Source organism: Coffea arabica, chromosome 5e (genome assembly GCF_036785885.1).
Source record: "Coffea arabica cultivar ET-39 chromosome 5e, Coffea Arabica ET-39 HiFi, whole genome shotgun sequence".
NCBI lineage: Eukaryota > Viridiplantae > Streptophyta > Magnoliopsida > Gentianales > Rubiaceae > Coffea > Coffea arabica.
In genome coordinates, this window is record NC_092318.1 from 35705878 (window position 1) to 35777966 (window position 72089).

The window sequence follows — 72089 nt, forward strand, 5'->3', positions numbered from 1 at the left end:
TGTCTTATTACTTATAGGGTAATTAATTCTGAAATTTTTGAGAGTTGAGTTGTTTTAAGAACTTCGAGAAGGAAAATTGAGAGTGAGTGTGTTTTCTTGAGTGATACACGAGTGCTTTGCAAGGTAGACTAGGATACATTTATTTTGCAGGTTTGACAATATGTCTCAAGAGGGGAACATGGCAGAGCCGTCTGAGACCGACGTGTCACTCAAATTGGTGCTCCAAACTCTCCAAAAACAAGCGGGGAGGCTTGAATTTGTGGTGACACAACTATCCGACAGGGTGGCTGTGAGGACTCGTAAAAACTATTATTTTATGCCTAATTTATGGCTTAATAAATTATTTAATTGGATTTTTTCCACGAGGAATATTTTCTAGCCTTATTAGACCTAAATACATGGAAATATAACTTCGTTACATTTTTAAAGTGACTCGTTCTGAAAATTAATTTCCTGGAGTACGTTTAGTAAAAATAGTGAATAGTACTTGGAGATTTTATCCGCGTAGTAGCACATTAAGCTTGGAATATTGGAGACTTGTACTATGGTCCTAAAATAGGTAATCTTATGAGTAAATACTCAAGTAATAGTTAGTAGCGCAATCGTTATAAGAATTTATTGGAAGTTTCGCGTTATAGCGTTAAAATTGACGGTACGCGTTTTCACACGCGCGACGTTATTTGAGGGACTTTAGACCCTTATTTCGGGACAATTAAGAGTGAATAATATTTACATGAATATATATGCATTGGAGGTTTAGTGCACTAGCGAACCAAACGCGCGAGAAAAATCGAGTCCAAACGCATCCTAATTGCACTATTTCAAGTTGACTTTGAGATAGGTTTTGCACCACACAATGAATCTTACTTAGGAAGCCACAATTGAACCAACACCTTCTCTCTCCTCACTTCATTTGGCCGTGCAACAAGAAAGGAGAAGAGCTCTCCATTGTTCTTCATTTTTCATCTTCAATCCATGCACCAAAATTCATCCAAATCACACCAAACTTGGAGACCACTTAGCAAACCACTTGGAGACTATATCTAGCTAAGGAAGAGGGGAGCTTTCACAGTTTCTTGGAGCTTCAAGAGGGCCGAAAATTCTGACCTTGCAAACCAAAGGAGTAGGTAATGATCAACCCATGGATTCTTATCTTTTGGAGATTATATGGCAAGATTAAGCTCATGCATGCACTTAGTTACTTGATTATGGTGTAAAAATGTGATTGTGGGCTCTTGGAATTCCCACACTTGGGTTGTTGTTGCTGATGTGATAATTAATGGTGATTATATTGTTGGTTTAGTGATTATAATGATGCATTAGTGGTGGGTAATTAGTAGAAACTTCATTGGGTGTAAGAAGCAAAAACTTCCGATTCTACCCCTGTTTTATTCGGCCATTTTAAGGCCAGTTTTTAATGAACTAATGGCTTGAACTGGATGCTTATATGATGTATTAGAGGTGTGGAAAATTTCATTGAAAAATAACGAGGTTTGAATGGGCAAATGAATATTTTTTTAGAAACCAGCAAATCTGGAAACTGATTCGCGTATGACTCCGACCAGCAGTAGTATTTTGGCTATAACTCTGTCCTCGGGTGTCGAAATCAAGTGCCGTCGGTGGCGTTTGAAACTAGACATTCCTAGCTTTAATTTGAGATAAAATGCACGTTCTGATTCTTTGTGAGTGATCCGAACCAAACGTTTTAAGTTAGCTGTCCTGTCTCTCGGATTTGCTGGAATGGCTTGTTGAGGCAGCAACTTGAGGCTCAATTTTGAGCTGGTTGCTTGCCAAATTTCAGAACATTTCCTTCTGTGAACTTTTAGTTCCATGAATGTATTTTCTAACGCCATAAACCATGCCTCATTCTGAGTTAAATTGATTGAGTTGTGACTAAAACAAGAGGACTGCCCTGTTTTGGAAAAACGTAGTATTTGGACTGATTTGGGGCAAAACTTGGGAATGATTTTATTAATTGAAGTTCTTGATGCTCATCACTTACCAAAGGTATAATGGATGTGTCTTAGACCTTTGTTTCACAAATGAACCATGTTCGGATAGTTTTCTTGGTTAAACGATTTGAAATTGTGAAATGAAAGTCACAAGGCAGATTGCCTTAGAATTTTTCCTGAACTTTGGTTGACTAATTTACTACCTTCCCGAGGGTATTTTTCCCTGAAATTTGATAGAGGAATACCTTGCATATAGGAGTAAAATACTACCAATTTTGGCACCAATTCAAGTTCGTTTCGATACCGAATTAAATTGCTAGTGTTGGAGGTTCAAAACTGGAAATTCTTCTTCAGTCTTGAATCTTCCTCAACTTTGAGCTACCGTATCTCGGTACTCGAAACTCCGATTCTTGATCCGCTTGTTTTGTTATAAACCTCACTTGTAACACTAATTGAGCGGTAAATTTCAGAGGCCAGTTTGCAACATGTGAATCGTGCCGAATTTCCAAAGTTGGCCGAAATCCAACTTAATTCTGCCTTGTACGCCGAACCTGTACCTTCAAGCTCATTTTTGAATACCTTCCACTTAGATTCATGGAAAAGTGTCTTTTAAGAACTTTTAGTACTTTCTAAGAGGTTTCCAACGGTACCAAGTTTTATAATTTTGGACCTACTGAGTGCAAGATCTGATTTTTCTAAATTTGACGCGTAAAGCTGAAATTTGCTGATTTCTTAGAAAATGAAAATTTGAAAACTTGTTACTCCTTCTTGATGATAATTGATCGCTTTAAACTTGATTTCATGAAGGAAATCAGTTTTTCTTGTGTTAATAAAACCTCACTTTTGAACCTTTATTTTGAGTGGCTAAGGTTCTTGGTTTGAGGTATTGACTAGTCCAAATAAGCGTAACTCCTTTCTTGATTAATACGTGATTGTGAGTGAAAAATACTTGTTAATTGCTTCAGGTGCTCAAGCGAGTCTTGAAAAGAATCCCGGAGGGGACAACTAAAGATTTTCTCGCTCAATTACTTTTGAATTGGTGAGTGTCAAGTGCATGACTTGTCGTGTTTACTTGATTTACCTGCTTATATACGTGAATATCACTTGATGAGACGAGTGTGTACTTTATCGCACTCGCTCTCCTTTACTTGAACTTTACTTGTATTAACTTGGTTTCAAAGTCGATTGAGTGAATCTCGTCGACTAAAATATACCCGTTTTCGTGTGCGTGTCGTGTTGCCATGCATGTCGTGTATGTCGTGCGTGTCTTGTTGTCGGGTGGAGTGAACCTCCTCGACTTATGGGGACGCCCAATTCTCTTAACCAATCTTACAACTCGAGCCGGCATGGGCTTGGTCGAGAAGTTTGATAAACCAAGAGAGTAACAAAAAAACAACTTGATCTTTTGAGATCTTGTTCGGCATACTCGTGAAGTATCGCCCTTTACGTGCGTGTTCAAAAATCAAAACTTGATCTCTTGAGATCTCGTATGGCATACTCGACGAGTATCGCCTTTTTCGTGCGTGTTTGGTTTCGGATCCGAGAGGGTGGAATGTTGGTCGGAGGAAGTAATAAGTGAAGTTTCTACGGATAAAATACCCACCAGGATAACGGAGTGTCATCACGAGGGGGTATCGGATCGAGCCGTGGCGAAGCAAGAGGAAAATAGCTCCTGAGAGCTCCTATATCCTTGAATTGTTTCTGTTTATTTTTCTCGCTCGAATTGTAAATTACTTGAATATTGGGATTGTTATTTGGACAACGTGCTTGCATGTGTGTTTTCTTGGCCTCACGAGCGTTTCGCTCACCCCGTAGATTTGTTTTCCTTAACAGGAATGGATGGAGTAAAACTCGTTGGAACCCTTTGGATGTACTTTTGTATTAGGGTTTCAATTGTAATTGACTAGACATTTTGGCTATTGTATATATTTGGGAATTGATGTATCTTTTGGATCCTGACGTAAGAATTGGATAACGGATGTATTTTGAACACGTGGTACAAGACTTGGATATTCGTTTATGGAAGCGATTTTTCCTTATTAGACTGGTATAAATTGTTATATATTGTTAAGTTTGAATTGATTTGTCTCGAGTCCTGGCGAGAGCTAGGCAGGCGTTCCGCGGATACCCTTGGGTTCGCCCTTGGGAGAAGTGGGGGCGTCACAGTGGCTGCCATTGAGATGCGAGGTACTGGAGATATTCCCAATAGGGCTTCAAGTGCTCAGAGTGTTGAGCATGATGCGGATGATGAGGGGTATCATTCTAACACCTCATTTCGATCAAAGAAAAGCCACAGGGAAGTGAGGGAAGGTCGAGACCGACCTAGGAGAACCGATGACAATCTTGGTTCCATCAAGACTAAGATGCCTACCTTTCATGGGAAAAATGATCCTGAAGCTTATTTAGATTGGGTTAGGAGAGTTGAGCAAGTGTTTGAAGTCCACAATTACTCTGAAGAGAAAAAGGTGAAACTTGCAGCTATTGAATTTGAAGATTATGCATCCATTTGGTGGGAGCAAGTATGTGCCACAAGGAGGAGAAATAGGGAACAACCAATTGACACTTGGTCTGAAATGAAGCAAGTGATGAGGAAACGATTTGTACCCTTCCATTACACCACGGACTTGTACAATCGGCTCCAATGACTCACCCAAGGGTCCAGTTCGGTTGATGAGTACCACAAACAAATGGAGGTAGCAATGATAAGGGCCAATATACAAGAGGATTCAGAAGCAACCATGGCAAGATTTCTTAATGGATTAAATCCTGAAATTCGGAAGAAGGTTGAGCTTCAAGACCACTTTGAGCTACAACAAATGGTGTCTTATGCAGAGAAGGTGGAAAGGCAAGCCTTACCTATAAAGACACCTAGTGGCCGAACCACTACATCCTCTTCCACACCTTGGAGAAGAGATCAATTGCCAACATCCAATGCTTGGCCAAGGCAAGGCAATAAAGAAAGGGAAAACAGGCGAATGGAGCAACCGTTCCATCCGAGTGCAACTCCCTCTAAACCAACCCCGCGACCAACTCTTCCAAGGCCAAATACGTCTACCAACCAGCCAAAGGCATGCTTCAAATGCAAGGGAATTGGCCACCTCATGGCTCAATGCCCTAACCGAAGCATCATGTACATGAATGAAGAGGGAATGTGGCAAAGCGAAGGAGAGGAGGAATATGCGGACATGCCACCACTTGAAGAAGAGGGGAAGGATGCTGACCTGGTTGAAATAGAAGAGGACCCCGTGGCTCGAACTATGGTGACTATGAGAGTGCTAATACATGGAGGCCTAATGCCTAACTAAGAATTATGTAAATTGCTCAATCATAGGTAAGTGATAAGGATACGGGCGCACAACAACTCCAACCTTGGGTCAAGGACCCTTTGATCAACATTGGTGGTCCGATGACAAGATCAAAAACCAAGAAAGTGAAGGAAGCTTTACGAGCCTTGATCATTCACCATACAAGCAAGGAACAAGCTAGGTTTGAAGATTCGATGGACCATGAAGTTACTTTGTTCACTTGTACGTTTGAAGCGAAGGAATGATCTCATTCTTGTTAGCTTAGTTGGTAGTTGTTTTAAGACTGTCTCGTTTAGTAGTTGTTAGGCGTTTAGTATTTTATTACTTATTGGGCCTTATAGGAAAGCCTTAAAGAGCTGGCTCTTTAAGCTCTTTGTGCGGACCGAATTTCTTCCAGGTTTATGTGGGCCGGATTTTTGCCCTAGTTATTAGCCTATAAAAGGCACCTCTTGTAAGAGTAAAAGGGACAGATTATTACAACCAGAAATCGTGAGGAATTTTTCTTCAAGTTCTTAACCGAACTTACTCTTGAATTCTTGAGTTCATAGCTTAGGATTCAAATCAGACTTTATCGATTAGCTTGTTCCCTAATCGTGGTGTCGCTTCATCCATCCTTATTTGCTTAAGGTTGCTGATTACCTTTGTGTGTCAGAGGTCTTGAGTTCATGAGAACAATCGAGTTCAATTTCTGTTGGGAGGAAAGATCCAACTCTGATAAATACAAGGTTGGGAGGTTCTAGGAGGGTCTTCCCCTAGGGTTGCCTATATCAGTAAGTTAGATATTTCTTTGTCCATGCATGTTAAAACTAGGTGAGATGCGGTGGCATGTGGAGGATTATGCTATTGCATCATTCTGCTTTTGCATCCAAGTGGAAATATTCTTAATGAAACAAATGATTGCGAAAGGTCAAACATAGCCAACTAGCATCTGCTTGGTTCTTTCTTGAAGAATGCCTTTCATAGTTTCAGTTAAAGAAGTCAATCATATGAGATTGGCAGCTCTTAGTTCTGTTCTTTCTTATTCCAAATTCTTTTACTGTCTCATTCAATTGAATCCCTCTGCAATCTCCTAATGGACCAAAAGAACGAAAATCACTACAAGAATTTTGGTCATCAGTGACAATTACCTTTCGCCACAAAAAAGCAAAAAGTTGTCACTGATGAACTTTATTGACAACATTTCGGTTGTCGCAGGGTCGTCACTGAATCTCCATCGGTAAAAGTATATAGTGACGACCTTAAAGTCGTCAGTGAATAGAAACTTTTTTATGACAAGATATGTCGTCAGTAAAAGCTATAATTTTAGTGACGACATATTTTCTTGTCAATGATGCATGAAGCAACGGTAGTGAGTGTATATACTAATTAGTGACAACTTTGTTGTCAATAAACCCCTTATCAACTGTGGCAACAACCCCTTATCAATGGACAGTTTTGATTGAGTGACAACAACAATTGTCAATAAAGACAGCCTGCCTGGAGAAATACTACTCATTTACAACACCTTGCAATGTGTAGTTTGATGATTTCCTACTACAATAATATCTAAAAAATGAAAACATCGGCAATGTTTAATAAATAACAAACGTAGGCACTCGTTACAATAGGAAATGCCAGAATAACATATTAAATATTCAAATGTCATAAATAAGTGCAACATCACACTACAAATAGTTTGATAAGTTTCAGTAGAGAAAATTTTGACATATAAGTCAAGGCTGCACTAACAAACATATTACAAGTCCCAAAACATTTTATGTGCTACCGAAACATTTTCTAAACATAAGACAGCACTATAACCACAGTTTTTGAGTCGACATGTAAGCTGTACTGCTAATCTTCTTCCAAACCTCCAAAATGTACGAGATATTTGCTTCACCCTTCACCTGATATGTAGGTTAATAATCACAAATAGATGAGCACACTCATTAACAGGAATAAAAAAGTTCCATAAATTTACATAAGCAACATAGCTCCTTTAATAAGCCTAAAACTTTCATAATGGAACACCGGAAAAAATGTCATCAACTATGAACTATTACATATTGGAAACAGTAGTGGACTAAACTCCTATAAATAAATACATACAGAAGTATATAAATATGACAGATTATCCACACATGAATATGTAGTTACCATAAAAGTGATGAATTATGTTCTTTACTTTTTCTTTTACAAAGAGTTGTTATCAGATCACTTATAACATATATAAATTGACGTTTTACAAATTTTTGGAGCAAAAAATTTTTTTTCTTTAATTATCAGTAGGGGCATATCTATTAATTTCAAGGTTAAACAATTGTTTATTGAATTTCTATATGCAAAATTGAAGGTTTCCTTTGGTCAACAGGGACAGGTGCCCCCACAGGCCGTAATCTAGATCTGCCCCTGGATGCTGGACTGTTTAACAGAAGCTCAGGTGATGCATAAGTATGAAATAAGGTTCTAAAGACGCTCACAGTACATCAACATGCAATAGGTTATGAGGAACTTAGCTTCAGCAGCAAAAAACTTATGTACCAATGTAGTGTATCAGTACATTTCAACCGAAGACAGAAGAACTTGACAAAGAAACAGCAAAGCAAAGGGCAAAGGAAAGAACACTGAAATTATAGGATTTGCACTTACTAGCACTTTTGCACTTCCAAAATCACAAATCTTCACTTGGTGACTAAGAGGATCAACCTGAAAAGACAAACAATGACTGTCAAGGAAAGGAAAAAAGAAAAAGAAACAAGCATACTGAAGTCGAACATGAAGACAATATATACCAAAACGTTTTGGGGCTTCAAGTCTCTATGGCATACTCCAGCAACATTATGCAAATACGCTAGACCTCTGAAAATCTGAAAAACAACTACAAATTTAGCTTCACTCAAGCACTATAGAACACTGCAAATATACTAGCACGGAAGCAACCCACATACTTGGTAGGTGTACAGTTTAACATAAATCAGTGGCATCGTCTGGTTGATGTTACTATAATGCTTTAGAACCCGATACATTGCCTCAGGGACATAATCCATTACTAAATTGAGAAAAAGCTCATCTTTACTAGTAGTTGCAAAAAAAGCAATGCTTTAGAGACACCACATTTGGGTGATCCATTGTGCGCATTAACTGCAATTCACGATTCTTGTATCGCCTGTCCTGTAAAACCTTCTTTATAGCCACAATTTCTCCAGTTTCCAGACATTTTGCCTACATGAGCATGCATAACCCTAGAAATTAAAGCAAAAAGATTAGCAAATGAAAGATTAGTATAATTTGGTAATCCACATACCTAGAAAACAATTCCAAAAGATCCAGTCCCCACAACCCTCTCTACCATGTAACTAACAGTCTGCAAAATGAATCAAGCAGAGGAAACAAGTTTTCAATAATCTCTTGAGCAAAATTGATCAGATCATGTCAAAGTCTTATGTAGTTATCCAACAAGTAATATGATTATTCAACAATTCCAAAAAATGCAAAGCAGAGTCAGCAAAGCTAATATTGGATGTAAAGAAAATGCAACCTTAGTGCTACTGAATGAAAATAGGCAACATCAACAAATGCAATTCAACCAGTTAATAAGCAAACAAGAACCACAATTCTACTTGCTTGGTTCAAAATGATATACTAAAAAATGTTTTTTTTTTAAGAAAAAAACAGCAGAAAGATGAGGCTCAGATTTCTTTTATGAATAGTACAGAGACATTGACCGCGCCATGGCTGCAAAATCTACAGCTGTTCATACATGAGACGAGACCAACTGCTGAGTTTGCCAGCCAAGTTACGGGTCGATTCGTCTCCAATGTCCGATTTGATTTGCTCAGAAATAATGCCTAACAAATATCATCACCGCCTCTTTTCCATAAACGCTGAATCCCTCCACCACCACTTTCATCTCATATTACACCGTCGCCAAAAAGAAAGAAAAGAAGAAAAAGAAAACTCGCAACGAGGGCTTCTTCCCTGTTATTGTTAAACACACACACACACATGTTGATATGCATACGTGTGTTTGTGTACATATATATATACACACATATATTTCCCTGGCTCTGTTCGAAAGGCTGTTGGTTTTTTAGTAACCAATGGCGAAATCATAGGCAAAGCAGAGATGGGCAACCACCCTTGAAGAAATCCTGTACTCCTCTGCTGCTGCCTCATTCGTTCTTCTTTCTGAGTTGTATAATCATCAGAGAAAAGGCTAAACCCGCCGTGACTGCAAAAACCGCCATTGGGGATTTTGCCGAGCCAAGATACGAGCTAAATTAATAAGGGTAAAACCCACAAGTAAGCAGAATCCAAAATGAGGAGATGACTCCATCCATAAATCAAATGAAACCCAAAAAAATTGGACTGAAATTTTTGGCAAAAAAAACAATTAGGGCAAAACATTTGGGGGAAAATTAGGGAGGAAAAAAAGAATCGGCATACCTTTTTTTGTCAAGAGTTGCTGCTAAATGTAGTCTTCTATTTGCTCATTGCCGAGCCAAGATCAATTAGGAGATGGCGAGGAGATGTTTCGGCAGAGATGAGGAGTAGTGTTATTTGGTTCTAAGTGTTGGCTATTGGCTGGTAGTGATGTTTCGGTAGAGTGAATGAATAAACATGACCACCAATGGTTGGTTTCACTAAGTGTTCAATATCAATTCCGCGCCTCTCCTCAGACTATTGACTTTGAATAAAATTTCAATTCCTTAGATTTCCTCCTTACTTGTTCAGTACCAAAATTTCAAACAAAGTTTTTTAGTTTCCAACATTTTAGTACATATAATATTTTACTAATATATTATTATTGGCTACTTTTAAATATTTTTGTGAAAATATTCATAATGGGTGAGAAAATTATGTTGCAATACTACAAGTGGTAAATGCACCTTGGTCCTGCTTCAAATAGTTAATTTTTTTATGACATCAAATAGTTGATCCGATATTAATATTGATATCATTTTCTCAAAATTGTGAACTAAATTACAACTTATTTATCTTTCTTTCCATTATTTTTGCCCAATACTCCAGAATTTTGTTTTGTTATTTTATAATAAGGAGAGATAATTTGTTTCAAATGGTTAATTTCACTTTAAATTATTGCACTAATATTAATTTACATGACAAAATTTGAGTTCCTAACAGTTAAAAAATTCATTAGAGAGCAAATATAGAATAACAATTGTTGTAGTATATAAATATTTTAAATTAGATCGTGACAAGAGAAAGTTGTCACTAACTAGTTCCATTATTATCAGTGACAACAACAACCAAGTTGTCAAAGAAAGGGGAATTATTACTGACAACATTTAGATAGTCGTCGCTGATGTAGTTTAGCGCGATGTGGCGGGAGTTCAACTGTGTCTGTGACGACAATCCAAGGTCATCACTGATGCCTTTGCTCCTTTCAGTCAATTGTGACAACTTTTCGTGTTGTGGCTAATGGGCCCCATTTTGTGACGACTAATTTTCGTCACTAGGAAATGTTGTCACTAATAACCAAATTTCTTGTAGTGAATGCTACTACCAATTTTTAGACAACAAAGAGAGAAACACTGCAACAACCAACGAGCTCATCACTGCAACATGCAACAAAGCCAACTAACGAGTCTTCAAGCCAGCAATAAGATAAAAAAAAAACCCACTGATTCAGCTTTGCTACAATCTTCAAGCCAGACAACAAAGCCAACTAATGAGTAAAAAAAATTGCAGGACAAACAGAATGATCAGCTTATCTAATTTGAGGACAAACCAAAAAAAAGATATATACCTTATCTAATTGGACGACAAACCAGATCTTTTGTGAAGACTGGAGTGAAGACTTCCCTCCCTTCCGTCCTGCCTCTCCACAATGAAGCTGCCCGCACAACCGATGAAAATCTCCAGCAACACCTTCGAATTGGCTGGGAAGTTGGGGGATCTGGAGGCAGCCCGGAGCTGTGGAGCAAATGCGGCGCATGAGAAAATGTGGAATAAAGCCTACTGGGTTTGTTTAACAGTCCCGGGGCTCAATCTAGGCTGCCAGCCAGGATGAAAGCTATGGAAATGGAATGTCTTTTCTTTTGATTTTGTGAACGGGCAAATTACCCTCTTCCCTAGCCGTCAATGTCCGAGGACTCGAGCTCCTGAGAAGGCTTTAAGACGAAATGAGAACTCATAGATCGGAAGCTTTCCCAAAGGCTCTTTCCCTTGCTCGGCAGTCCACGATGAAAGCAACTTCTCAATCGGTAGGCTAGTCAAAGTTCGGCTGTAGATTTTTTCTTGAGTCTTTTCTCATCAGAAAGGGAGGGACGAAGAGAACTGGATTTGCCATTTTCTTGTGAAGACTAGGTTTACTCGTTAATTTCGGTCAAAATTCAGTCAATTTTGTGAAAAATTTAAAAACCGCGGTTCACGGTTCAATCCGAGTTTAACGGTTTCAACGGTTTTTTACGGGTTTGACCGGTTCTAGGTCCAAGTCAACACAAGCTATGAACCGGACCGGGCACATGGCCGGTTCGCGGTTCGACTGGTCGAACCGGCCGGTCGTCCGGTCCGGGTTTGAAAACATTGGTTTAACGACGTTTTTTCAGGAAGTTTTCAAAACAAAAGTTGCTCCCCTACAACTAGAGATAATGCGAAAAAAATCAATTTCCTCAAAAGAAGGTCGGAATTGGTCGAAATCAAGTGATGAACCGGGTTGTTCGGTCAACCCTGGCTTAGTTTTTTTATTTGCAGAAAAATTTTCTTTTCTTATTTTTTGCTCTTCTCTCTTTCTCTGATGCTTAGCCAACTTTCCTCACTTTTCCTCCCTTTCCAAAAGCTGCATTTTTTTCTATATATATAGGACGAAACCCTAAAATCTAAGGTGAATGGTTGGGATCAAAAAGAAAATGGGTTTATGTGGCTTTCTTGGATCTTTTTGATTCATTTTGCCTGCTGTTTCTTAATAGATTTTGTGTGATGAGGTGTCCTAGTACTTTCTAAACTTGGGGGAAAAGAAATAAACAAGAAAAAAGGAATCTAACTAGCTCAAAAAAAAAAAAAATCCTGCCGGCCTTTTTTCTTGTTCGTTGCTAATGGAAGAAGAAGAAACGTGAGGCTACAGATTTTTTTTTTTTTAACAAAATGCATGGGCTAATGGGCCTCTTTTCCTTTCTTTCTTTTATTTTGGGTTTTGCCTTGGGCTTTTGGGAATTTTGGCTTGGATTTTAAGGGTAATTTTTTATTGGATTTTGAGGAATATGATTAGGTTTGGAACAAAAGAAAATATCTACTTTCTTTTTTATATTCCTTTTCTCCTTTTTCTAACAAAATAACACAAAAATAAAAATGATTAATTAAGCAATAAAAATAAACATGATTTGATTTTTTTCTTGGAAAAATTTTGGTGTCTACAGGTTCCTTGCATCAATTGCTTTGCATTTAAGCACTCTACAAGTCCCAAGTAAGTTTCTTGATTTTAATTGGCTTATTTCAATTTTACCATGGTTGAAATTTGCTACATTGTTTGACCAAATTTTTGGTGAATCTTTGTGGTTGTTTTGATGTTTCATTGAGCTCATTTAACTTCCTTAAGCAGGCTCATTTGCTTGTGTTGGATGGAATTGTTGTTATGAGATGAATTAAGAAAAGTCATTTTCTTATATTCTATAGCATGTTTACAAAGTGTAAGTGGCATTTTTCTTTAATATATTGAAGCTTGTGGTGATTGTGAACTTATAAAAAAATATATAGGATGTGAATGCAAGCATTAAGCAAGTTGGAGATGGTATTTTTTTTAAAATACATTTCTCTTGATTTTCAGTAATTACTTGGCAACTTTAAATTTGTACTTAAATAGTTTACAGTCTTTAATTAAGGTTGTCATGAAATTGGTGGCTAAAGGTGTTACGAGTTCTCTAGGCGGGTGTGGGTGTTGTTAGGTGTTGTTATAAGATAATTCCCTACACATCTAGGGTCCTTGTATGCTCTTACTCTAGTAATTAACACTACAACAAAAATGTCCTTTAGCGGCATTTAAAGGTGTCAGTATAGATAATCTAAGCTGACATTTTACCTTTCCTCACACCTGGGACGAGTGTTGTCCCTTCCAATGTGGGGATAGCCTCGTAGCATTAAAATGTGTCAGGAAAACTATGTTGTTATAGCATCTCATTTACCAACAAAAATATTTTTCTTGATAATTGAAAGTGTCAAGATAGCTATTCTACCACATTAGAATATTGCTTTAGAAGCTACGCTATGCTAACACTTTTAATTGCTAGGAATACATAAGTAAAGAGAAATTAATCACACCATATAATAACACCAAGATCCAATGTAGAACAACAAATAATCCTTCACTTCATTCATGCCACAATTATGTCAGATATACAAGTCTTTGAACTTTCCATTGAAACTCTAAGTTCTTTCAGAAGAAAAGAAACTATACTAATCTACTAACTTCGCTATAGATGCCATTCCGTACCTATAAAAAAATCAAACAACTAAAAGGAGGACCACCATTGCCTGAATTCAATGACATAACAATTCAAAAAAAAAAGGAAAAAAAAGTTGATATTTAACTCCATGGGTCATCCCATCCCTTGGGGCCCTCTCTTTTGACAAAGTTTAACATTGCCTGGACAGCTTCCTGAACTCTGTTGGATAGGGCATGGTTTCCCCATTCAATTTCAACCTTTCTACACCACTCATTGCTCTGCACAGATCAGGAGCTTCAAGTGAACAGATATTTTTTTCTTCCCAAAGATGGTTTTGCATTGACACCTTATCAATCAACTCTTCACCAAGGCATAACCTAGCATCGGATATGACAGAAGAATCACAGTAAGGGCTTCCAGAGAATACCCACCTTCTAATCTTCTTGATGAATTCCACAATCGGGCCATGTGCATTGTATCGGCATGGAAACCAGCAAGTTTAAGTCCATAATTCTCTATAACATGGTTATCAAAGCTATAGTTGTGCCACACCTACAGAAAAACAAGCCAGTGCAGTTTCCCATATAATCATTCGAAGAACTGATGAGCAACAAAGAGCCCCACACAGAATTACATACAAAAAATCTTTACCTTTTTAATTGACGGGTCTTCAAAAAAAGGAGCAAATTCAGCCAAAAGATTCCTCCCGTCCTCATCAAGAAGATCTACCCAGATACAAGACTTGCCATTTCCAAAATTCGCTTCCGGTCCACAACAAATACTGCAGCATACAATTTCTCCATGATCAACTGGTGTTTCCTGCTTAACATCAATCTTTGATACCTAGACATTAGCAGAAACCAGTAAAATGAGCTCCCAAAAAAAAATTGAATGCTACTGGAGAGAACATGAATATTAAGCAAATAAGATAATTAAAGTACAGAATTCAACTGGTTGTATGCAAATGTAAAATAGTCAAAAAGCAAGTCAAATGAAAAACATACTTCCGTGTCACATACATGGACCATATGCCTGTATTGATTTGTGAGCATACCAACTACTTCCTTTGCAGCAGAGACAGTATCAACCACAAGAACCTTGTCATAAATGCAACCAAGCCTCTCACGAAGATTTGACTGGATAATAGCTTCTGGTTCCACAGATCCTTTTCCTGTGAGGGTTCCATTTATTTTGTCAACACCAACAGACTTTTCAGCAGCAGCCTCTCTTTTTGTTACATTATGAGCACTGCCTTTATCAATTGTGGGATACTTTTCTTTCTGTTCTTCGAATAATTTTGGCAGGGAAATTTTAGGTTGGGAAGACTTTGGAGGTAACTGCATTGTCCTCAAAGACATTTTCCAGTGTATATCTGCTTGTTGGCTATTTGATGTATAAGACTGTCTGCTACTTGAAAAGTTGTCCTTTATCTTACGATCTGGTGCAATTGTATTCACACTTACGATATTCAGTAGGCTAAGGTTTCCTGAAGAACAAGCTGAATCATGAACATTTTTGAACAAGAGAGGTGAATTACTAGTAGATGGACAAGATAAGTCATTATCAGTGCTTTGTTGTCTAAATTTGTGATCACTTCCATCTGTCAAACTAGGCAAACTAGAAGTCCGTTCAGCACGATAAGCTTCCTTTCTTCTCTTATAGTATTGAGTCACGTCACCCCAGGATTTGTAAGTAGGCCTCTGATAGTCATGCACAAACACATGACTCCTACTTGATATCTTCACAACGGAATGATCAGAAGCAGGGCCATTTGAGACATTTGAGAAGGATACGTAGCCAGAATGGGTTTTGCAATATTCTGGCCTGAGAGTCACGGTGTCATGAAAGCCCAAAGCCAACAAAATACTCAAATAAAATAAATGAAAATACATTACTTTGTCACACAAATTGAACTCATGACAAGTACAAACATTTGCATTATCAACTATTTATCCTATGTTTAATGAATTTGTACAAATCTCAATAGCATTACAGCTCTCTCTGACATATGGTGCCATGGAACAGATATTCTTACAGCAGAACAGAAAAGCAGTTTTCAAGTGAACAAAAGTGCAGAACAGAAAAGTGAACAGATATCCTTACATGTTCATTTCTGACTATGTAAACCCAAATCACCAAATGACAAAAAATAATTACCCAAAAAGAGCTCAAAATCAGACAAAAGTAAACAAAAGAAAATTTTCAAAAAATTAGAGAAAAATAGAAAAATAATAGAGAATAATACCTTAAGATACTTAAGCTTCAAATTTCCATAGACGACTCCAAACGTGAAGGCTGAAGCACGAGCCACCTGCCACCAGTTATACGAAAACGAAAAAAAATCCGAATTAGATCAGACATCAATGAAATTGTGAGAAATTAAAGCTGGCGGAGGTGGATGGTTAACCAAGGCGAGAGTGCTGGTGCCAGAGTAGGGTCCAGGAGGAGGCGACATTTGCTGCTGATCACTGAAATCGAAGAAAGAATAACTGCAGATGCTGCGAATACTGCCCTAAATCTAAGGTCTCTCTCAGACTCAGAGCCCTAATTTTCATCGGACACCAGTTTGGAAATTAGAAATGATGGGGAGATGGGCGAGGGCTTCCCTTAGCTCCTACATTATTCAGTAAGGAAAAAGGCCCAAAAAGGTAACTCTTTTTGCAGGAAACCACCAACCAAATTTACATATAGAAAAATTGCAGAGTATAACCTGTTCATCGATGACATCGATATCTGCGAGCATGCGGCTGGATTTCTTACCGGAATTGCCTAATTCGTTTGCTAAGAAATAATTTCTGGAGAATCCGAACTCGTCCTTTTCGATGTCATGTTGTTCCATTTTCTGGTTTTGACGAACCTAAACCTGATGATGAGAGGGAAGGAGTAGGGGCAACGGGACGGCGGAGGTAGGGAGCAGAGGAGAGGAGAGTGGCCGAGAGAGGCGGAGGGCAAAAATTTAGGCAACCGAGAGAAATCAATTTAGGGCAAAAATTTATCATGCAATTACATCCCTTCAATGGGAAAGCAAGGGTAGTTTGATTGCGGAGAGATTCAACAGAAAAAACTCTGCGGGAAAGCAAAATTTTGGCCAAGAGTTTTGAGAGATAGTTTGCCGAGAGAGAGAGTTTCTGCGAGAGATAGAGAAGAAGCAAAATTTCACTGGGAGGCAAAATGAAATTTTGAGATTTCACTAAGTGTTTTGGCAAAGGGATCTTCCACCAAAATCAAACGACATCGTTTTGTGTTTTAATTTTTTTTGGGTGTATCTCACATTTCCACAAGTGTCATAATAGGGAGTCTAAAGGTACATTATTATTTTTATGTCAAATAAAATAAAAAAAATTAGAGTATATATTATTGAGTTGATAACTAGTGTCATGATAGAAGTGTTGGCACAAACCAGCAAGTGTCCTTATAGACATGTCAGAAAAGACCATTTTTGTTGTAGTGTAATCCATTTGCAACATTTGAGAGTTCACAGTGATTTATTAACAATTGATTACTAGGTACAATGGTCTGTTCTAAAAGTGCTGCTGGAAAATCAAATCCCCCTAAGCGAAAAAATATCGCTTCCTCTTCTACTTCTTGGGGTGCTTGGATTAAAAAGACAGCAAAACGGCAACTTTCTATTGTTGAACCAACTTCATCAGAGGGAGAAGAGGAACAACAATAAAAGGAGGAGGTGCAAGAGACGGGACCACCATATGATACGGCTAGATTCACTTCCGCTGAGAATGAAACATGGTACAATCACTGGTTTAAGGCTAAAGTGTTGGTAGAGAAGAATATCACACCCGATATTGAGAATCACTATCATAGTAAGTCTCAATTCGCAAAACTTGGAAGGGATAGGTTCTTCAATTTACCCAATTACTACTATAGAGAATTTGTTTAAGAATTTTATGCGAATGTAGTAAACAAAACCAAGTATCATGCTCATGCACCTGATCATGAGACGATTGAATGTTGGGTTCGAAGAAAGACTATAGTCCTTATGAGAACTGATCCTTTCAATTGGTTGAACATGCTTAATAAGGGGCCTGACTTTCAATTTAAGAAGGCATTTCAACCTTTGCATGGAGATGAATGGGATGTTTCTGAGGCACTTGCTTGATTGCACATTGAATATTCCACTACTCAAACTTCTCAACACTCCTCATTCTCACTTCATCCTTTCAAGAAGACCATCAACCTTTTGTCTATCGATGTAATTCCAACATTTTTCTGAAGTCAATTGGGTTCAATGAGGCCAAAGTTGGTGACATTTATTTTTTGGATAAGATGGTTCACAGGTCAGGAAATGTCCCTGGTCTGTTATTGGGGAGTATTATTATTAATCATATGTGGATAATTGCCCAAAGTCATGACCCTTAGCATGCATTACCGTATGCCTGTTACCTCACATTGGTATTTGAGAAGAAAGGAGTTGCTCTTGCCCATCTTCCTTAGTCCTTGATGGATTCCAATGACATTTTTGGGAAGCCTACTTGTCGAAAGTTGAAGATTAATACCAATTTTGATAGAAATTTAGTCCAAGGTGAGGGTCAAGTGGCACACAACATCAAGCTCAAGAGGGGGTTTCTCGACAGCCCTAGCTGATTCTCGCTCTAGCTGGCTGAAGATGTAGGACAAACTTCTATGCATTGAAGCTAAAGTTGACCAAAGTATTCAGAGAATCAACAAAATGCTAAATGTCTCCCGAATATTGTAAGACAACTTGCCATCCGAGCTTCTCTGTCACCACAGCCTCAGCAAGGAGATGAAGAAACTTGAGAGACACGAGCATGCTGGCCATGCTTGCCCTTCTTCTTTTGATATTGCATTTACTTTGCAAACTTGATGTAGTTTTAGTGTGTTTTTCCATTTTTCTTCTTTTTGTTTCTTTGGATTGACCTAATGCTAATCACTCTAGTTAAACTTTGTCGTTTCATTTATTTTCTTTTGTGTTTAAAGCTAGGGAGAACATCATAACTTGTCTTGATCTTCACTTGCTTACAAAGGGGAGTATTGCTTTCACCTTTATCTTTTTCCTATCCTTCATATTAAGAACAATGTGAATTTCAAGTGTGGGGGAGGGGGATAGGTTTAGGAGAATATGTTTAAATTGTTTTTTATAACTATGTGATGATGATTGTTGACTGAATTTGTGTTGAATATATTGGATCATGATTTGGAAATACTGCCATGTTGAAATTTTTTTTGAAATTTGGGTTTGCTGGTAGGGAGTTTCATCCAGTTTTAAGGGGAAACTCTATCAAATTTTTTTCAAAATATTTTTAAAATTTCACTATGGCCCAAAATGTTTGAGAGATGTCTACAAAAGTTACCTTCAAGTCGTTAACTCCCCTACTTATTGGATTTTGGAATGTGCTTTTGAATAATTCATTTCCCATGTAACTTGGAATTAGTTAATATGTAGTTAGGATTTTTGCATTTTAAAAAGTATATTGGGTAAAGTAGGGAGAATTATACTTATATTTACTTGTTTAATGAGATTCCCCCTTTTACTTAAATCTACAACTAAGTAATTGATAGAGTGAATTAAGTGATACTCTTCCTACTCTATATATATTGTTTTAAGAGGGATTGTATATTTTCAAAAACAAAAAAAAAGAGAGAAGGAAAAAAAAAAGAGAAAAAGAAAACAAGAAGAGAGTAAAATAAGAGTTTTACTCCAACGATTCTTGTACTGAGTAACCAGGAGATTTCATCGAAAAATGTCGACTTTTGCGTAAAAAAGTACTTGAATTAGGAGTAGTTGAGTGACTTGAGTATGCGAGTATTGAGCAATCGGGGATTTTCATCTAAAAGTGTCAATCTTCGCTTAAAAAGACACTCTCATAACTTAAATATTTGTTGATAGTTTGTGTGAATAATTCCCTCTTTAAACTTAAGTTTTGAGGAAAAGATGGTTGTGAGAGAGTGTTAACTATCTTTTGACTATATGAGTTGCTTATTTGTGGAGTTAGGCTAGGGTGAGAGATTGAAGTGAACATGGCTAAATTCAAGTATAATTGTCTTTCCTTTACTAGATATTATGAGTATTTAATAAAATTTGAATGACTCTATAACGGGTGATTACTGAGTTATGAGATTTGAATTTGAAAAAGCATATTATTTGACTAGGCATTTGGATCATTGGCTGTGTTGCTGCTGATATTGCTTGAGGATAAGCAATGATTCAAATGTGAGGGAGTTGATAATGGCAAAAATTGTGATATTTTTGAATGTATTTCATATTATTTTTGAAAAACTAGTTTACAACTATTCAAATTTTTTATATAAAAATCTAAGTGCTTTGCGCTCTTTCTCACCCAAATGAACCTATTAAATTAACACATACATAAAAAAAGTATCAATATAGTACCAAAAATGGTAAAACAATAAAATAACCAAAATATTTAAATAGATTATAAATAATTAATTAATTTTTTATTTAAACCATTTAAATCCATCAATTTAGATCCATTATTAAATGGTTCTAAAGGAACTGATTAAATTTCATCACCATTCATTAAGTCGAAATCATTTGTGAACCATTTATAAAGTTCACCGAAGATCACTAAATTTTTCAAAAGTTTCATTTTGCCCATTAAACATTTTTTCGTTCCAAACAACCCATTAAACTCCTGAAAGTGTTTTGAAGGGTTATTTTGAACATTTCGCATATAGCCCATTAGCCCCAATTGGGTTGTGTGTTTAGTGAGCTATAATGTACTTCGCCCTTCATATTACCATCACCAATAAAAACTCCCGACTTCTGAAATCCTCCTTTGCCACTCCTTTGCTATCCTCGAACCACCTTCTTCTCCATTTCTTGTCAAAATGGAACAAAAATTGAACATTACGTTCAAAAATTCTTACTTAGTAAAGCCATCTGCTCCAACATTCCAAGGTCATATGCCATTGAGCCTATTTGATCAAACTGGGTTTTTAATCCATATTCCCACTGTTCATTTCTACAAACCTCCTCCACCACAATTCACACAAGACGGCTCCCTCATTAATAAACTAAAGAGCTCGTTGGCCATGGCTCTAGTGCACTTCTACCCTTTAGCAGGACGGATAGTGCTAATGGAAGTTGGACGAATGGAGTTAAATTGCAATTCCGCCGGAGCTCAACTACTTGAAGCAGTTTGTCAGGAAACTCTTGATCAAATAGGAGATTTTTCACCAAGCCCAATGTTTCATAATCTTGTCCCTTCACTGAACTACAATGATATGGAAAATCTCCCATTGTTGGCCATACAAGTGACAAAATTCAAAGATGAGAACATTGCTCTCGGCATAGCCATCTCACATATAATTGCTGATGGACAGAGTGCATTCCACTTCATTATAGAATGGGCTCGCTTAGCGAGTGGCAACAGCATTTTCACTAAGCCCTTCCTAGACAGGAGAGTTCTACGAGATGATACAAGGGTTCCAAGAAGTGGTGGAGAAAGAATAGATGTGAATTCGCACGCTGCAAATCCTCATTTACCATTACCAATAGTGATCGGGGAAACAAGTGCAAAAATCCAACAAGAGAAGAAAACTTCGATAGATTTGCTAAAACTATCGACAAAAGAAATCGAGTTTTTGAAGAGTCTTGCCAGTGATGGCATGGTTCCCGTCATGAAACGGCCCTACAGCACATTTGAGGTGATTTCGGCACACCTGTGGCGATGTGCATGCAGGGCCAGACTACTCATCCATGAACAGCCTACAGTGTTGTCATTTCCAATTAATTTTCACAAACTTATTCAACCACCATTGCCTGTTGGATATTTTGGTAATGCAATGCTTTATATCCGATCTGTGGATTCGTCAGGCAACTTGTTAACAGGTACATTGGCTAATACAGCAGCCAAGATAAGGAAGACCATCCTAGCAGTAACAAGTGAATTTCTATATTCCGAGGTTGAATTTCTGCAGATGCAAACAGATTTATCCAAATTTCAAGAAAGACATGACCATATGGAATATCTTGGCAATCCTAACCTCACCATTTCAAGCTGGCTGACGTTCCCATTCAATGACCTAGATTTTGGCTGGGGGAAATCATTAGGCATGGTTGAAGTATCTCACAATGGGGATGGGGATTTTGTTCTTTGTGGTGACCGTCACAGTGAAGTAGTGGTTAGTGTGTGTTTCCAAGAGGAATACATCAAGAGTTTCAAATATTACTTTTATGAGATATTTGGAGATATGAATAAGGAGGATTGAGGTACAGACAAAGACGATCCTACTATCACTTTCCATGAGTTTCAAGTATGAGTTTGCCTATTTTCTGTATAATTTGAATTATAATTACTCCTATGAGAACTTGTATTTCAACTTGTGCATTAGCAGAGCTTGCTTTCTATTTCGATGGTCATTTTTTATGTTTTCATTAAATAATAATGATGGGTATCTTTATTTTGGTTTAAAGAAATTCGTTTAGATGCATATCTAAGAATGTTTGTTGATTAAAAAGATAAAGAAAAGCACATATGAAATAACTAAAGTAATCGAGTAAAATAAATTGATCTATTTGGTTGAACATTATTGTCTAATTCTGTTGGAGATTATTATATCTAACACAAGATTTGTTTTTCGATTCTCCACGTCTCAGATCTATTATCGTGTCTAGGTTCATTCAAATCACTTGTTGGAAAAGAACTGATGATGGAAGTTGATGTACAGTTTGGATTGAGTGGTCTCTATCAATGTTCCTTACGATTTATGTATGTTGTGGTAAGTATAATTGCTGTATTCGTCATGGAATATACTCTCTGCCAGCCGAGAGGATAGAAATGATTTCTTCTGAAAAGAAAAATCGGTTAAAGTAAATATAACAAGTGTAGCAAGACATTGTTGTTGGGCCAGCCCATTTGTGGGCCAGCCCATTTGTGCAAGTGAATAAAGCTTGAGGGTTTCTCAACCATAAATACGCAACGGATCTTCTGTCCTACATCCTGTGTCACTCTCTGTTCCATTTTTTATTACATTATTATTTCTCCTTCATAAATATCATGTTTTAATTCTTTTTTGTTTTCTTAAAATTCAATAACTATTAATTAAATAAAAAATAAATACAACAGCTTAAAAAAAGTAATATATAATAGAAAATTAAAAAATACAGCAGAAAATTCATAAAAAATCTCATTTTTTATGCATTTTGATTTTTTGAATTTTGTTAAATTTTGTGTATTACTCAATTAATAGTTATTAGATCTTAAAGAAACAAAAAAGAATTAAAACATGATGCTTATGAAGGAGAAATAGCAATATAATAAAAATGGCACAAAGAGTGACACAGGGTGTGAGACATAAGATTCGTTGCACCATAAATATAAGAAGCTGCCGCACAAGCTAATAAGAGAAAGAGAGAAAAGGACAGCCGCCACTTTGAGAGAGACGAAGAGAGAGAAAGAGTGAGAGCTAGAGAGAGAAAATTCTTTGCAACTTTGACGCCTCAGTTGGAAGGTGATTTGAAGTCCGATTGAGACAAAATTTTACACACGCGATCCTCTCGTCAAACTCTACTCATCTACCGGTTCAGATTTCAGATTTTCTTTTCGTTTGGTAATACCTTTTCAAACCCACTTCTTTAACAGTTGTAATTTTTTGGGGTGATTTTGTAGCTTGGTTGGTGGTGGTGATATTATTCTCATCTGAATATTTTGGATAGACTTGTGTATTTCCATTATTGTGATAGTAGAGATTTTGACTGGACTAGATCCCATGGTTTTTCTCAATTTGAATTTTTCATGTAAAAATCTTGGTGTCATGTGTCCTTTATTTTCACTACAAGAATTTTGGTCATCAGTGATAACTACTTTTCGTCACAAATAATCAAAAAGTCGTCACTGATGACCATTATTGATAACATTTCAGTTGTCGCAAGGTCGTCACTGAATCTCCGTCGGTAAAAGTATACAGTGACGACTTTAAAGTCGTCAGTAAATAGAACCTTTTTTATGACAATCTATGTTGTCAGTAAAAAATGAAAGTATACAGTGACGACTTTAAGGTCGTCACTGAATGAAAATTTTAATGACAACATATGTCATCAGTAAAAGCTATAAATCTAGTGACAACACCTTCTCTTGTCAGTGATGCAAGTGATGCATGAACGCATGATAGTGAAGGCATAGGGGAATTAGTGACAACTTTGTTGTCAATAAACCCCTGATCAACTGTGGCAACAATCCCTTATCAATAGACAGTTTTGATTGAGTGACAATAACAATTGTCAATAAAGACATCCTGCCTAGAAAAATACTACTCATTTACAACACCTTACACATGACTTTCCTACTACAATAATATCTAAAAAATGAAAATATCAGCAATGTTTAATAAATAACAAATGTAGGCACCCGTTACAATAGAATATGCCAAAATAATATATTAAATATTCAAATGTCATAAATAAGTGCAACATCATAGTACAAATAGTTTCATAAGTTTGAGTAGAACAAATACTACTCATATAAGTCAAGGCTGCACTAAAAAACATATTCCAAGTCCCAAAACATATCCTGCGCTTCTAAAACATTTTCTAAACTTAAGACAGCACTATAACCACAGTTTTTGAGCAGCCGTACTGCTAATCTTCTTCGAAACCTCCAAAATGAGCAATGTATCTACAATAAAGTAGTAAAGTTATTAGTAAAGTTATCAGGTGACAAAAGCAAAACAGTCTCTAATTGCTAAATAAACAACAAAAGTTGAATATCATGAATATATGATAAATACATCAATGTAAGAGATAAATATGCAGTAGCATTCCATTTTTCATTTTCTTGGGATAGTGGCATTCCGTGATGTATGACACTTAAAGTTGATGGGACATATTCACTTTCCTAGCACTTCAGCCTCAAAGCAATATCTTTGTTATCAATCAACTTCAGTCATGTAATATAACAAATATGCACAGATTCAAGGCTAAATAAGACTTGGCAAAATCCAAAAAAGTATTTTCCAAGTTTTGAGAGGAAGGAAGGGAGTTAGCTGATTTCATCCACTACAATCCTGAAACCAAGAAAACAAAGTCCTTAGTCAGAGAAATGCACCTGTCCTTCTAAATCCATCACCTAGTTCTTTAAATAAGTCAACTAAGTAATTTCTCCTGCATTAACTGTAGGCACTCAGCAAGTTCATAGAGAACTCAATATTAATTGGCCCCAGGAACAACTACGAACCTTGCAAAACTATAATGTTCTATAACTGCCAAGACCACAGACCAAACACACTCTGCCCTGTGCAGGACAGAGGAGATCCTATATTTATCATATTTATCTACTGCAAAACAGTCTCTATTCTTTAGCCCTTCTGTGCTCCTCAAATTAATATCATGAAACAGAAACACTATTGAAGCTTTTTTTTTGTGTAATGTTATTGTTTCATGATAACAAAGCTATGATAAAGCCACAAATGTACTCCCAAGATCAAAACACCATCTGATTAGAACCTTGTGTTGACAGAAGTAATTCTTAAATGTCCCTCCTCAGTCTTGATATTACAAGTTAATATTGTCACCTACCAATAACTAAATTGCAATAACTTATGTTAACTTTAAACCATAGCAGCCATTATATCTATTTAGACAAGTATATATAGTTGAAAATTGCTTACCAATCAGTTCGTTCAGATGTGCCTTCATCGTCTTACTTGTTGCCTTGCAGCTGTGCTTTCAAAGATTTAAGGAGATCTTGCATTTCACTTTGTTGGTTCTGCATTTCACTTTGCTGGTTCACAAGCTTCTCCATAAGTTGTTGTTGAGATTGGACTGTTATTTCCAACTCAGCTGAGCGCTTCTCCGCTTGTTCTGCTCTTTTCTTGAAATCATCTATCTCTGCAAGCTTTTGGGCAATTATTCCAGCTTTGGAGGGACCACGGCCATGTACATATCCGGTTACACGTCCAGTTACTTCAATGGAAATGTCTTCTTCAGTCCTATTTGCACCACTGGATTCAGATTCCAACTTTTTCTCCTTCATCATGCTCTGTCACAAAGGTAAATTCTGAAGTTAGACTTTCATAAGAGTTGTACAACAATATTAGAGTACCAATTCCATTTTTCTTACTAAGTTCATAGCAGATGTTTCGTCAACCATTGCATTCTTCTTCTTGCTGTAATGGGTGATGTCATAAAGTTCTATTGGTCCAACTTCCCTCCCTTCTTGTGCTTCCTGTTACAATAAGAAGTTAAATAACCTGCCTAAACAATCCAAAAGACATGTCTTCAAGATAATCAAATACCCGGTCAGCTTTATGACGAAGAAAGGATTTTGTTCCAGCTGTATGAGCAGTTTTTTGCTTTGATCTATTGATCTTGTTCCTCTCACTTATCTTCTGCACTTATCAAGTTCAGCCGTGATCAAAATTTAACACACAAAAAGCATGAGAAAGAACAATAGTAAATGATCAAAAGTCGGCGTCTATACCATAAAATTTAGACTACAGAAATAGTCACAAAGGTAAATCCAATCAGATTCTTCAACATATTGTGGACGATTTGCAAGTGCTTCCTCTTTTGTACTAAATTTCTTGAAAATCTTGTGAAAATTGTATCGTCGACTTCTGTACTGTGTATTTAACTGCTTAAGAAGTGCTGGCTTAACATGTTCTCCTTCATCATAAGCAAAACTATTCTGAAATATGAGTGAAAAATTTATTGTAAATGTCAGAAAAAGTGCATAAATGTCCTGTTGCAGAACTAGTTGTTACCAAGTCAAGAAGAAAAACAAGCCTTCAAAACAATTTCACTTACATTAACAAGTTTTAGCATTCCTTCCCTATCAGAGCTGGCCAGTTTGGACCATTTTTCTGCTTTCCATTTGCCATATTTACGAATGACACAACTTGCCTCTGAGATGTACTGTTGTGCCCCTTCTCCAATTACTCTTCCACTAACTTCAGAGACCTGGACTTTTACCTTTTTGCCGGCCTTCTTTTCCTTGGACAGTGCAATATTGCGAGTATATCCTCTTTTCCTAGTTACATTGATACCACCTACCCAAAACATAGTTCACAGTTATGAATGTGAGTGGAAAAATCTGAAATGAAATTAGCTGTGTAATATAAATTACAAGTAAATCTCATATACCGGTATCATTCTGTTGAACATCATCGCTCTCATTAATCCGGTCACTTCCACAACCAATGGACTGGTTAGATCCGACTTGTACTGAAGTAGGAGTAGTATTTTGCTGCTCAATAGATGTAGGAGTTGTCAACTCATGTCTTGATGATCCTGTAGCAGTTTTGCGACCATTTGAGGTAGTAGGATCCTAAAATCCAGCCAACTACACATTAGAAATGTATTTTTCAAATATTGCCAACTACCAAAAGTAAGAACTAACCTCAGTCTCATCAAATAGGCGAATTTGAACTGACTTTCTAGATAGGCTGAATTCAGCACCATTATTGGCATTGCTAGCCAGACTACCTTTTGGGCCACCAACTTGCTATAGTGAAGTAAGAAATACACAGCAGGTTTAGATGCTTAATTGTTTAAAACCAATGGTATAAAGAAGTGAAGGTACAAGTACATAGCAAAGTCAATTTTCATCACCTGTTCACCTATTTTTTCTCTAGCTTCTGCTGCATTAGGTATTTCAGCACCTCGAGTTGGTCGCATAGGACATTTTCCTTTCTTCCCTGGCCCAGCCATGTAACTACATGATAAAAAGATATCAATCAGCCATGCATTTAGACTAAATATGTCTAAAATGCCAGGACAAGGTACAATTACCAGCATGCTCACCCGAAGGAGGAACTTAATTAATATGCCTTGTATTTTACAATAGATATTGCAAATTAGAAGATAAGAGTGACTAAAAATAATTCAAGATAAGAAATACACTTGATTTGAACCAAAAGTTACATTGTAACTATAAATAGAAACTGAAAATGTTATTTACAACATCGTTTAGTCAGACTCATAGTCATCACTTTCTACAAATTTTTCACTTTCATCTTCACTCGAGCTCAATTGCTGAATCTCATCATCATCAACAAAAAAATCATCCATTTTCCTGGCATGTTTAGCTGAAGAATCAGAATTTAGGATGCCAGTTTCTACAGCTTCATCAGCTAGCATATCACCTCTTTTCAAGTTAGACAAATCGACATTCTCTTGAACCCCAATTAGGTCTTCAAGATAATCTTCTTGGTAAACTTGTTCTTCTTCACATGATTTATCCTCATCCTTTTCAAGAACAGCATATGATGAACGTGGACAGACTGACTCGACAACATGCCAATCACCTCCAAGCCTCATATCCTTTACGTAAAAGACCTGTTCGGCTTGGGAAGCGAATACAAATGGCTGGTCTATATACCATTTTTTTGACAAATTGACGCTGCTTAGATTACTCTGTTTGTCTATTTTAAGACATGAGCTATTTTTCAAGTCCCACCAATCACACTTGAACAGAACTACTCGGCTTTGACTGAAGGAGTATTCAACCTCTAAGATATCTGTAATAGCACCATAGAAGTTTATTTCTACATCAGCATGCTCACCCTTCACCATAATGCCACTATTCTGGGTTTTTCTGTCTACCTCACGTGTTTTGGTATGAAATCTAAACCCATTGACATTACAACCAGGATATTTGATCACTCTAAAATCCAGTCCTTTGGCCAAAGACAACAATTCATCACAGCATCTGCCTTGTGTATGCATGTAAGTGACCTATATGACCCAAATAAGAAATTAGAATGACTGAACAAATTAACAACTATATAAATACCACAAGTTTTCTAGTAGTTTGTTCCATACTTACACGATCTTCAAACCACTTTGGAAACTCTAAATCGTGCATCTGCTCTACATTCGACACATTTTGCTGCTGAAGCAATTCTTTGTGCATCCTATACAATAGTATTATTAGTTATCTATGTGCTACGGTTAGTGCTATAATTGACTAAACATATAACACCTATGATATACATAAGGTAATAAATTTATTACCTTATGTAATCATCAATTTCTTCACAATTTTTCAAGATGAATAAATGTATTTTCATCAACTCTGATTCACTTAAGCAACAAAATGTTGCTGCCCCAAAAGGCCGAGCCATTCCAGAAAAAATAGACAACTTTCCAGCAGCCTCAAAGCGTTCGGTGTTTCTTTCTGGTTCATTAAATATTGTAGGAACATTGTGCAAGTACCTAGAAATGAATGTTAGACATTCATCATCCAAGTAACGCTCAACAATGCATCCTTCCGGTCGAGCTCTGTTGTGCACATAACCTTTGTATTGACCCATTTTTCTGTGTCACAAAAATGCAGCCATAAGATGTCACAGCAGTACGACCCTATGAAGCAAAAGAAGATTCAGTCTTAAAATAGCCTTTACACTACCTCTCAAATGGGAACATCCACCGGTATTGTGCTGGGCCAGCAAGTTTTGCTTCAGCAGGTAAATGGACCATTAAATGGACCATTACATCGAAGAAATTTGGAGGGAAAATTTTTTCAAGTTTGCAGAGTATTACAACAATGTTTTTCTCCTGTGCATCTAACTCATCTACATAAAGAGTCCTGGAACAAATTTTCCTAAAAAAATTGCTTAGTTCTACCAAAGTTTGGGAAACATCCTTTGGCAGCATGCCTCTAATTGCTAATGGAAGTAGACGTTGCAAGAATACATGATAATCATGACTCTTCATCCCTGAAATTTGGCACTCTTTTGGCTTAACACAATGAGATATGTTTGAGGCAAATCCATCGGGGAACTTGAGTGAGCTCAAAAACTGGCATAGTTTTTGTTTTTCGCTGCGTGAAAGAGTGTAGCATGCAGCGGGCATCACCTTTGAATCCCCTTGAGTTTGAAGATGCAATTCTTCCCTCAATCTCATTTCCTTCAAATCCTCTCTAGCTTGCCAAGTGTCCCTATTTTTGTGTCCCGTACCCATCACTGTAGCCAACAAAATTTCACACACATTCTTCACGATATGCATAATGTCCAAGTTGTGTCTAATTTTGTTAGTACTCCAATATGGCAGCTCAAAAAAAATGCTTTTCTTCAACCAATTTGACTGATTTTGCATGCGTTTTCTTTTCTTCTGTTTAAGCAATTCAGGTGCCTTACCAAACACCATTTGATCAAACTCTTGAAGTTGTTCAAAGATTTCTTCACCGGATAAAGTTCTAACAGGCTGTCTAAGATCACTCTTGCCATCAAATGACTTTCTTTCTCTGCGCCATTTATGGTCCGCTGGCAAAAATCGCCGGTGCCCCATATAGCAACATTTTAATCCATTTCTCAGATATACACTGGTTGTATCATCTAAACAAATAGGACAGGCCTTATAACCTTTCGTACTCCACCCTGACAAATAGGCATATGCTGGAAAATCACTTATAGTCCACAATAGAGCAGCCCGTAACATAAATTTTTCTCCCACGGCTGCATCATAAGTCTCAAAGCCAGTGTCAAAAAACTCTTTCAACTCATCAATTAGAGGCCTAAAAAATATATCCATATCATTTCCTATGCACTTAGGACCTGGAATAATCATTGATAACAGGAAAAAAGGGTCCTTTAAGCATTTCCAAGGTGGTAGATTGTAAGGAACAAGGATTACAGGCCATATACTATATGCATTATTCATGTTTCCATAGGGATTGAAACCATCAGTTGAAAGCCCCAACCTAACATTACGAGAATCTTCGGCAAAAGATGGGTGACTGTTATCAAACTCCTTCCAAGCTATTGAGTCAGCAGGGTGTGTCATTGTGTTTTCCTTGGGAACGCGTCTCTCTTTATGCCACCTCATATCTTGAGCTATCTCCTTGTTTATGAATAGTCTTTGCAACCTTGACTTTAAGGGGAAATAGCGAAGCACTTTTCTAGGAATTTTAGAACCCGGGGATTTATAACGAGGTGCTTTACATCTTTCATTTGGGCAGTGATCGAGGGTTTCATTTTCTTTCCAATAAAGTGCACAATCATTTTCACATGCATGTATTTTTTCACACTTGAGTCCTAGCTCACGAATTAAATTTTTTGCATCATAGTATGAGCTAGGAATTGATGCCATGGGGAAGACTTGAATGAGGAATTTCAGCAGCATATCGATGGATTTGCAAGTCCACCGATTCATAGTTTTCAAATGAAGGATATGGACAACAAAGGAAAGTTTTGAGTACTTATCACAACCCGGGTAGAGACTTTTTTCAGCTTCAGATAATAATCTAAGAAACTTACTTGCTTCCCCCTCTTGCTTATTTGGTATATCCCTATTATGTTCCCCCGAATTTCTCCAATTCTCGCCAAAGTTTGCAGTACCAACGTCATTTAACATTTCTTGAATATCATCTGACTCACTGTTTTCTTCATCTAAAACTATGTTATCATCTTCATCCTCATCAGAATCCTCAAACCTTTCACCATGATATACCCACCTAGTATAGCTCTCAACAATTCCCCTACACAAATGACTTTTCATGACCTCCATAGTTTGATCCTCAAAGTTGTTGCACCCTTTACATGGACAAGGGAGCTTATATGTGGGATCCTTGCCTAAATAAGCGAACTGAACAAATTCTTTCACTCCTGCCAAATATCTAGGATGCAAGTAATCTTTAATTGTCATCCAACTCCTATCCATGTTTTTTCAAAAGCACCGTTGATCCTAACACAAAAAAATATGCAACCATGATATTACAACAACACATATAATAAATATAGGAAATTAATCTTCCCATACAACAATAATAAAAATTAAACAAAATACAACACAGCTATTACTAAATTCAAACATGTCACAATGTAAGCATGTGAGGAGGCTGTGTGCAATGCAAAACACAATGTAAGGCAGATAGGAATTAATTCTGGAGTCTTGTGAGATTTTCTTGGCAAGCACTACTGTATCCCGGGCCACACAGACAATGATCACCATATCAGCTTAGTTAACAACATAGCCAGGACCAGCTAATCAAACCAGAAGTTTCAGGGATGAGGAGGCAAAGTTTAAGCTGTGTAAGGTTCGATCAGTACAGTTTGGACAGAAAGGCAAGCCATACCTGAATACCTATGATGGTCATACCATTCGTTACCCAGACCCACTCATCAAGGCCAATGACACCATCAAACTTGACCTGGAGACTTTTTTGATTACTGAATTCATCAAGTTTGATGTTGGGAATGTTGTCATGGTGACTGGGGGAAGGAACAGAGGTTGGGTTGGAGTAATCAAGAATAGAGAGAAACATAAGGGAAGCTTTGAGACCATCCATGTCCAAGATGCCACAGGTCACGAGTTTGCAGCATGAGAACAAGGAATTGCAGACTCCATAGGTCCTTAGCCACTCTATTATGGAGGGATAACAAGAACATTTCTGATATTGAAGTTTAGTCACTTTTGACAATTAAACTACTTGAGGTAGTTGCTGTCCCATTACTTTCATTAGAAAGTGACCCAAAAAGTTCCATCAGATGCCTCAACATGTACAGGCATCACAGCAACAGATCTCATATGAACATAAATGCTGCTACATTTGGACAAATTTCCAACTCAGCGTTTTGAAAGGGAAGGGGAGGGGGAGAGCATGAGTCCACACACAGCACTTTAGACACCGCTAGACATCAAAAATCACTAAAACCACTAACAAGGAGACAAAAAATATTAAGAAAGATGTGTGTGAAACAGTCCTTACAGAATTAAGCAGAAGTTCTGGGCTAGTCCTGAAAATAAATTAAAAAATGTAAAGTTATACAAATCTCATGAATCTAATAAGCATAGCGATTGAAACTAACTAATGTGACAACAGTAAAGAGCAACATACTTCAGTTCAACTTCAGGTTTGTTATGTCTTTCAACTTCTTGACAAGGGAAGTTCTGCAGTCAGTTTTTGCCAAGGCAAAGGAAATCATCAAAAGGCACCACTTCTCATCAAAGAAAACATGGCAATGTTATAGTGGATAAGATATCATCTTTATGTAAAGTAACAATGCCAAGATTCAGATTCTATCTGTTTCCGATCATATTCTGTGATTTCAATCAGAAAAGTATATTAAATAAAAAATATGAAGTTGTTTCTGAATTGTTAGAGACTCAGAGGCAAAAGTTCAGCCAAACTTGTATCTGACAAAAGTTAGAAGACACAACATTGGAAAAGGTGCAAAGCCCTGGGTGTCTCCCCCAAAGGACAAAGGTATCAAGTTGTCAGTTATAGAGGAACAAAGGAAAAGGATTGCTGCCCAGGCGGCCACTACTGCCTAATTTTTCTACTATTAGCGTCTTTGGGAGGGTAACATTTTACTTGCAAAACTAGTATTAAGATGTTGCAATTTTTGAGTTGGGTTTAATGTTTTATTTGTCTTGTTTAGTTACAGTTTTGGACATTAAATATTTGTGTTGGCGCGGTGATTGCACTGCTATCTAGAACCCTACAGTTACAGGTTTAAAAAAAAATACATATAGATATATCACTAGTTTCTGATAATGTGACGCCATTGATGTTCTTTTGTATGCATATTGTTTGTATGTATGTTCTTTTGTCACCTTATCTATTCCTTTTGCAAGATGATATATGTAAGGAGCTGGGGAAAATACAAAAAGTCAGTCAAGGGAAGTACCTGGGTCTACCAATGGTGGTCACCAGAACTAAGGAACAGGTGTTTGGTTTTGTGAAGGATAATTGCCAGAAAAGAATAAACTCCTAGAAGAACAAATTTTTGAGTGCTGCTGGGAAGGAGGTGCTACTTAAGGCAGTGACTATGGCGATGACCACCTATGCTATGTCATGTTTTAAATTGTCATCTAAGCTGTGTAAATACATTAGTTCCAGGATGGCTAGATTCTGGTGGGGTGAGAAAGATGGAAAAAGCAAACTGCATTGGTGTTCCTGGAAGAAGTTGGCTCAAGAAAAGGAGAATGGAGGGTTGGGTTTCAAAGACCTGCTGAGATTTAACAGAGCATTGCTGGGGAAACAGGTGTGGAGACTCTTAACCAATTCTTTCTCTTTTAGTGAGTAAGGTTCTCAAAGCTAAGTATTACCCCAACGAGTCACTACTCAGAAGCAAAGTACCTAAAACAGCCTCCTGGATCTGGCAGAGAATTATGGGAGCAAGAGAGGAGGTGGAGGAAGGTATAAGGAGGAAGATAGGAAATGGGAGGAGCACAATGGTATGGGACGACAAAGGTGGTGGAAAAGGAGAAAGCAGAAGCATTAGGTGAATTCTTGAAGCTGACAGGATTAGGAAAGAAGGCATGACCTTCCTCTTGCCTGGTGGCATTGGTTAGCTTCAAGAGGCCATTTGGTGTGATTTCAGCTATGCCATCCAGGCTCAAGTTTGACGACCGGAATCCGTTGTAGGTGATACTAAGGTCCTGGGAAGATGCAAAGCCAGATAGAGTGGAAACCACAAGCAGTATAAGCTTGATTAGAATCAACGTGGCTAGCTAATGGCTGATACTAGCTTCAAGTTCTCTCCAAAATCTGACAATGGTTTTAAGTATATCCTTTGCTTGTCAGTAAGATATCAGCAGTATTAATTGACTCTCGCAAGAGACCCGGACAAGAGATTCTGATTGTCGGGCCTGGCGGACATTGAAAATATCGGATGATTGTGCCAATGGCTGATAAAAAACTTATCAATTTTTCCGGTCACTATCATTAGTCCATCCAGGAACAGTCATTGTCACGTGCATACTGATATGTAAATCCCTTATCCGCACCAAAGAATTAACTCATGGCATATTAATCTTATTCCATAATAGTACCTATTCAATCTAGGTCCCTGCCTCCTTCGACTCGACAACATTTAACAAGTACTTTGCAAGCCTCTAAACAAGAATAGACTGAGAAGAATGACAAAGTGAAATGCACTAGAATACCAAGAAATTAGCCAAAACAAGGGGAACACACACACACACACAAGGCGAGATGCAAATATATAGCAGTTGGAGAAGCTAAAGTTGACCTTTCTATTTTAAACCCCATAAATAATCTGTTTATCATACTACAAAAACATATAGCAGATCGAAATCTTGTAAAGTTTTCAATGAATAACCAATCAAACAACTAAGTTTTTTTAGCAGCGGAAGGTTTTATTTTGTCAGTCTCTAGATCAAAAAGAAGAAAATTTTGCCAAATGTACGTGTCAAATTAAACCTAATTGATCAGCTATAGTTGACGACGACCGTTTCCTAACTCAGATTTCAGTTCTATCGCAGTTTTTGGATAAAATATCAAACTTGTCATTCTCAAGTCTGAATGGAATTTAAATCTAAACGGGGGAATTCATTAGGGGCAAACCATTTGGGGGAAAATTAGGGAGGCAAAAGAGAATCAGCATACCTTTTTTTGTAGACAGTTGCTGCTAAATGTGGTCTTCTATTTCATCATTTCCCAGCCAAGATCGATTAGCAGATGGCGAGGAGATGTTTCTTGGTTCTCGGCGAGGAGATGTTTCCGGCAGAGATGAGCAGTGTGTTTTTTGGTTCTCGGCAGAGATGAGGAGCAGAGTGTGTTTTTTGGTTCTAAGTGTTGCTTGTTGGCTGTTGGCTCATGGCTGGTAGCGTTTTGTTCGGTGAATGACTAAACATGACCGCGAGTTGTTGGTTTCACTAAGTGTTCAAGTCAATTCCGCGCTTCTCCTCAAACTATTGACTTTGAATGAAAATTCAATTCCTTACATTTCCCCCCCTACTCGTATCAAAATTTCAACCCAAGTTTTTTAGTTTTGAATTAACATTTTACTAATATATTATTACTTGCAACTTTTAAATATTTTTGTAAAAATATTCATAATAGGTAATTTTTTTATGACATCAAACAGTTGATCCCATATTAATATTGATATCACTTTCTCAAAATTGTGAACTAAATTACAACTTACTTATCTTTCTTTTCATTATTTTTGCCCAAAACTCCAGAATTTTTTTTATTTTATAATAAGGAGAGATGATTTGTTTCAAATGGTTAATTTCACTTCAAATTATTGCACTAATATTAATTTACATGACAAAATTTGAGTTCCTAATAGTTAAAAAAATCATTAGAGAGCAAAAACAGAATAACAATTGGTTGTCACTAATGACCAAATTTCTTGTAATACATTTGCAAGATATAGATTTATGGGTAATTTCTTTTTTTTTTTTGCTTTCACATATTTAATTTATGTTAAATACAAAACCTACCAGTTTCCCTTTCATAAAAATATTAGTGCAACACTTTTTGAATTTTACTTACAAACATTTATGTATTTAACATAAATTAAATGATTCAGAGTGAAATGCCCATAAAGAGCAAAATATTTGTTCATGTAAAGGAAACCCACAAAGAGTTGGTACTTTATGGGCCATTTCTTTTTTTAAAAAAATTTAATTTATGTTGAAGAGATAACCTGCCAGTTTTCGTTTTGTAAGAAATCAGTGTAACACTTTTTGAATTTTACTTACAAACATTTATAAATTTATCATAAATTATATGTTTGAGAGTAAAATGCCCATAAAAAGTTGGTACTTTGAATAGATAATGCTCATTTGCCCATAAACTACACTCCCTGAAGGCTATCTTGTTAATTACTTTGTAGTACTTTGTTATTCCTTTGCTAATACTACTTGGCATGTAGTACAAAGGATAAATCTGACATAAATTTCTTATTCCATTGATAAAAAGACCTGCCTGCCTTATAACTATTGTAATGAAAGATATATCTTTAGAGTTTATAACAAATTATTACTTAAGTTTGAGAAAATTATAAAATATTTATGCATAGTTTATCAAGATACCATTCGCAATTTCCTAATAAAAAAATATGGGCTAAATTGTAAAAGTTAGGATGCCATAATAGAAATAATAAAATTGGTGTATTACATATGGGGGTTAAATTGCAAAAGTTAGAGTGCCATAGTAGAATTAATGAAATTGGTGAATTACATATGGGGCTAAATTACAAAAGTTAGGGAGTAATAATAGAATTAAAGAAATCGGTGTACTACATATGGGGCTAAATTGTAAAACTTAAGGTATCATAATGGAATTAATGGAATTTTTTACAACATTTGGGGCTAAATCGCAAAAGTTAGGGTGGCACAGTAGAATTAATGAAAGTGACTTAGAAATAAGTACTTTAAATAGTGACGATTAATTCTTGTCACTAAATCCGAATCAGTAGAGTGACAGTGACGATATTAGAAGTTGTCACTGAATAAATCATTTTAGTGACAACATTTTTCTAGGTCGTCACTGAAGACTCTGTTGCTTTGAGCAATTATGACAACTCTCCTTGTCGTCAATAAACATTTAGTTGCTTTGATGGAATTGTGACAACTTTAGGTGTCGCGACTAAAGAATCCCCTTTTGTGACGAAATATTGTCATCACTAAAACATGTTGTCACTAATAACTTTTTTTTAGTGATCAGTGACGACAAAAAAAAGTCGTCCGTAAATAGGCCAAGCAATAGTGATGATGTTCTTAATGTTGTCACTATTGTGTGTTCTAAACACTCCCGCCTTCTTGCTAAATCTTGGCGGGAATTTACTAGTGACGACTTAGAAAAGTCGTCACAAATGAGTTGGCTCCCATTAGAGGTTTGTGACGAGTTAGAAAGTCGTCAATAAAGGATAGACTTTTGTGACAACTTTTTTTCGTCACAGAGAAAAGTTGTCACTGATGACCAATTTTCTTGTAGTGTTTTCTTGCATTTTATTATCACTGCTAGTATTATTATTTGGTGATTTGGTTTATTCCTATTTTAACTAGCATTTGGGGAACAAGTTATTTATCCTGGACTTACTCTGATATTGTGTGCCTGCACTAGTACCCCTTTCCCAACAATGGTTATTAGAGCAGTCAGGTTAGGCTGCTCAGTTATACTGGTTAAAAATGGATGATTCGGATAGTAGTTGCATGATAAAATTGAATGCTACTAATTATTCAATTTGGAAGCATAGAATAGAAGATTACCTGTATTGTAGAGATTTGTTTGAACCTGTTTTAGGGGATAAAGGTAGACCAAATGATATGAGTGATGAAAAATGGACTGTTATGCACAAGAAAAATGTTGGTAATATTAGAAAATGGCTTGGTCAAAGTATTTTTCAACATTTTGCTAATGATACCAGAGCTGATATATTATGAAAAAAGCTTGAAAGTATGTATGAACGGAAGACTGGTTTGAACAAGGCTAGTTGTCTGAAACAGATTACTCGGATGAGATATAAAGATGGGGAAGATATGACTGAACATCTGAGTAATTTTCAGGGATTGATAAACCAGGCAACTACATTAAATTTGAATTTGGATGATGAAGTACAGGCTCTATTATTATTTAGTTCACTACCGGATAGTTGGGAAACCATGGTGGTCTTCATCAATAATTTAGTTTCGAATGGTGTGTTGACCATGGCTATTGCAAAAGAGGCCGTAATGAATGAAGAGTTCAGGAGGAAGGAACAAAGAATTGTCTATGAGTCCCAGGCCCTGGTGATAGAAAAGAAAGAAAGAAGAGAGAGAGAAGTAAAAGTAGAGGATCCCACAATAAGAATGACAAATCCAAAGGCAGGTCTGAGTCGCGAAAAAATGTTGCATGCTATTTGTGAGGACTCGTAAAAACTATTATTTTTTAGCCTAATTAGTGGCTTAATAAATTATTTAATTGGATATTTGCCTCGAGGAATATTTTCTAGTCTTATTAGACCTAAATGCATGGTAATATAACTTCGTTATATTTTTAAAGTAACTCATTTCACGAATTAATTTCCTGGAGCGCGTTTAGTAAAAATAGTGAATAGTGCTTGGAGATTTTATCCGCTTGAGAGTACAATAAGTTTGGAATATTGGAGACATGTACAATGGACCTAAATTCGGTATTTTAATGTTTAAATACTCAAGTGATAGTTATTAGTACTATCGTTATAAGAATTTCTCGAAAGTTTCGCGTTATCGCGCTTAAATTGGAGATACGCGTTTTCACACGCGCGATTTAAATTCAGGAACTTTAGACCCTTATTTTGGGACGATTGAGAGTGAATAATATTTATATGAATATAAGTGCATTAGAGGTTTAGTGCACCAGTGAAACAAATTCGAGAGGAATCGAACACGAAACGCGCGGGAAAAAGAGTTAACCTTTGAATCAATGAGAGCCACACATTTTAGTTTCACATGGGTGCATTACACCAGATCAAAACCCTCCACTTTATCACCTCAAACAGCCGTGCAACTCTTCTTTTCCTTCTTCATTCCAGCCGTGCAACTCCAAGGAAAAACAAGACCAAGTTCTTCATTTTTCCTTCATCAAATCTTCATCAAACCTCTTCCAATTCACTCCAAATTCGAACTACACTTAACTAAACATTTAGAGATCCCATTGAGCTAAGAAAAGGAGCTGCTATCCATGGTTTTCTTGAGCATCTAAGGGGCCGAAATTTCTGCCTTCATCCTCTAATCAAGTAGGTGTTAATCCAACACTTAAATCTTGCTTTATGAAGATCATCTTGCATGTATAAGGTAGTATTTGCATTTGGGTAGCTTGTGTATGGTGTAAAATGAAATGGGTGGGCTCTATGAACTCCCACCTTTGTCTTGAGGACTGATCTCATGCTTGATGATGGATTTAATGGTGGTTTAGTGCTTAAATTAGTGGATTAATGTTGTATTGTTGGTAGAAAATCATAGGAGGTGCTTGGAGCAAAAGTGACCGTTTTACCCCTGCCTTGTCCGACCATTTTTGTGCACAATTTTGAGGTTCTAATGACTTGATTATATTGTTTACATTTTATTGTGAGTGTGTACAAAATTTCATTGAAAAATAACATGATTTGGTTGGTTAAATGAGTTGATTTCCAAAGTTAGCAAAACTGGAAAATGAATCCCGTATTGCCCAGGCAGTCATCTTGTATCGGCTATAACTCTTTACTCCGATGTCGAAATTGAGTGCCGTCAGTGGCATTTGAAACTAGACATTCCCAGCTTTCCATTGGTACCAAATTCACATTCTAGTTCCACTTGAGTGAGCAACACCATTCGATTGAAAATCACTGTCCTGTTTCGTTTCTCTCCAGGAGACAGGACAGGACTTGTATCTTCATGCTAAAAAACGAGCTGTTTGTGAATGGAATTTGAAAATGGTTTCTTCTGAGAAAATTCAGATTTATGAGAGAGCTTTCCAACGCCATCAACCACGCCCAATTCCAAGTTGAATTGAGTGAGTTGTGGCCAAAGTTTGAAACAGCTACAGTGATAGAATTTTCCACTTGGACAGATTTGTAACTAACAATGACTTGGGACTTGTTATTTCGAAATTCTTGATGTAAATCACCTATCAAATGTATTTTGAATTCTTGCTAGACCTGATTATCATAAACGAGACATGTTTTAGGTATCTTCCCTTGGTCAAAAGTTTAGAAAAGGAAATTTTCATACACGAGGCAGCTTTGCCTTAAAAATTTGGAAACTTGAGTGATTTCGTTAAGTGACTTTCCGTGCATATTTTTCTATGACATTTGACAGAGGAATAGCCCTTATATGGTAGTATAATCATACCAAATTTGGTGCCATTTCGAGTCTGTTTAGATGTTCAAACAAAGTCCCAAAGTTCTTGTTTAAATCTGGAAATTCTTGATCGAGGAGGAATTTTTAGCCAACTTTGAGCTGCTATATCTTGGCGCTCAAAACTTCAATTCTTGTACCGTTTATTTTGTTTTAAACTTTGATTGTAGCTCTAATTGAGTTCTAAATTTCGGAGGTTAGTTCGTATTGTATGAATTTTGCCGGATTTTCAAAGATGGTCAAAAACCAACCCCGAAACTGTCTAAATGGTCCCAAGCAGCAACTTTGAGTCAATTTTTGAATACCTTCTGTTTGGAATCATGGAAAAGTATCTTCTAGGAACTTTTAGCGCTTTTGAAGAAGTTTCCAACGGTATCAAGCTTTCCAATTTTCGACCTACATAGTGCAAGATACAATTTTTCTAAAATTGACACCCAAAGCTGAAATTTGTCAATTTCTTAGAAAATGAGATTTTGGAAACTTGCCTTCTTTTCTCGATACCGATTGAACATTTTGAACTCGATTTCATGGAAAATATTAGTCTCTCTCTTTAGACTTTAAAACTTTACTCTTGAGCCTCGATTATTAATAATTAAGGCCCAATTAATGAATTCCCCTTAGATTGTATAACCTTCTTTGATAAGTAGGGGTTCTAAGTGATAGTGTATAATAGTTGATGGTTATTTGCCCAGGCGCTCAAGGGAACCTTCAAGAGGAACTCGAAGTGGACGTCTAGACATTTGTTTGAGTATTACTCTCTTGTTGCTATAGGTGAGTGTTCCATATAGGAATACGTAATTGGAATAAGTTTATGACATGCATAACCCATGATTATTAAGTGTTAAGTGCTATATGTTAAGTATTTACCACACTCATGCATATCTGAATAAGGTATACTTGAATTACTCGACATGAAATACCTGAAATATGTATATTTGAACTATTCGATATGAAATGCTTAAAGAGCATATTTATGTGATTACTTGAAATATTAGATATGAAATGCTTGGAGAGCATATCTACATGATGTGTTTAAATGATTAATTATGCTATGACAGCATAAGTCGGTTGGAGTGAATCTCCTCGACTCTTATGTGGAAAAAGTGAAAACGGCCAATGGTGGCCTATTAAAATGACATATGCCTACCAATTAACCGTAATTACCACCGTTAACCGTTTACCGTTAACCATGTTTACTTACCGTTTTCTAATCTATTCGGCTACTTGCTTACTTGATTATCTGCTTACGTAATCACCAACTTACTTGATCACTTGATTATCATGAATCGCATGTTATATGAAGTTGTCCATCATTGTTAGGCGAGTGTGTACTTTACCTCACTCGACCTACTCAAATGATGAATTTTACCTTTTGCCGAATTACTTGATTACTTGTGCATGTTGTAAGCTCTAAGCTGAATTGGGCCCTGCTCATCGTTACTAACCTACTCGAGCCAGGACTGGGCTCGGTCGGGTAGGTTGGAACCTTGGGACACCGTTTCGGTATACTCGAGTACTACCACTGGAGGGATAAGGTGATGACCAGTCAAACCGAGGGGATCCGGAAGTCATAAGGTGCAGATGACCGACAGAGTTCCACTGGAACACCGTATCCTACAGTATATGTTTACCTGGTATCATGATGATTGTTTCGTGCTAAAATGCCAACATGAAATCCTGAGCTATGCCTGTAATAAGCTCCAATCACTCGTGAACTATACATGCTAATGTCTCATACCATGATAAATGTCTCAAATTACCCGTACAATGATTATCACCTCATGATAACATGCCATTGTGTAACCTTGAACCATGCATATGATATGCCCAACTTACTTGATTTATTTGAACTGTTAGAGTGTCTTGGAATCTCACTGGGCTGTGTAGCTCATACCACGTTGTGGATTTCTTTTACAGGGTTCGAGACCAAGGGTGCTCGTGAGTAGTACTAGATTATTTTCTTTTGAAAACTTTAAGTTATATTATAACGGATGGCTATTGTACCCTTTTCCGTTGGGTTGTATTTAAGCTTGAAAGCTACATAATTGTAAGTGTGAGATATTTGAAGTACTTTAATTATGTATTGAAGTTACTTAAAGTATTTCGAGCTTTTGAATGATGGATTGTAGTGAGTCCTGGTGAGAGCTGGGCAGGCGTTCCGCGGATACCCTTTGGTTCGCCTTAGGGTGAAGTGGGGGCGTCACACTATTATTGTAAGAAGAATGGGCATTATATGAAAGAATGTAGAATCCTAAAACGGGAACAAACTGAGAAAAAGGGTAATGCGAAAGAAAAAGGTGATGAAGAGACTACAGCAGTTGTGGCAGCTCATGATGATATGTTTGTGTTCTATAATGACGGTCAAGTGAATATTCACTACAAGAAATTTGGTCATTAGTGACAACATTTCCTAGTGATGAAAAAGGTTGTCACAAAATGCGGCCCATTAGCAACAATAGGAAAGGTTGACACAATTAACTGAAAGGGGCAAAGGCAACAGTGATGACTCTTAAATGTCGTCACAAATGGACTCCCGCCAAAGTGCAGGAAACTACATCTGTGGCGACTCTCTAAATGTCATCAGTAATAATTCCCCTTTATTTGATAGTTTGTCCATTGTTGTCACTGATAATAATTGATGTAGTTAGTGACAACTTGCTCTTGTCACTATTTTATCTAAAATATTTGTACACGTTTTATAGCTATTATTGTGTATTTTCTTTTTAATGAATTATTAACTATTGGGAACTCAAGTTTTTTCTTGCAAATCAATGCTAGTACAATAATTTAGAGCAAAATTAACCGCTAAAATAAACTATTTAAAGCATAACAAAAGTACATTTTCACTTGGAGTAATGTAACAAAATTTTACCAACCATTATGAGTATTTTCACAAAAATATTAAAAAGTACCAATTGATAATATATTACTAAAATTATACTATTTCAACTAAAGAGTAAAAGTAAAAAACTTTATTTGAAATTTTGCTACCAAACAAGTAGGGGGGAAAAACTAAGGAATTGAAATTCATTGAAAATGAATAAACAAAGAAAGGCATGGGTATTGTAAAAGACTTACAAACAAAAATGGACAAGACCATCGGCTACCAACTCTTTCACTCATTTTCAACACTTAGAACCAATTCACCAAATAGAACTTCTCCTCCTCCTCTCGGCCGAACCAAATAGAGCTTCTCCTCCTCATCTCGATTGATTGATAATGGCTCCGCAACACTGAACAGAAGACCACGACTGCCACCAACTCTTTGCAAAAGGTATGTCCTATATCTTTTTCTTCCCTAATTTTCCCCTAAAATTTTTTGCCCTAATTTTTTTTGCCAAGAATTTTTGTCCAGTTTTTTTGGGTTTCATTTGATTTATGGATGGAATCATCTTTTCCTTGTGGAATTTGTTTAGTTGTAGGTTTATGCCCTAATTAATTTTTGCCAACTTTGTCTTGAACAAGAGAAGGGTTTTAGTGGGATTGGAGTATGGGTATGTACGGGTTTGTGATAGGTCTAGGAGGGCAAATGTAATACTATATTTTCGAGGGGCAAAGATAATTAGGAGATAATTTTGTGAACTTTTTGGCGGAGAGTGGTTGCATGTGAGGAAAATAATTGGTGAAATGGTGTTGGGTGAAGAGGGAAAGGGGAAATAGTGATTGGGGCTTCAATTAAGTGGATGAATAGCCAGAGATATAGTTACAAGGTTTGGTGAAATTTGAGCTTTCAGTTGTTGTTGTTGGGAGGAAAGAATTGTACCCACTCTCAAGAACTTCATTCGGCATTGAAGAACTTTTGAGGTGGAAAACTGACAGGTTGTCGGCCTGTGCAATAATAAAACCTGCTCAAACTAAAAGTAATTTCTGTAGATAGCGGTGAATAGGGTCGAATGCACAGGGACTGGGAGTAATTGTTTCTTTTCAAATTCACAGTAACAAGGGGGTGTTTTTGCGCAGAGAGTGACAATCAAATAAATGCAAATAAAATCCAAGGAACTACTAAAAATTAAATAACAATTTACTAAAATCAAATGAATGATAATTAAGAATCTAACCAAGGAATAACTTCAGCAATGGTTTACCTAATTGATCATTGAAACAAAGGCAATTCCAATTATTTACTGATAAATAGGTTATAACTGCCAAACAAGCGATGACTGTCAACCCCTCCTTACTGTGTCGGTGATTAAGGTACGCTCGTTAATCACTACTCTAATTGAGAATACCTCCAAAATGTTTCTTTCCTTGATCGATCTTCGTACTCTAATCACTACTCTAATTATGAAGACCTCCAAAGTCAAATCATGCATTTTCATGATAAAAAATGGAAATCTCCACGAAAACAGAAATTTGTCCGCGAAACATGGCTCATGGACAGTCAAAGGTATTTCGGTCATTTCACATGTTACAGTACTCGGATTGAGCTGAAATTATACAGGCAACTAATAACATCATTTCCTACAACTTTCATGTTTTAACCTAAGACCGATTCGGCCTCCATCATAGTCGAACAGAACCGGGCAGAACAGGGTTAGTTGAAACCCTAAACTAGAATTTCCACACCAAACCAGAAATTTTCCTCAACCAATCATATTCAACATATACCAACTCCATTTTACACTATAACAAACCATCAATCCATGACTAAACAATAATTACTATATAAAAACAGAAAAATCAATAATAAATCAAAAATCCATCAAAACTCCACTTCCAACCATCAAACCTACTACAAATCACATATTTAGCCACAAAAGCTACTAATAAACCATTATTAAGAACAAACTATGAATTTGTACACACCATACCCTGATACCTCAAGAAAGGTAGTAGCTTAGGTTTCTTCCTCCCAAATTGACTCCACAAACACCTTGGAAACTATCTTGGCTAACACTTTTATGGAGTGATTAGAACTCTTGATGGTTAGAACTCAAGGATTGAGCAAGAAATTGAAGTGGAAAAGGAAGGCTTCTCTTGCATTTTTGCTCCAAGAGGTTCGGCCAAGGCAAGCTCAAAATGGAAAGAAATTGGTCAATTTTGAGGTTTAGTAAAGGTGATGAAAATTAGTCAAAGTCCAACTTGCAATAGGGTCATGACACTTGGCACTTTTAAGGGTTTAATCTAATCCTCTTAACTTCCAATGGTAATTGATCTAACCAATTTCTAATTATCTCCTAACACCTTGTACAATAATATCCCCGTATGCAAATTCACTTAATTATCGAAATTTAACACACGTAAGGCACTAGCGGGCCCCACGTACAATATACACTACTAATGTCCCATAAACTAACTTATACTTGCAAAAATGATTTCAAAATTATTCTTTCTTATAAAAAATCTAGCAAATTAATATAATAAGGTAAAGAAAAGGAAAATTTCATATGAAGAAACAAAATAAATGAATATAAAATAAGGAAATTTTACGGGTCCTTTCACTCTCTCCTCCTTAAAGAAATTTCGTCTTCGAAATTTCTTTACCAACGGGATTCATCAACATCTAAGTTAAATGGCGGATCATACCTTCTATGTCCTCATACGAGTCAGGGGCTTGATGTGACTCTAGGGAATACACCCGAGTCGACACCTTCGGTCCAGTCCCTTCCCCCTTCGACTGGTTAGAGTTGGTCTTGGTTCATTGTTGATTCCCACTTCCTTCTCGAGATCAGTCTGGGCAATTAGCGATTTGATGATCTGCACTCCCGCAACGTAGACATTTTCTTCCTTTCTTCCAGCAGACATCCTCCGTGTGATTCGGCTTCCCACAGTACCTGCACGGACCACGGGAAGCAGAGGCCGAGCCTTCCCGGGGGGTATCTCTTGATGTCCCCAAAAATCTTATTCCTCTAGTTCCTTTTCCAGACTTAGGAGGTGTGGTCGTATCTTCTTGCCCGTGGCCACTTTCAGGAGTAGCCCTTTTCTTTGCTTGGAAGGTTCTGACTTGTAAGCTCGCGCTTTCAACTCGTTGAGCTTTCTCCATCGCATCGCTAAAAGTATTAAGTTGAGCTACAGCCAGGTCCTTCTAAATCTCGACATTTAGTCCCTGAACAAAACGCCTTATCCTCCTTTGCTCAGTCACAATTAGATCAGGAGCGAACTTAGATAACCTAGTGAACTGGCTCTCATATTCGGCGACAGTCTGAGCTCCCTAGCGAAGCCTAATGAACTCATCTTCTTTCTTTTCTTGAATTAAAGGTGGGAAATACTTTGCGTTGAACTCCCTCATGAAATTCACCCATGTCCTCGGTGTTTGTTCTCTTTCCCATTTCAATCTTATTATATTCCACCAAGAACGGGCTGCTCCCTCTAGTTGGAAGACAGCAAATGTCACTTGTCTCTCTTCAGTATAGTGCAATGCGGCGAAAATATCGATCATTTTCTCCAGCCACATTTCGGCAACGTTAGGGTCTGGCCCTCCAAGAAATTTCGGTGGGGAGAACTTCTGAAACCGTTCGAAGGCTCTATCCTCACCCTCTATATGATTACCAGGGTTGTTAGGCTGATTAACAGGATTTTGGCCCTGATGTTCCACTACATGGGCCAATAAATCGGTCATACGCTGGATGGCAGCCGCTACCTGAACGTTAGGATTCACTCTAAGTTCAGGTTTAGGTTCCCGATTTTTCCCTTCATTCGAGGATTGCTTACGACCGCGTCCCCGGCCTCGTCCCCGGCCTCGTCCCCTACGAGTACCCTCTATTTGGTTGACCAAGTCTAGGGTCGAAACGCGAATATAATATTAAAACAAAGATAGGTATGTAATAGTAACAAAAGTGGACACAGCTCAAAAGGGCATATGTATATATATATAATATAACTTTATCAAGCAAATCACACATTAATCGTCAGATACAAGCAAAGATATGTCCAAGAAAGTAACAAGGTCATATTCAAAATACACTAGACAAACTAGGCCCAAAAGTACAAAACATCAAACTAAGAGCTTTCCATTCACTCCATCTACACCCTACAGGGATACAGAGCTTATATCTTAGTCAAGGTTAATCACACTTAATGAAACCCTAATATATCCCACGAAGTTCCGAAAATCAAAATTCTAAGTCGCCTAAGTCATTTCTAACCTAGGCTTTCATCCCGTTTCGTATTCGGGCACAAGAATCCAAAATAAGGTAATTCACCATTCGAGTTGGCCAGTCCCAAGAGTAAATCATCTACATTTGAAATTCCTACCTGACATATGTATCTATAGTCTCCAAATAACATGATAAAGGTTTGAAACCTATAACCCTTCATGAGTCATAACTTAGGCTCAAAAGAGCACTTAGTCCTTTACACATACTCACATAATCAAGCCATATTAACCCTCGGCCCAAGCTCACTCCGGGCAGAGACCACGCGAAACAGGCTCTGATACCAACTGTGACAGCCCTACCTTCCCCTAAGGCGAACCAAAGGGTTCGGCGGACCGCCTGCCCAACTCTCGCCAGGACTACAGAGACACACAACACAAACCTCACCTAACTTGCGATAGAAATCCCAAGAAAACAACCAATCGAAGGCTAATAGGTCATTTACACACAAGCTAAATCGTTCCGAATGATAATATAGTGCTCGAACGCTTCGACGGATGCAAAAATGAAATAAAATAAAATAAACAAAAATGAGCCGCGGAAGAATAGTGACTGCCACGTCACTATCCGGTCAGATTGGAGGCAGAAGCTGATTTCGAAGGGTTCAAAATCCCCTGCAAATCCGGCCAGGTATCCGGCCAAAACTTGGCCGGATTTTGGGCCGGATTCCGCGAACAGTAACTTCTCCAAATGTTTCTTTCCTTGATCGATCTTCGTACTCAACCGAAACAAGTACACTTTATCCAACACTCATGAAAACACATTACTAAAGAATATAGTTCACATATACAAGAGTAAACACTTTTATAAATCTACGTTCATAAACTTTACAAATCAAAGAGAACTTGGAATCAAAATACATTTAGGGTTTTTAACTACCGAGGAGCTATACAAAAGAACAAATGAATGCCTAACTAGCTCAACTCGCTTCTCAAAACATGGTTCCGAAAGTTGTTCCTGTAAGGAAAACAAATTAACGGAAACAGGGTGAGCTAGAAGCTCAATGAGGTACCAGAACTATAACAGTCACAAATCATGATACTTCTCTTTAAAGCACATATACATGTCAAATAAAAGAAATGAATGAACACCACAAATCAAAGGATACAGGTGGCTCTCAGGAGCCAAATCCCCGTTGCAGTACTTGATCCGACTATATTGATCCTCCGTCAACTTTCAAATAAGGAAACCAATTCAGTAGAACACCACTTTAACGCCAAATCCCGTTCACCAATCATACCCCCTTACCAGGCCCGAACGTCAAACGAGAACGAAAATGGTAATACTCGAGTATACCGGAAATCTAGAGTCTCCAATACCCAAAGATTCCCCAAAAATAGGCACCCATGGATTGTCAATTACCTCGACCAAGCCCTTAGTGGCTCGATTTAATTAACTTCCCATGAGGTTGAGCTCAAGTTTAACAGGAAGGTCGTTGGACACACTTCCTAACGATCTCATAACAAGCGCAAGTAACAAGTTCGAGTTCATAACAAGTACAAGTAATAGATTTCAGTTCATACAGTACAGGCAAGAGAACGAGTGTGATAAAGTACACCCTCGTCTCATTCTGAACAACAGTGTTCATAGTTATCCATGTCACAAATTTCAAGTATAGATGAACCAATTAAACAACAATTCAAGGGAATGGTACACTCACCGGTTAAAGCAAGGATACGCAAACGTTTCAACCAAAGTAGGGCTCTAATCACCAAGAAACCCTAGAATAACCAAGGTAAACAAATATGGTTCCCATAGCCACAAATTCAGTAAATAAAATGCACAAATGAGGCTCGACTACAAGTCATAGACCTCACCAAATAATGACTCATGTAAGGGGCGCAAAACATGTGAAAAGGTAACATGAAAACCTAGGGCTCGAACCACCCCAAAAGCCCTTCTTATATATATCCCAAACCAAACCAAACCAAACTTGAAGAAATCCTACACTCCCAAAATTTGGACAGCATATCCCCTACATTTCCTTATTTTTCTATCCTACAATCAACACCAATTCAGCTCAAATCAACCACATACCAATCATAGACTATAACACACACCTTTCGGCATAATAACCACAACTGAGTCTACACTTCTCGGATTGAAACGAATTTTATGGTGTTTCGAAGCCAAGACATAAACCTACATTTCTTATGAAGACCTCCAAAGCCAAATCATGCATTTTCATGGTAAAAAATGGAAATCTCCACAAAAACAGAAATCTGTCCACGAAACATGGCTCATGGACAGTCAAGAGTATTTCGGTCATTTCACATGCTACAGTGCTTGGATTGAGTTGAAATTTTACAGGCAGCTATAAAACATCATTTCCTACATTCATGTTTTAACCTAAGGCCGATTCGGCTTCCATCATGGCCGAACAGAACCGGGCAGAACAGGGTTAGTTGAAACCCTAAACTGGAATTTTTGCACCAAACCAGAAATTTTCCGCAACCAATCATATCCAACATATACCAACTCCATTTTACACTATAACAAACCATCAATCCATGACTAAACAATAATTACTATATAAAAACAGAAAAATCAATAATAAATCAAAAATCCATCAAAACTCCACTTCCAACCATCAAACCTACTACAAATAACATATTTAACCACAAAAGCCACTAATAAACCATTATTAAGAACAAAATATGAATTTGTACACACCATACCCTGATACCTCAAGAAAGGTAGTAGCTTAGGTTTCTTCCTCCCAAATTGACTCCACAAACACCTTGGAAACTATCTTGGCTAACACTTTTATGGAGTGATTAGAACTCTTGATGGTTAGAACTCAAGGATTGAGCAAAAATTGAAGTGGAAAAGGAAGGCTTCTCTTGTATTTTTGCTCCAAGAGGTTCGGCCAAGGCAAGCTCAAAATGGAAAGAAATTGGTCAATTTTGAGGTTTAGTAAAGGTGATGAAAATTAGTCAAAGTCCAACTTGCAATAGGGTTATGACACTTGGCACCTTTAAGGGTTTGATCTAATCCTCTTAACTTCCAATGGTAATTGATCTAACCAATTTCTAATTAACTCCTAACACCTTGTACAATAATATCCCCGTATGCAAATTCACTTAATTATTGAAATTTAACACACGTAACGCACTAGCGGGCCCCACATACAATATACACTACTAATGTCCCATAAACTAACTTATACTTGCAAAAATGATTTCAAAATTATTCTTTCTTATAAAAAATCTAGCAAATTAATATAATAAGGTAAAGAAAAGGAAAATTTCATATGAAGAAATAAAATAAGAAAATTTTACGGGTCCTTACACCATCAATGTTATCTTGGAACCTTTTCTTTTTGTTCACTTGTCCTTGCATGTTATGCAACGTCATCGGTCCTCCACCATGTTTAGTAGTTACCAAGAATAATTTGGATTAATTGGATTGGAAGAAATTTCTTCTTTGTCTTTTTGGAGCTTTAATTAAGAGATGAAGATTCAAATTTCTTGATTTCGTCAATACATACATACATATATATATATATATATATTTATGAAAAATATGTTCGAGACCAAGGTGACAATAATGTCAAATTCATTTGAGGCAATTAAGACTTAAGAGTAATTGGATCAAATAGAACCAATAAATTTGGTTCGTGATACACATATACAAGGGAAACCAAAAACACTTCAGTCCATAATTACTTTCTTTGGGAGGAATGAAATAGTATGGTGGCAATGACATTGCTGTTTACTTTTGCTTTAACACAAACCACTTCTTTTTTTTTTTATCCCCAAGTTAGGAATTTAGAGCAAAAGCTACAAAGGTTATTTTTTCTGCAATGAAAGATGTATTTTTTTGGGTTAAAATTTGGTAAATTGACATGGAAATTTGAAGAGTGAACTGTTTATCCATTTGGAGTGTGCTTTCTCCTTCACATTACCTAAGTTTTCTATGTATGGACCTGTTTCTTATTTATTTGGTTTCAATTGGTAATTTTTGCCTATTTCCTGAAAAGGGATCTCCTCAATTCCCAGAAATAGATCGACCTTTGGACTCTTGCCACTCTTGGTTCATTGCTTTATGTTACTATAGATGAATGCAACTCAAGTTTTGATATTTAAGAAATGGGTCTCAAGAACCACTTGCAACTTTCTTGAGCTTCATTTCAAATTTAACATGTCGATGGATGTAAAAAAATTTTATGTTATTTACAGGAAAGGAACTACAAAGACATGATTTTGATCTAAAATTCATGCATTCTTGGGAGTTAGGAAGGTGTTTGTTGGAAGATCTGCTTTGCCTATGTCTTGACTGATTTCTATGATGCAAGTTATAGTTATCATTAAAAAGTAGCATCTTTTCATTATTTTCGAGGGATGATTTTATCAACTAGTAAATATTTCTGATTTGTGTTTGATTTTCTTGCCAATTAATGAATATGATAGGAGTAATTTTCTTTTCCTTCCTTTTGGAAGTTTTTGCATGGTTTAATTGAGTCGTTTGTGTGAGAGTAATTGATTCAGCTTCCTTTTTTTTTTTTTGCATTATCATTTGCTGACTTATTGGCCAAGAGGGCTCTCAATTAGTTTTAGGACCAATAATTCTTTCTATAGTTTTCTAGTGCTTGTATTAGCTTCAAGTTAGCTTCTTAATCTCTCCTGCAGTCGACTGATTTTTGTTATTATTTGTAGCAATTGAACCTGTTGACAGAGGCTTCGGATTCGGATTCGGATTCGGGTCTAGGATATTACAATCTTCCAATCAAGCTACCGTTTTCGCTTGTGATACCTTTATACTCTCTATCTCCTCTTTGCTTCTTTTTTTCTGTTATTTATAGCCAGTTTATAGCCAGTCCAATTTGCTATAAATTTATACTTTCTAAATCATCCTAAAAATTGTAATGTTGCTATACAGCTACTCAGTGCACTATGTATATAATGCATATGTAGGTGCACAGTGGTTAATGTGATTTAATAGCTAAGACTAATTACTATGATTTTTTTGTACTTTTGTATTCTTGCTCCAGTTCGTGACACTCTCAAATATAGCTGTGTTCCATTTTGTTTACTTTTCATTGTTGTTGTTTGGGAAGATTAAATTAACTGCCGTGTCTTCATTATAATATCATGGTTGCATTTTTTTTGTTAGGATAAAGGGCAAAAAAACATGAACATGAATGAGAGTTGGATGTCAATTAAAGATTACCTAGATCCTAGATATTTGACAGGAGTGAAAGAATTTGTTGAGTTTCCTTATTTATCCAAGGATCCCACATATAAGCTCCCTTGTCCAAGTAAAATGTGCAACAACTTTGAAGATCAAACTATGGAGGGGAGGTCGTAAAAAGTCATTTGTGTGGTGGAATTGTTTAGAGCTATACTAGATAGGTATATCATGGTGAAAACTTTGAAGATTCTGATGATGATGAAAATGGCAACATAAATATAGATGAAAAAAATAGTGAGTCCGATGATATTCAGGAAATGTTAAATGACGTAGAAGCAGCTAACTTTGGTGAGAATTGGAGAAATTCGGGGGAATATAATAGGGGAATTTCAAATGAGCAAGAAGGGGAAGCAAGTAGGTTTCTTAGATTATTATCCGAAGCTGAAAAAAGTCTTTACCTAGGTTGTGATAAGTACTCCAAACTCTTCTTTGTTGTCCATATCTTTCTTTTGAAAACCATGAATTGATGGACTTGCAAATCCGCCAATGTGTTACTGAAATTTCTCAATCCTTGGTCTGTGATCCTCGCAGTGTTAGGCTTGGGCTTTCAACTAATGGATATATGAATAATGCATACAATATGTGGCTTGTAATCCTTGTTCCTTATAGTTTTCCACCTTTGAAATGCTTAAAGGAGCCATTTTTCCTATTATCAATGATTATTCCAGGTCCTAAATGCACATGAAATGATATGGATATATTTTTTAGCCCTTTAATTATTGAGCTAAAAGAATTATTTGACATTGGCTTTGAGACTTATGACGCAGCCATAGAAGAAAAATTTATGTTACTTGCTACCCTTTTATGGACAACAAGTGATTTTCCAGCATAAGCCTATTTGTCACGCTAGAGTACTAAAGGCTACAATGCACTTGCAAATCGTCCACCAGATATTGATGAATTAGGTTAGAATTACCTTTCTGACTACTCCTGTAGTCCAAATTTGATTTGCGCATAGGCTGACTTTTGATCTTTACTACTCTTATTACTCATATCTTTATTGATTTTGATCTTGGCTAAACTTCATAAGTGCAGAAGATGAGTGAGAGGAATAAGATCAATAGTTCAAAGCAAAAACCACTCACACAATTGGAACAAAATCTATTGTAATTGCACAATAACTTTCAGAGAGAGAAGAATTCAAGAAAAGAGTATAACAAGCCAAAAAGCACTCAGCTGAATTGGAAATGGCAGTTCAATCCCAAGAACTTATGGAGAGGCTTGTAAACCAACAAAGTGAAATGCAGAACCAAGACACATCTACTCATATTGAATGGTAAGCAATTTTCAACTATATATACTTGTCTAAATTGTGTTATGTTTGTAAATGAGACACTCTTGTAATTTTCCAGCATATATGAGACCTTAAATTGTGACTAAGACATATATTTATTATAGATACAATGGCTGTTGCAATTCAAAAATAGCATAAGTTATTGAACCTTAATCCTTGGTCTGTGACAATATTAACATGTAATTTGCCAAAGAATTTAGTAAATGCTTGTTACTTTTGTTTTTTATTTAGGAAATTTGAAGGCTGTTATACGTCTTTGATATTAACAATTTCCTTTGCCTGTGACAATACCTGGTTTTTACTCTCTACAATTGGTTCCTATGTGCATATTAAGAGCTATCTTTGCTTTTATTTTGTCTCTTATTCTGCTCTTTATGTAGTCACTATTTGGATGAGAGTTTAAATAAATGAGACTTTATTTTTTTGTGAATCCTCATTTGATTTTCCTTGTCTCAAGTTTGTTTTGTCATCTACTAATAATTGTATTTTTCTATTGCAGATATATTGCACATTTTAGAGTTTTGGAAGATGAGTAGCCGAGGCTACTTATTGACTCAAAGACTAGTTATAGTGCTATCTTATGCTTAGGAAATGTTTCGTATAACACAAAAATGTTTTGGGACTTGGATTCGTTTTGTATTGCTCCCTTGCCTTATGTGATACAACTCACTCTAATACTACTTGTCAAACTCTTTATAATATGATGTTGCACATGATTATGATATTGGAAGGATTATTATGATATTTTGGCATTTTCTATTGTAATGGGTGAATGTGTTTGTTATTCATTAAGCATTGTTGGTGGCTCTCATTTTTTTATATTACTTTAGCAAGAAATACATCAAACTACACAATGACAAGATATTGTAACTGAACACATTTCTCCAATGACAAGCGCCTATTGTCAGTAAATTAGGTGCCTTTATTGACAACAATTGTTGTAACTGAGTTAAATTCTATATTGACAGCAATATGTTGTCACTATTGAAAGGTGTTTAGTGACGACAAAATTGTTAGTAATTGGACCATATACTGATGACTATTGTTGAGTTTTAGTGACGATATTGCTTCATGCATCATTGACAAGAAGCCATGTTGTCACTAAACTTAAAGCATTTACTGATGAGAAAAGTTGTCACAAAAGCTCCTTATTCACTGACGACTTTTAAGTCATCGGTGTATACTTTTACCGACGGCATTCAGTGACGACCCTGTGATGACCGGAAAGTTGTCAGTAAAATTCATTAGTGATGACTTTTTATTTTTTTGTGACAAGAATAGGTTGTCACTAAAGACCAAATTTCTTGTAGTGATTATTCATTATGACAGTGATTGGGTAGTTGATTCGGGTGCATCCTACCATGTTACTCCTCACAGGCATTTCTTCTCAACCTACACCGAAGGAGATTTTGGATATATTAGGATGGGAAATGAGGTCTCATGCAAAGTTGTTAGCATGGGAGACATATATTTGGATACAGATATCGGGTGCCAGCTGATATTAAGAAATGCTCGACATGTCCCTAATATTCGCTTTAATCTTATCTCTACAGAAAAACTTGACGATGAAGGTTACCATAACTTGCAAGGTGGAGGCAAATGAAAACTCAGTAAAGAAAATCTCATTGTTGCTAGAGGAAAGAAGCAGGGTACCATCTACGTGATGCAAGCCAAGTTGAGGAAGGGAGAAGTGAATGCAGTTCGTGATTTTTCAATTGAGCTTTGGCATAGGCGACTTGGACACATGGGTGAAAAGGGGATTCAAACACTTGTTCGCAAATAACTCCTACCTGAAATTAGACGTAATGCACTTAAATCCTGTGTTGACTGCATTTATAGGAAACAATACAGAGTTGCATTTCAAAATTTTTCTCCATCTCGAAAATTGAATCCGTTAGAATTGGTGCACACTAATGTTTGCTATATGAAATATAAGTCTCTTGGTGGTGCTATTTATTTTATAACTTTTATTTATGACTTTGCTAGAAAGGTTTGGTGTTTTGTTTTGAAATTCAAAGATCAGGTTTTGGATGTGTTTAAAGACTTTCATAGCAAAATTGAAAGAGAAACTGGTAAGCAGTTAAAGTGTGTACGTGCTGATAATGGTGGTGAGTACAGAAGACCGTTTAAAATCTATTGCAAGTCCCGTGGAATCAGATTGGAGAAAACTGTACCAAAAACTCCTCAAGAGAATAGAGTAGCAAAGAGGATAAACAGATCCATAACTGAGCGGGTCAGATGTATGCTCTCTAATGCTAAACTGCCAAAATCCTTTTGGGGTGAGGCAATGAGGACTGCAGTTGATTTGATAAATCTTTCTCCATCAGTTTCTCTAGATGGTGATATCCCAGAGAGGGTATGGACGGGAAAATATGTATCCTTTAAGCACTTGAGAGTTTTGGTTGCCGGGCATTTGTTCATATTCCCAAAGATGAGAGGTCAAAACTTGATGTAAAATCAAAATAATGTATTTTCTTGGGTTATGGACATGAAGATTTTGGTTATAGGTTGTATGATCCTATTGAGAAGAAGGTGATCAGGAGTAGAGATGTTGTCTTCTTTGAAGATCAAACCATTGAAGACATTGATAAAGGTGATAACTCAAAATCTTCAGATGACATTTCTGCTAGCTCAAATTTAGATCCAGATCCAATTCCAGTACCTGTTGATTTTAATCAAGGGGAAGCTGAGACAGAGCAGAGAGAGAATGTTAATGATGGTGATAATCCTACTGTTGATGAACCTGAGCATGAGGCACCACCTACTCCACCATCACCACCACCACAGGATGAGCTTAGGAGATCTACCAGAGAGAGGAGACCTTCTAGCAGATATAATCCTCATGAATATTTGTTGTTAACAGATGGAGGAGAGCCAGAGTCCTACTGTGAGGCTCTAGAGCATGAGAATAAAGAAGATTGGTTGCGAGCCATGCAAGAAGAAATGGTGTCCCTGCATGAGAATCATACTTATGACTTAGTTAAACTGCCTAAGGGTAAGAGAGTTTTGAAGAACAAATGGGTTTACAGGTTGAAAACTCAGGTGCATAACTCACAACCGAAGTACAAAGCAAGATTGGTTGTGAAGGGATTTAGTCAAAAGAAGGGTGTAGATTTTGAAGAAATTTTCTCTCTTGTGGTAAAGATGTCGTCAATTCGAGTTGTTCTTGGCATTGCAGCCAGTCTAAATTTAGAGATCGAGCAACTTGATATGAAGACAGCCTTCCTACATGGTGACTTGGAAGAGAAGATCTACATGGAGCAACCGGAGGGGTTCAAAGAAAGTGGCAAGGAAAATCTTATATGCCGTCTCAAGAAGAACTTATATGGATTGAAACAAGCACCGAGACAGTGGTACAAGAAGTTTGACTCCTTCATGATAGACCACAAGTACCACAGGACTACATCTGATCACTGTGCTTATGTGAAAATTTTTCAGATGGTGATTTTGTTATTCTCTTGCTATATGTAGATGACATGTTGATTGTTGCCCGTGATACTATAAAAATTGACAGGTTGAAAAAGGAATTAAGTAAATCCTTTCTTGTGAGAACCCGTAATTTTCATTTTCTTGGTTTCTCGTATTTTTCATGGCTTATTTTCTGCATTTTCGTGATTCGAAAATTTTCTAGATAATTTTAAGGAGCAGATATAATTTTTAGATGATTTTTCTAGTATCGAATGGATTTTGAGAAATTAGGAGCATATACCGGACGTGGGACCCACTAGTGCGAAAAGTTCGGAAAATTTCGGCCAACTAGGTTAAGTTTTGAATACTGGAATTAATTTATCGGGTGTTAAGAGATAAGTAGAGGTTGCAATTTGGATGATATGAGAGAGAAAAGTTAGGTAGATATTTAATTAAAGGTGACAAGTGTCACCATTGGATTGGTCTTGAAGTAAGACCACTATTCCTATTCTTACCATTTGACTTAAAATAGCTTAAATATGACCAAAAATCTTCAAAAAAACAACAAGAAGAAGCCGGCCCTCTCTTGCTCTCTTTCTCTCTCTCTTACTCCAAGCACAAGGAAGAAAACACTTCAATCTTGTTCCAAATCATCAAAACCAACCATCCAACCTTGATCTTGCTCCATAAAATCACTTAAGGAAGTGTTGGTGAGTTGTTGTGCGAAGTTTTTTGAAAAGTTAAGGTGGTCAATAGCTCTCTCTCTCTTGTTTTAAAGGTAAGTTGTGAAGAACCATCCTCCTCCTTTAATTGATGCTTAAATCATGCTTAGTGGTAGTAAGAGATGCAATATTATGGATTAATTCTTGATTTGTGGTTGAAATGATGGAATTTTATTATTTTTGGGGATTTTTCTGTTTTAATATAAGCATGATTGTGTGGCTATCTATGATGATTGGAAATGATGTTTAATGATTCTAGAAGGGGGAAAAAGTGATTAATTGCAACCAATTTCTGGTTTGGAAGAAATTTCAGAAAACTAGGGTTCTTGAGGAAGCATTCTGTCCGAATTTTTAGTTCCTATATAGAGGCCGAATTGTCCTTAGATTAAAACATGAAAATTGTAGGGAATGACATTTTAGAGGTGCCTACAAAATTTCAGGTCAATCGGAGTAGTGTAGAATGAGATAAGTCGAAATTACTATTGCTGTTCTGGTTTTACCCGAAATTGAGAACTGCGCCTGTAATTGGTTGTTTTGGCTGGAATTTCTTCCTAATTGGTTGTTGAGGCCTTCTGATGAAATTTAGCCCTGTTTCTTAGCTTTCAGCTGGTTTTGGAATTTCTGGATTTGGACTTGGAGAGCCTGAGTTATGATGTTTCCGCTAGAATGCATTTTGGTGAATCTGTTTTACGTTGTTGATGTAGTATCTTGCATTTTTGACCTGTTTTCACTCAAAACTGGGTTGAGTGACCTTCTGTGATGTTGTAGCCCTGTATTTTAGCTTCGAGATGGTGGGTCTTGTACCCTCATCCGATAATCGTAGTGAAATTTGTACCATTACCGCAAAATGAGGACAAAAACTGTTTTTTTCAGGGCCAAAGCTAGTTACATTTCCGAAATTTCTGGTTTCCTTTAATGTTTGTATATGCTTATGGAACCCTATTGGGGTCATGTTTGGCCTTGGTTTATGACTCGTTATCGAGTCTCATTGTACTTGTTTGCATGTTTTTAGGGCGTGACGGTGGTGCACAACGTTCTTTTGACTAAAGTGCTTGAAACCACATTTGCTAGCGTGGTGAGTGTACTACTCACTTATGTGTTATTATATGATTTTGATACTTGAACTTGAGATGTTGAATGTTAATTGTTTGAAATGAGAGTGTACTTTATCACTTTCACTTGTTGTTTAGCATGTTATTGGAATGTTATATGAAATGTTATATGAAATGAAATACATGACTTGGTGCCGATCGGACGAGTATCCAACGACTACAAATGTTATCAAAGAGCTCAACCCCATTGGTAGTTGATTGAATCGAGCCGGCAAGGGCTTGGTCGTGACAATTAATGAGCCTTGGGTAAAGTTATAAGGAATCTTGTAGTATGAGAGACTCTCGATTCCGGTATACTCGAGTAATACCACAATGCATGCGTTTGGATTGCGGGCCCGGTTGGGGGATGTTAGGAGGAATGGAATGCTAGTAAAGTGGAGTCTACGGTTGGTTACTTTTAAACATTGACGGAGAGTCAATGAGATCCGATCAAGAATGCAAACGAGGGAAAGGGCTCTTGAGAGCCACCCGTATCCTTTTATCCTCATTATTGATGTGTGGCTTTACTTATCTTTGGTAAATTGGACTGTTAAGCTTGATGCATCTATGAACTTGGTTGCTTGAGTTGTATTTTCACTGGGCAATTAGCTCACCCCGTTCCTTTTGTTTTCCTTACAGGGATATGACTTTTTTTGGAATATATCTTGATAGATGGTTGCCGAATGAACTAGATGAATGTATCTTTTGTATTGTATATGAAATGGGACCCTAAATGTATCATTAGGGCCGTTTTCCCTTTTGATTTGGCAAACCACATATGTAGTGACTTTTGTATCACTTTTAAATGCCATTTTGGCTTGTAAATGCTTAATGCTATGTTGTATATGTATTTCGATGTTTGGTTGGGTTCGGACGGGTCGGTTACTATTCATGACCGACTCCGGATTTCATTTTTTTTATTTTGGGTTATTTTGCCCTTTTGCCTTGTTTACGTGCGTTATAAGTTCCGGAACGCAATAGATTGCTCTACACTGCACCGTTAGTCCTGGCGAGAGTTGGGCAGGCAGTCCGCTAACCTCTTTGGTTCGTCTTAGGGGAAAGTGGGGCTGTCACAGTTGGTATCAGAGCCACTTCGCGTGGTCTCTGCGCGGAGTGAGCCTAGGGCCAAGTGGTGTTATGGTCCTGATTTCATGGATATGTCTAAGTGCTTGTTTGAGCGTAAGTTATGAATGGGGCATGTTATAAGTGTAAAAATCTTTAGTATGGAACTTGAGGACGACAGATAAGTATGTCGGGTAGGAATCTTTTGTATGGATGATTTACGCTTGGGACCGGCCGGCTCGAGTTGTGAATTATCTTAAATGGGATTCTTGCGCCCGGATACGAAAGTGATGAGAGTCTAGGTTAGAAAGAATTGGGCGAACTAGAAATTGCGATTCTATGGATGACGTTGTATGTACCTGATTGACTGTTCTGTATACATGTTGATCCTGTTATGTGTTCTCTGTATATGTGTTATGTGTTTAAATGCTCTACGAGGGAGTTGAGTAGTTAATTGTTCTTGTTTACTTGTTCCTGTTTAGTGCTGCGAAAAGGAGGGGTTAGGTGCCCTTTAACAGTATATTTATTTTGTGACCTAGATCGACTTAGATTGTATGGAAGGCACACGTAGTGGACGGGGGCGTGGGCGCGGGAATAGGCAACCTACGCCAGACCGGGGTACTGGGGAAACATCCTCTGGACCCCATCCTGAACCGAGAGTTGATCCCAATGTACAGATAGCTGACGCTATGCAGCAAATGACAAACCTGCTGGCACAAGTAGTGCAGCAACAAGGCCAGAATCCAAATCCTAATCCGGGAAACCCTGGAAACCCTGGCAATCATGTTGGGAGCGAAGACAGAGCTCTTGAGCGATTTCAAAAGTTTGCCCCACCCAAGTTCATTGGGGGACCTGATCCGGATGTCGCCGAAAGGTGGCTCGAAAAGATGGTCGATATTTTCGCCGCCCTGCACTATACCGAAGAACGGCAGGTAACTTTTGCCGTATTCCAACTGGAAGAGGCGGCCCGCTCCTGGTGGAATGTCATTCGGCAAAAATGGGAGCGGGAACAAACGCCCAGGACTTGGGTAAATTTTATGAGAGAGTTTAACGCGAAATTCTTCCCTCCTCTGGTTCAGGAGAGGAAGGAAGATGAGTTCATCCGACTCCGCCAAGGAGTTCAATCGGTGGCGGAATACGAGAGCCAGTTCACCCGCTTGTCCAAGTTTGCGCCTGAATTGATTGTGACGGAACAACGGCGAATTAGGCGTTTTATCCAGGGCCTAAACGTGGAGATTCAGAAGGACCTCGCAGTGGCTCAAATCAATGCTTTTAGCGAGGCCGTTGAGAAGGCCCAACGGGTAGAGAGTGCCAGAATGCAAGTAAGAAATTTCCAGGCGAAAAAGCGAGGATTTCCTGGAAATAGTTCGGGGCAGGGGGATGAGAGTACCCCTTCCAAGTTTGGGCGAGGAATTGGAGAAGAAAGGATGCCGGGAGTGTCACGAGAAAACCCGTCACGAGGCAGCCAAGTGGGGAAAGGCCAGAGAGGAGGCTCAGCTTCTGCAACACACGGACCTTGCGGGTATTGCGGAAAGCCAAACCACTCGGAGAACAATTGCTGGAAGAAGGAGGGAAAATGTTTGCGCTGTGGAAGTGCAAACCATTAGCTCGCTACTTGTCCAGTCCTATCACGAGATGGAAAGGGGAATCAGCAAGCGACAAAGACTAATTCCGAATCGGCCAAGGAGGAAGGGACCAAATCTAAGGTGGCAGCGCGAGTGTATTCACTGGAGCCACAACAGGTCCCCGATTCTCCTGAGATTGAGGAAGGTATGATTGCGGTATTTCTCCGGAAATATTAGTAGATTCCGGTGTTACTCATTCATTTGTCAACCCCAATTTTGATGGACGAAATAGATACCACGCCTGCTTGTCTACCCTACGACCTGAAAGTAGTATTCCTATGGGAAAATCATCGTTTGAGCATTGGTATGGGTTGTAAGGATCGCAGCGTTTGGTTAGGAGAGAGAATAGTGTTCAAGCGGGGAAAAAAAAATTCATGGGATAGAAGAGGCTACCTGGGAGGAGGAAAAGAAATGCCCTGAACTGTTTGTGAACCAAGGTGGGAAATTTCGAGGGCGAAATTCTTTTAAGGGGGAGAGAGTGTGAGAACCCGTAATTTTCATTTTCTAGGTTTCTCGTATTTTTCATGGCTTGTTTTCTGTATTTTCGTGATTCGAAAATTTTCTAGATAATTTTAAGGAGCAGATATAATTTTTAGATGATTTTTCTAGTATCGAATGGATTTTGAGAAATTAGGAGCATATACCGGACGTGGGACCCACTAGTGCGAAAAGTTCGAAAAATTTCGGCCAACTAGGTTAAGTTTTGAATACTGGAATTAATTTATCGGGTGTTAAGAGATAAGTAGAGGTTGCAATTTGGATTGATATGAGAGAGAAAAGTTAGGTAGATATTTAATTAAAGGTGACAAGTGTCACCATTGGATTGGTCTTGAAGTAAGACCACTATTCCTATTCTTACCATTTGACTTAAAATAGCTTAAATATGACCAAAAATCTTCAAAAAAACAACAAGAAGAAGCCGGCCCTCTCTTGCTCTCTTTCTCTCTCTCTTACTCCATTTCTCTCTCTCTTACTCCAAGCACAAGGAAGAAAACACTTCAATCTTGTTCCAAATCATCAAAACCAACCATCCAACCTTGATCTTGCTCCATAAAATCACTTAAGGAAGTGTTGGTGAGTTGTTGTGTGAAGTTTTTTGGAAAGTTAAGGTGGTCAATAGCTCTCTCTCTCTTGTTTTAAAGGTAAGTTGTGAAGAACCATCCTCCTCCTTTAATTGATGCTTAAATCATGCTTAGTGGTAGTAAGAGATGCAATATTATGGATTAATTCTTGATTTGTGGTTGAAATGATGGAATTTTATTATTTTTGGGGATTTTTCTGTTTTAATATAAGCATGATTGTGTGGCTATCTATGATGATTGGAAATGATGTTTAATGATTCTAGAAGGTGGAAAAAGTGATTAATTGCAACCAATTTCTGGTTTGGAAGAAATTTCAGAAAACTAGGGTTCTTGAGGGAGCATTCTGTCCGAATTTTTAGGTCCTAGATAGAGGCCGAATTGGCCTTAGCTCAAAACATAAAAGTTGTAGGGAATGACATTTTAGAGGTGTCTACAAAATTTCAGGTCAATTGGAGTAGTGTAGAATGAGATAAGTCGAAATTACTATTGCTGTTCTGGTTTTACCCGAAATTGAGAACTGCGCCTGTAATTGGTTGTTTTGGCTGGAATTGCTTCCGAATTGATTGTTGAGGCCTTCTGATGAAATTTAGCCCTGTTTCTTAGCTTTCAGCCATTTTGGAATTTCTGGATTTGGACTTGGAGAGCCTGAGTTATGATGTTTCCGCTAGAATGCATTTTGGTGAATCTGTCTTACATTGTTGATGTAGTATCCTGCATTTGTGACCTGTTTGCACTCAAAACTGGGTTGAGTGACCTTCTGTGATGTTGTAGCCCTGTATTTTAGCTTCGAGATGGTGGGTCTTGCACCCTCATCCGATTATCGTAGTGAAATTTGTGCCATTACCGCAAAATGAGGACAAAAACTGTTTTTTTCAGGGCCAAAGCTAGTTACATTTCCGAAATTTCTGGTTTCCTTTAATGTTTGTATATGCTTATGGAACCCTATTGGGGTCATGTTTGGCCTTGGTTTATGACTCGTTTTCGAGTCTCATTGTACTTGTTTGCATGTTTTTAGGGCATGACGGTGGTGCACAACGTTCTTTTGACTAAAGTGCTTGAAACCACATTTGCTAGCGTGGTGAGTGTACTACTCACTTATGTGTTATTATATGATTTTGATACTTGAACTTGAGATGTTGAATGTTAATTGTTTGAAGTGAGAGTGTACTTTATCACTTTCACTTGTTGTTTCGCATGTTATTGGAATGTTATATGAAATGTTATATGAAATGAAATACATGACTTGGTGCCGATCGGACGAGTATCCAACGACTACAAATGTTATCAAAGAGCTCAACCCCATTGGTAGTTGATTGAATCGAGCCGGCAAGGGCTTGGTCGTGACAATTAATGAGTCTTGGGTAAAGTTATAAGGAATCTTGTAGTATGAGAGACTCTCGATTCCGGTATACTCGAGTAATACCACAATGCATGCGTTTGGATTGCGGGCCCGGTTGGGGGATGTTAGGAGGAATGGAATGGGAGTAAAGTGGAGTCTACGGTTGGCTACTTTTAAACATTGACGGAGAGTCAATGAGATCCGATCAAGAATGCAAACGAGGGAAAGGGCTCTTGAGAGCCACCCGTATCCTTTTATCCTCATTATTGATGTGTGGCTTTACTTATCTTTGGTAAATTGGACTGTTAAGCTTGATGCATCTATGAACTTGGTTGCTTGAGTTGTATTTTCACTGGGCAATTAGCTCACCCCGTTCCTTTTGTTTTCCTTACAGGGATATGACTTTTTTTGGAATATATCTTGATAGATGGTTGCCGAATGAACTAGATGAATGTATCTTTTGTATTGTATATGAAATGGGACCCTAAATGTATCATTAGGGCCGTTTTCCCTTTTGATTTGGCAAACCACATATGTAGTGACTTTTGTATCACTTTTAAATGCATTTTGGCTTGTAAATGCTTAATGCTATGTTGTATATGTATTTCGATGTTTGGTTGGGTTCGGACGGGTCGGTTACTATTCATGACCGACTCCGGATTTCATTTTTTTTATTTTGGGTTATTTTGCCCTTTTGCCTTGTTTACGCGCGTTATAAGTTCCGGAACGCAATAGATTGCTCTATACTGCACCGTTAGTCCTGGCGAGAGCTGGGCAGGCAGTCCGCTAACCTCTTTGGTTCGCCTTAGGGGAAAGTGGGGCTGTCACATTTTTAATGAAGGATTTGGATCCGGCTAAATAGATATTGGGGATGAAAATCTCACGTGATAGGCAAAATGGGAAGCTTTGGTTGTCTCGAAAAAAATACATTGAGAAAGTACTCAACAGGTTTAACATGAGCAAGGCTAAGGAAGTCTCAACACCACTTGCAGGTCACTTTAAACTGAATATCAAGCAGCGTCCTACAAGTGAGAAAGATAAAGAAGACATGAAGAACGTTCCTTATGCTTTGGCTGTTGGTAGCTTCATGTATGCTATGGTTTGCACCAGGCCAGATATTGTTCATGCAGTTAGAGTAGTCAGTCGATATCTCTCTAATCCCGGTAAGGAGCATTGGAATGCTGTCAAATGGATTCTCAGGTATCTCAAGGGAACTTCTAGATTGTGTCTGTATTTCGGAAATGGTAAAACTATACTAGATAAGTACACCGATGCAGATATGACAGGTGATCTTGATAATAGGAAGTCCACATCTGGGTACTTGATGATTTTTGCAGAGGAAGCAGTATCGTGGCAAAGTAAGGTACAGAAGTGTATCGCCCTTTTCAGTACGGAGACAGAGTATATCGCAACTACTGAAGCATGCAAGGAGACTCTTTGGTTGCAGAAATTCCTTTAGGAGTTGGGTATGAAGCAAGAGAAGTACAATCTCTATTGTGACAATCAGAGTGCTATTCATTTGTGTAAGAACTCCACATTTCACTCTCGGTCCAAACACATTGATGTGAGATATCATTGGATTTGGGAAATATTGGATTCCAAATTATTGACACTTGAGAAGACACATACAAATAATAATGGTGCTGACATGTTTACCAAGGTATTGCCTAAGGAGAAACTCTTGTTTTACAGACAAGAAGCAGGTCTGGTGGAGTCCCCCAAATAAGCTGGAGGGGGAGATTGTTGGACTTGTGTGTGGGCCAGCCCATTTGTGCAAGTGAATAAAGCTTGAGGGTTTCTCAAGCATAAATATAAGAAGCTGCCACACAAGCTAATAAGAGAAAGAGAGAAAAGGACAGCCGCCACTTTGAGAGAGACGATGAGAGAGAAAAAGTGAGAGCTAGAGAGAGAAATTTCTTTGCAACTTTGAAGCCTCAGTTGGAAGGTTATTTGAAGTCCGATTGAGATGAAATTTTACGCACACGATTCTCTCGTCAAACTCTACTCATCTACCGGTTCAGATTTCAGATTTTCTCTTCGTTTGGTAACACCTTTTCAAACTTACTTCTTTGACAGTTGTAGTTTTTGGGGGTAATTTTGTAGCAATTTCACTTGGTTGGTGGTGGTGATATTATTGTCATCCGAATATTTCGGATAGACCTACGTATTCCCATTATTGTGATAGTGGAGATTTTGACTGGACTAGATCCCGTGATTTTTTCCAATTTGGGTTTTTTACATAAAAATCTTGGTGTCCTGTGCCTTTATTTTTCTTGCATTGTATTATCACTGCTGGTATTATTATTTGGTGATTTGGTTTATTCCTATTTTAGATAGTATTTGGGAAAAAAGTTATTTATCTTGGGCTTACTCTGATATTGTGTGCCTGCACTAGTACCCCTTTCCCAACAATTGTAAATAATGGTGCAAGACATTTGATGATTTGAGCATATACAGTATACTGAATTTGTGGGATCATTAATGGTGCAAGACATTGTAAATAAGACCTATCACTCTGTCATCATGCATTTTTTTTAGTAAATTAAAGTTTATCTCCAATTACCATCATGGGTTAGAGCATACTCCAGAACAATACGTCGCTTACAAGGGTTGTTTCTATAAATGAGATTTAAGAAATATCTATAAAGGTGATGCTTTTTTGTGAGACAAAGAGTTAATGATGTTGTATATCAAATTCAGGACACCTGCGTATTAATCTTATACCAATATCGATTATTTACGGGTCTGATTACAACATGTTTTCCAATATCGAGAAGAATTGTATCCCATAAATCATTTTTTACATGATTAATGAATCTTTCTTAAAAGATGAGCAAAAGCTTTTGCAAACTATACGACCCAACACACCAAACAATTAATAAATGGCCTAATGACCAATCTTTGAATCGTGAAGAGAAGATAAGAAGCTTTATAGTCCATATATCATGTTGTGTATGCACATTAACTGCTGAGATGATGCTAGTTATGTTTTATCTAATTTTGTACCTGAAAAGGTTGAGATGGATAATATGCATTTGTGGTCCAGTTGTGTTTTGAAAAATTTCAAATATAAACATGTGTTGTTGACGGGTATTTTACATACATGCAAGTTAAAAAATACCGAATTACACCCGTTCACTGCAAGTATACAGATCAACTAGTAGTTTAGGGTATATATCGGGTCGATCCCACAGGGAAGAGTGAACAATTACCGGTATTACTAAAGTTTCTCTATTATTTAGACTATCAATGAATTATAACAAATTAAAACCTACTAAAATTATTCAAGAAAATAGCAAATGAAAGCTCCTTAGGTTGTGGTATCCCTAACTACTCATGCAAGTGCTATATTTGGATCATTGAATACTACATCTAGGCTAGTTATGGTGTAATTTCCTTAAACATGTGAAACCTACTTTCGTAGTGAATCAACTATACTCATAACTAATCCATACCTATTTTCATGGTTATGAAATTAGCTACAAGTTCATTTCTTCAATGAAATTACATGAAATGAATCACTAAAAACCACATAAGTGCACCTCTACTTTCGTGAGTGTACTCCCTATGTTTAGCACTTCTTGAACTAGTGTTAAATCTCAATTTCCATTGCAGAAACAATACCTTAAATAATCACAATCAATGGTACCAGATTAATCATGATTTAAAGAGTCAAAGTGCTAAATAACTTGCTCAAATCATAGCAATCAAATAACCAAATAAATAACACTAACAATCATAGAAAGTTCAACCAAACCCAAGGTATAAACTTTAAAAACACATATTAAACACAAAATCCAGAACTTGTATATTAACTAAACTTGGAATCAAGTACAAAAGATAAAGAGTTTGGAAGGAATACAACCCTTGTCACATGAGCTTTCTTCCTTGCCTTCTTCATCCTCCATCTTCTTCTTAATCTAGCTAATAACAAGAAAGGATGAACTACTAGCTAAACTAAACTAACCTACTACTAAGAAGATGAAAGAACTACATTGTTGCAGACCAAGTTTCTCCCGTATCTCTCTCTATCTCCTTTTGCTCTCTCCCTTTCCTTTTGCAATGAATTTGGCTATTTAATGATGAAAGGTTGGTCAAGAAATGATGTTTTCAACTCCCTTTTACAGCTGGTAATGTTTCTCACATGTCTAGCATCACATGTGAGTTGGTGGAGGTGAAATTGAGTTTTACGCGTATAAAGCAGCCTTTTCTGACCAGTGATCCGAGCTGCTACAGTGCCTCGGATCCGTATGGATCCGAGCTCGGATCCACTAACCCAGAAACAGCCGAGGGTTCGGATGAATAGTGGATCCGAGTGTGGATCACTTGCTCTGTTTTTGGCCCAACTTCAACCGATCTTTTCTTGATGTTAGAGGCTGAACCAGCTCATGTGTAAAACACGAAAGTTGTAGCCTTTTGAGTTATCTTTCCAATGCATCAAAAATCACCTCATTTGGATCTGTGTAGGCTGAGATATGACTGAAATACCCTTGTCTGCTCATTGCCCTGTTTCAGCTTCGACCAACAGAAATTAGCTAATGTAATTCGGCTTTTTGATTTTGAAAACCTTCAAACTGGATTCGGATGTCTTCACCAAAGTTGTAGATCTATCTCTTATCTTCAAATGGGTTCAAGAATCATCCCAATCCGATCATTGTAACTCAAGTTATAGCTGAAATACGAAAATGTGTCAAAACTGTCAAAATACACAAAATCCAAGTAAAAAGTGATAAAAACCTCATTTAACCACTTAAAAGCATTTTATACCAATTATAGCCAAAATGAATCATTTTCTTCCAATAATATATCCAAAGTGACTAAAAATAATATAAAATATCATACAATTATTACGTAAATTAGTCACTTATCAAACTCCCCCACACTTAAATCATTGCTTGTCCTCAAGCAATTCACACATAATCAAATGTAATGATTCAAGAGGTGAAACAATATATGCACTTTGTCCAATTTAATTCCTCAAGACTTGGAAAATAATCATTATACAATTATTCAATTTACACTAAATACTCATAATATCAAGTAAAGGAAAGATAATTATACCCTAAATTCAACAAGTTAAACTTAATCTCTTACCCTAACTTAATTTTACAAATAAGCGAATCACATAGTCAATTTATAGCTTTCCTCCTCCTATAATCATCTTTTTCTCAAAATTCTATAACTAAGAGGGATTTATTCACACAAATTTTACTTAAATAGTGAGAATGCCTTTTTACGCGAAAATCGACACTTTTAGGTAAAGATCCCCGGTTACTCAACATTTCACTTATTCAAGTTGCTATGCATACTCTTAATTCAAGTACCTTTTTACGCGAATATCAACATTTGTTGATGCCAACTCCCGGTTACTCGGTACATGAATCATTGGAGTAGAACAATTTTTATTTACTTTCTCTTTTTTCTCTTTTTTTTTCTCTTTTTTTTTCTTTATTTTTCCCTCATAGAAAAAAAAATATTTATAGAAATAATCAAAGGAGGAGTATAACCTTTATCGACTATATCAATCACTTACTTGCAAAATTAAGTAAAGAGAAGAAATCTCATTAAACATGTAAAATTATAGGCATAATTTTCCTTACTTTACCAAATATACTTTCTAAAATGTAAAAATTCTAATTGCATAATACTATTTCCAAGTTAAATGAGGACTAAACCTTCCAAAATACATATAACATTTCAACAATTGGAAGAATAAGGTTGGAACAATTAGCCCTTTTTGAATGAAAATGCAAGAATTTGAAGAACTTTTGGGCCATAGTGAAATATTGGAAAAGATTTTAGAAAAAATTTCACAGAGTTTCTCCTTATAAATGGATGAAAACTCCCTGCCAACAAACCCAATTTCAAGCAAATTATCCACATGGCAAACATTTCAAACACAATTCCAACATTTCTAAGCATTTAAATCCACAAAATATCATCACATAGGCTTAAAATGCAAGTTCAAATATTTTCCTCCCCCACACTTAAACTTCACATTGTCCTCAATGTGAGAAAAGGAAAATAAATAAAGAGTAAAAGAAAATACTGCTCAATTGAACTTGCGCAATCCGAATCCATGTCCAAGTGATGAATTTCCAACTGTATTTAAGAAAGAGTGGAGAGTTCACTTATTGCACCCTGAAAAAGACAAAATAAAAACAAATAAATTTCTTAAAAATAAAAGGTTGCAATCAACAAAATCATTCAATTTAAGGAAAAAGGAAAAATGATCAAGCATGTGGAACCATACAATGTTCAAGGGATAAAAACATGAAATGAGCTAATCTTTGCTAATCAAATATATGCATTAGTATCCAAAGCAAAGGGAAGCTAATTTCACACAAAAAATCCACAATCATGAACAAAATAAGTTCCATTTATACATTTTGTCATCAATGATCAAATCCCCGCAAGTACAAAAGCAATCTCAAAATGGAGGCGAACACACCAAGCCAAAATATAAATGACCTTCTTGAGAATTCATGAAATACTAGAAACCATTGAACCACAAGGATTATAAGCGCATTTATGAATTTCATCAATTAAGGTCATCTTCAATTCACCTTTTCTTTTAGAATTACCTAAGAATTCAAGAAATTATTCAACCAAGCCCCTTTTCATTCATTAGGTAATCTAAATTACTCACATGAATATCATAAACTCCCACAAAGCTAATTAAAATGCTACATTGGCCACTTAATATGCAACTTTGTCACCAAGCCAAATTAGGCATAAATTTAGCAAAAATTCACCAAATAATTACAAACTCATGAGTTAAACATCACCAATAATCATCAATAAGTTCAATAAGCACAATGTAAAGCACCAAACTTCACAAAATGAAAAAAATTCGAAATTGCCCCAAAAAATAAAAAAAAATAAAAATTGGCAAAATTCAAATGACAACATTTGGTGAAGATTTGTTACCTCAAACTTGTTGGTTGATGATTATGGATGCAAATGGTGAAGAAACCCCCAAAAATTTCACTCCAATTCGGCCTCAAATGGATAGTTCAAAAATTTGAAACCCTTGTTCTCGCTAAGCTCAAATCCGAATTTAGACTTGTTTTTGAAGAATTTTTAGCTATGAAATCATCTCTCAAGTGAAAAAGGAGTGTTTTGGTATACTTGGTTTGAAGATTGGATGGTGAAAAGAGTGAGTTTAGTGAGTAGTGTGTGTTTTAGGTGTGAGTGCGTGTGTAAGTTGAAGAAGAGAGGAAAAAAAAATTTCTGATTGCAGAAGTGGATCCGAGGCCTCGGATCCATATGGATCCGAGCTCGGATCCGTGGCACGAAGTTTTCTCTGATTGCAGAAGTGGATCCGAGGCCTTGGATCCATATGGATCCGAGCTCGGATCCGTGGATTCTGCATTTATTGCAGAAATTTCTGCAATTTTTAGTTTGGCCCCAACTTGAAACACACTCTCTAATTCGTGCTCTACAATGAAATTTTGAACAATTCAACACTTTACACACATGGAAAGTGACTTAAACATGAATCTCAACACCTCAAATCAAATCAAAAACATGTAGAATCCAAATTGAGGGTTGAAGTTCTTGGATCAAATAGTCCCCTCGACACTTCCAAAGCACATGATGGTGCTCAAATGGTTCAAAAGAGTGCAAATAGGTCATGAACACATTTAAACACTTGAATGCACTTCAACTTCATTCAAATGACTAACTTAACCTCATAACATAAAATTAAGCATTGTAAAACTCAAAAAATAAAGGTTAAGCTTCCCTTTTTCGCATTAGTCTCCACTCCTTATAAACTCCTTTGCACTTGAAATAATTCGCATGATTCCTTGTCATTGCTACCTACAAAACACACAAAAACATTAATCAAACAACCAAAACTTACTAAAAACAAGAAATCGTTGGGTTGCCTCCCAACAAGCGCTTCTTTATAGTCATTAGCTTGACTATATCACCTCATTTTTCAAGGAGGTTTAGTTAACGAATAATCCACCATTTTAGGTCGTGGTGGATCATTAAAAGGTGACTTTATAGCAAAAGCCACAAGATCTAATGATGTGAGAAATGG

The 72089-nt window shown here is 37.1% G+C and overlaps 3 protein-coding genes and 2 long non-coding RNA genes across 6 annotated transcripts; 3 read left to right on the forward strand and 2 right to left on the reverse strand.

The window, feature by feature from the left end:
• The first annotated feature begins 2672 nt into the window (after nucleotides 1-2672).
• On the forward strand, nucleotides 2673-4030 carry LOC140006261 (uncharacterized). The gene is made up of 2 exons (XR_011813899.1): nucleotides 2673-2991; nucleotides 3786-4030. It is a non-coding gene; the product is annotated as an uncharacterized lncRNA (long non-coding RNA).
• A 9508-nt stretch (nucleotides 4031-13538) lies between these two features.
• On the reverse strand, nucleotides 13539-15859 carry LOC113687254 (uncharacterized). The gene is made up of 3 exons (XM_072048513.1): nucleotides 14643-15859; nucleotides 14290-14481; nucleotides 13539-14190 (listed from the first exon to the last, which is right to left on the reverse strand). The coding sequence occupies exons 1-3, from the start codon at nucleotides 15528-15530 to the stop codon at nucleotides 13993-13995; spliced, it is 1278 nt and encodes a 425-aa protein (XP_071904614.1). The 5' UTR covers nucleotides 15531-15859; the 3' UTR covers nucleotides 13539-13992.
• A 4808-nt stretch (nucleotides 15860-20667) lies between these two features.
• Nucleotides 20668-21846, forward strand: LOC113687255 (spermidine hydroxycinnamoyl transferase-like). Its single transcript, XM_027204910.1, has one exon. The coding sequence runs from the start codon at nucleotides 20668-20670 to the stop codon at nucleotides 21844-21846; it is 1179 nt and encodes a 392-aa protein (XP_027060711.1).
• A 5695-nt stretch (nucleotides 21847-27541) lies between these two features.
• On the reverse strand, nucleotides 27542-31234 carry LOC140006979 (uncharacterized). The gene is made up of 4 exons (XM_072049649.1): nucleotides 28983-31234; nucleotides 28589-28891; nucleotides 28401-28488; nucleotides 27542-28309 (listed from the first exon to the last, which is right to left on the reverse strand). Exons 1-4 carry the CDS (start codon nucleotides 31232-31234, stop codon nucleotides 27542-27544), a joined length of 3411 nt encoding a protein of 1136 aa, XP_071905750.1.
• A 7542-nt stretch (nucleotides 31235-38776) lies between these two features.
• LOC140006515 (uncharacterized) lies at nucleotides 38777-42248 on the forward strand. 2 transcript variants are annotated; one of them, XR_011814178.1, is made up of 3 exons: nucleotides 38786-39030; nucleotides 40822-40900; nucleotides 42047-42248. It is a non-coding gene; the product is annotated as an uncharacterized lncRNA (long non-coding RNA). The 2 variants fall into 2 exon arrangements; XR_011814177.1 differs by lacking the exon at nucleotides 40822-40900 and having other exon boundaries at nucleotides 38777-39030.
• The last annotated feature ends 29841 nt before the right edge of the window (nucleotides 42249-72089 follow it).

Bases quoted from the DNA above. Each gene is read 5' to 3' on its own strand.
- LOC113687254 (XM_072048513.1), bottom strand. From the start codon at position 15,530: ATGTATTTTCATTTATTTTATTTGAGTATTTTGTTGGCTTTGGGCTTT. The intron at 14,482-14,642 runs GTATGTTTTTCA...GCTAATGTCTAG, and splicing joins TCCATGTATGTGACACGGAA to GTATCAAAGATTGATGTTAA. The intron at 14,191-14,289 runs GTAAAGATTTTT...GTTTTTCTGTAG, and splicing joins AAGACCCGTCAATTAAAAAG to GTGTGGCACAACTATAGCTT.
- LOC113687255 (XM_027204910.1), top strand. From the start codon at position 20,668: ATGGCTCTAGTGCACTTCTACCCTTTAGCAGGACGGATAGTGCTAATG.
- LOC140006979 (XM_072049649.1), bottom strand. From the start codon at position 31,234: ATGGATAGGAGTTGGATGACAATTAAAGATTACTTGCATCCTAGATAT. The intron at 28,489-28,588 runs GTAATAAATTTA...ACTATTGTATAG, and splicing joins GAAATTGATGATTACATAAG to GATGCACAAAGAATTGCTTC. The intron at 28,310-28,400 runs GTAAGTATGGAA...TGGGTCATATAG, and splicing joins CAAAGTGGTTTGAAGATCGT to GTCACTTACATGCATACACA.